The sequence below is a fragment of the Marmota flaviventris genome, chromosome 2, assembly GCF_047511675.1.
Source record: "Marmota flaviventris isolate mMarFla1 chromosome 2, mMarFla1.hap1, whole genome shotgun sequence".
NCBI lineage: Eukaryota > Metazoa > Chordata > Mammalia > Rodentia > Sciuridae > Marmota > Marmota flaviventris.
The window spans coordinates 132,203,790-132,274,600 of record NC_092499.1 but is presented as its reverse complement, the minus strand read 5'-3'; positions in this window follow the sequence as shown (position 1 = coordinate 132,274,600).

Genomic DNA, 70,811 nt, shown 5'->3' with positions numbered 1-70,811 from the left:
ATGTGAGCTTCCCCCAACACCCCAGTTGTTGGGGTCTCCCCCTTGAAGGGGGAGCCACCTCGAAGCAGGGTGCCCTAGTACATGAGCTCCCCCCACACCCTGGGTGGAGGGGTCTCTTCCATTGAAAGGGAAGTCGACTCGCCGTTCGTTGCGATGGCATGCGAGCTCCTCTGACACCAGGTTGGAGGGGTCTCCCCCCTCAAGTTGGGTTACCCCGACCTGGGGTGCAATGGTATGCAAGCTCCCCCAATACCCCAGTTGAAGGGTCTACCCCCTTGAGGTGGAGTCCCCTCGACCATGGCATGCAGTGGGAGCCACCCCGATACCCCGGTTGGAGGGGTCTCTTCCTTCGAGGTGGGAGTCCCCTCCTCGGGGGTACGGTGGGAGCCCCCTGACATCCCACTTGGAGAGGTCTCCCCCTTGAGGTGGGAGTGCCCTTGACGGGGGTGCGGTGGGAACTCCGCACGACACCCCTGTTGTAGGGGTTTCACCCCTCGAGGGGGGGGACTAACCTTGACCCAGGGTGTGGTGGGAGCTTCCCCCAACAACCCGGTTTCAGGGGTCTCCCCCCTTGAGGGGGGAGTCCTTTCTACCCTAGGTGTGATGGTATACAAGCTCCCCATGACACCCCATTTGGGGGGGTCTCCCTCCTCAAAAGGGAGTCCCCTCTACTCAGGGTGTGGTGGGAGCTCCCCCCATACCCCGGTTTGAGGGGTCTCCGCCCTCAAGTAGCGAGTCCCCTCTACTTGGGGTGCGATGGTATACGAGCTCCCCCCACACCCCAGTTGGATGGGTCTCCCCCCTAGAGAGGGGAGTCCCCTCTACCTGGGCTGCAGTGGGAGCTCCCTCTGACACCCCGGTTGGAGGGGTCTCTCTCCTCGAGGGGAATTCTGCTCTACCCGGGGTGCAATGGTATATGAGTTCCCTCTGACACCCCGGTTGGAAGGTCTCCCCCGTCAAGGGGGGAATTGTCTCGACGGGAGTGCCATGGTATGCAATTTCCCCTCGACACCCCAGTTGGAGGGCTCTCTTCCCTCTAGCGGGGAGTTGCCTAGACGTGGGTTGCGATGGTATGCGAGATCCCCTGGACACAGTTGGAGAGGTCTCCCCCTCGAGTTGTGGTGGCCTCCACCCGAAGTGCTGTGGAAACCCCCCACCACAATCCATTGGAGGGGTCTCCCTCCTCGAGGCGGGAGTCGCCTCCGCCCTGTGTGCGGTGAGAGCCCCCCAGACATCCTGGTTGGATGGGTCTCCCCCCTTCAGGGGATAGTTCCCTTGACCTGGTTTGTGGTGGGAGGTACCTCTGACACCCCGGTTTGAGGGGTCTCCACCCTTGAGGGGGGGGAGTCCCCTCGACCGGTGGTGTGGTGGGAGCTCCCCCGACATCCCGGGTGGAGAGGTCTCCCCTTCAATCGGGAGTCCCCTCGACCCAGGTGCGGTGGGAGTTCTGCAAGACACCCTGGTTGCAGGGGTCTCCCACCTCGATGGGGGTGTTCCCTTGACCTGGGGTGTGGTGGCTGCTACCCTGGACACCCCGGTTGGTGGGGTCTCCCCCCTCAAGGGGGGAATACCCTCAACCTGCGGTGCACTGGGATCTTCCCCTGAAACCCCGATTGGAGGGGTCTCCCCCATCGAGGTGGCAGTCTCCTCTATCCAGGGTGCGGTGGAAGCTCACCCTGAAACCAAGGTTGGAGGGGTCTCCCCTCTAGAGGGGGGAGTCTTTTCTATCCTGGGTACGATGGTATACAGCTCCCCACGACCCTCCATTTGGGGGGTCTCCCTCCTCGAGAAGGGAGTCCCCTCTACCCGGGTGCGGTGGGAGCTCCCCTCAACACCCCAGTTGGAGGGGTCTCCGCCCTAGAGTAGCGAGCCCTCTACAGGGGTTTGATGGTATCTGAGCTCCCCCTGACACCCCGGCTGGATGGGTCTCTCCCTTCAAGGGGGGGAGTCCTCTTGACCCTGGGGTGTGGTGGGATCTCCTCCGACACCCTGGTTGGAGGGGTCTCCCCCCTCGATGAAGGAGTCCCCTCAACCCTTGGTGAAGTGGGAAGTTTCCTCTGACACCCCGTTTGGAGAGGTCTGTCCCCTCAAGGGAGGAGTGCCCTTGAGTGGGGGTGAGGTGAACTCCCCCCAACACCCCAGTTGGAGGGGTCTCCACCCTCAAGAGGGGGTCCTCTCCACCCAGGGTGCGGTGGGAGCTCCCACTGACACCCCAATTGCGGGGTCTTTCCCCTTGATGGGGGAGTACCATTGACCTGGGTGTGGTGAGAGCTCCCCCCAGGCCCTGGTTCCAGGGGTCTCCCCCCTTGAGCGGGGAGTGCCCTCAATCTGGGCTGCTGTGAGACCTTCCTCCCTCGAAGGAGGAGTCCCCTCTACCTGGGGTGCAGTGGGAGCTCCCTCTGAAACTCCAGTTGGAGGAGTCTCCCCACTTGAGGGGGGTTCCTACGACCTGGGGTGCTCTGGGATCTCCCCCAAAACCCTGATTGGAGGGGTGTCCCCCCTCGAGGAGGGAGTCACCTCGACCCCGGTTGAGTGGGAGCTCCCTCCGAAACCCCGATTGGAGAGGTCTCCCCCCTAGAAGGGGAAGTCCCCTCTACTCAGGATGCAATGGTTTATGAGCTACCCCCGACACCCTGGTTGTAGGGTCTCCCCCCTAGAAGGGGGAGTCCCCTCTACCTGGGGTATGGTGGGAGCTCCCCGCAACACCCTGGTTAGAGGGGTCTCTCCCGTCGAGGGCAGAGTCCCCTCTCCCCGGGTGCGATGGTGTACAAGCTTTCCCTGACACCTCGGTTGCAGGGGTCTCCCCCATAGATGGGGGAGACCATCAACCCAGGGTGCAGTGGGTGCTCCCCCTGACACCCCGATTCAAGGAGTCTCCCCCCTCGAGGGGGGAGTGTTCTCAACCCAGGATGCGGTGGAATCTCCCCCCGACACCTCGGTTGGAGGGGTCTCCCCCCTCGAGAGAGGGAGTCCCCTCGACAGGGGTGCAGTGGTATACGAGCAAACCACAACACCCCTTGAGAGAGGGAGTCCCCTCGACAGGGGTGTGGTGGTATAAGAGCTCACCCCAACACCATGGTCAAAGAGAGTCTCCTTGCTCAATCGGGCCACCCCAGTCAAAGAGGGTGTCCACACCTCGAGGAGGGGAGTCATGTGGACTTATGGTGCAGTGGTATACGATCTCCCCTTGACACCCTGGTTGTAGGGGGTCTCACTCTGAGAGGGGGAGAGTCCCCTCAACCCAGAGTGCTGTGGTATACTAGCTACCCCCAACACCCCGGTGGAAGGGAGTCTCCCCCTCGAGAGGGCAGGAGTCACCTCGACCCATGGTGAGGTGCTATATGACCTAGTGCTGTGGTATACTAGCTACCCCCTGACACCCCGGTCACAGGGGGTCTCCCTCCCTCGATGGGGGTTTTCCTCCACCCAGGGTGCCCTGGTATATGAGCTTCCCCCGACACCTTGGTCAGAAGGGTTCTTTCCCTCTAGAGGAAGGGTGCCCCCTCGACCCGGGGTGCGATGGTATATGAGCTTCCCCCGACACTCCAGTTGGAGGGTGTTTCCCCCCCTCGAGGGTGGGAGTCCCCTCCACCAGGGGTGCATTGGAATATGAGCTCCCACCGACACCCCGGTCAAAGGGTGTCTACCCTTCAGGAGGGGGTTGTCCACTTGACCCAGGGTGTGTTGGAATTCGAGCTTGCCCTGACACACATGTCGGCGGGGGTCACCACCCTCGAGGGGGGCAGTCCCCTTGACTTGGGTTGCCTTGGAATATGAGCATGCCCTGACAACTTTGTTGAATGGGGTCTCCCACCCTCGAGGGGGGAGTCCCCTCCATCCGGGGTTCAGTGGTATACAAGCTCCCCACAAATCCCCGGTTGGAGTGGGTCTCCTCCCTCGAGGGGGGGAGTCCTCTCAACCCGGGGTGTGTTGGTATATGAACTCCGCAAGACACCCCGGTCAGTGGGTATGTCACAACCTTAAAGGCGGGAGTTTCCTCAACCAGGGGTGCGGTGGTATATGAGCTCCCCTGACACCCCGGTCAAAGGATGTCTCCCTCCTTTGAGGGCGGGAGTCTCCTCGACCCAGAGTGTAGTGGTTTACCAGCCCCCACCAACACCCCTCGTCTCGGGTTGTAATGGTATACAAGCTCCCCCCAACACCCAGTCAAAGGGGGTCTCCACCCCTCGAGGGAGGGAGTCCCCTCGACCTGGGGTGCGGTGGTATACAAGATCCCCCTGACTCCCCGGTCAAAGAGAGTCTCCCACTGTCTAGGAAGGGAGTCCCCACAACCCGGGGTGCAGTGGTGAGCTCGCCCTGACACTTTGGTCGAAGGGTGTCTCCACCCCTCAAGGGCAGGAGTCCCCTCGACATGGTGTGCGATGGTAGACATGGTGTGAGATGGTATACGAGCTTGCACCAACACAACAATCAGAGTATGTCTCCTTCCCTCGAGGGCTGGAATACCCTTGACTGGGGTGTGGTGGTATACGAGCTCCCCCCACACACTGGTCGGAGGGGGTCTCCCTCCCTTGAGGGTGGGAGTACCCTCGTCATGGGGGGCTGTGGTATATGAGCTCCCCTGTTACCTCGGTTGGACAGGGTCTCCCTCCTCGACTTGGGGTGCAGTGGTATACAAGCTCCCTCCGACACCCTGTTCATACAGGGTATCTTTACCCTGAGAGTGGGGGAGTCCACTCGACCTAGGGTGCGGTGGTATACGAGCTCCCATGACACCCCAGTCGGAAGTGGTCTTCCCCACTCGAGGGGGGGAGTCACCTCGACCCGGGGTGCATTGGAATACAACCGCGGTTGGTGGGGGTCTGCCCCTCTGGGGGGGGCGGTGTCCCCTCACCCTGGGTGCATTGGAATTTGAGCTCCCCCCAACACCACGGTCAGAGGTGGTCTCCTCCCCTCGAGGGGAGGAGTCCCCTCAACCCCAGGTGCATTGGAATAAGAACTCCCTCCGACACCCAGGTAAGAGGGGGTCTCCACCCCTCAAGTGGGGGAGTCCCCTTGACCCAGGGTGTGCTGGTTAAGAGCTCCCCACAGCACCTTGGTTAGAGGGGGTCTCCCCCTTTCGAGGGCGGGAGTCTCCTCAACCCGTGGTGCGGTGGTATAAGAGCTCACCCCAACATCCCATTTAGAGAGGGTCTCCCCCTGTAGAAGTCGGGAGTCCCCTTGATCTGGGGTGCAGTGGTATATGAGCTCCCCCCGACAACCCATTCGGAGAGGGTCTCCTCCTCTTGAGGGGGGGAGTCACCTTGACCAGGAGTGCATTGGAATATGAGCCCCCCCACACCCTCGTCAGAGGGGGTCTGCTTCTCTCAATGGGGCGAGTCCCCTCAACCAGGGTGGGTTGGAATATGATCTCGCGCTATGATGTCACGCTGACACCCCAGTCGGAGGGGATCTCATTCCCTCCAGGGAGGGTGCATTGGAATACAAGCTTCCCCAACACCTCGGTTGGAGGTGGTCTCCCCCATTGACGGGGGGAGGCACCTTGACCTAGTGCGCATTGGAATAGGCGGGAGTTTCCTCAACCAGGGGTGCGGTGGTATATGAGCTCCCCCCACACCCTGGTCAGAGGGGGTATGCCCCTCTCAAAGGGGAATGTCCCCTCGACCTGGGGTCCTTTGAAATACAAGCTTGCCCTGACACCCTGGTGGAAGACGAATGGTGGAGTTTCCTAGACCCAGGATGCGGTGGTATAGGAACTGCCCCGACACCCGGGGCAGAAGGGTCTCCCCCCTCGAGGGCAGGAATCCCCTCGATCCGAGGTATGGTGGTATAGGAGCTTCCCTCGACACCCTAGTCGGAAGGAAGTCCCCTTGACCTGGGGTGCAGTGGTATATGAGCTCCCATCGACACCCTGGTCCGAGGGGTTCTCCACCCCTTGACCAGGTGTGCGGTGCCATAGGAGCTCTCCCTGACACCCTGGTCGGAGGGGGTCTCTCTCCCTCTTGGGGGAAAGTCCGCTCACCCCTGGGTGACGTGGTATAAGAGCTTCCCCCGACACCCTGATCAGTGGGTGTCTCCCCGTCTTGAGGCAGGAGTCCCCTCGAACCGGGGTGCGTTAAAATATGTGCTCCCCACGACACTCTGGTTGGAGGGGGTTTGCCCCTCTCAAGGGAAGGAGTCCCCTCGACCCTGGGTGCGTTGGAATATGAGCTTGCTCCAACACTTGCGTCTTAGGGGGTCTTCTTCCTTCCAGGGGGCAGTCCCCTCCACCCAATGTGCGTTGGAATATGAGCTCCCCCAGACACACAGCTCGGAGGAGGTCTCCCGGCCTCAAGGGGGGTAGTTCCCTTGATACGTGGTGGGGTGGTATACAAGCTCCAGCCGACAATCCTGTCAAAGGGGGTCTCCCCCCCTTGAGGGTGAGACTCCCCTTGACCCGGGGTGCGGTAGTATATGAACTTTCCCCAACACCCTGGTTGGAGGGGGTCTTCCCCCCTCCAGTGGGAGAGTCCCCTCGACCCAAGGTGTGGTGGTATAGGAGCTTCCCCGACACCTCGGTTGGTGGGTGACTCCCTGCCTCGAGGGCGGGGGTCCCCTCGACCCAGGGTGCGGTGGTATACGAGGTTCACCTGACACCTGGTTAAAGGGGTTCTTCATCCCTTGACCAGGGATGTGATGGTATAGGAGCTCCCCACGAATCCATGGTGGGTGGGGTTATCACCCCCTCTCTGGGGGGGGAGTCCACTTGCCCCGGGGTGTGGTGGCATATGAGTTTCCCCCGAAACCCCCTTCAGTGGATGTCTCTTCCCCTTGATGGCGGGAGTCCCTTCGACCGGGGGTGTGGTTGAATACGAGCTCCCCCCGACACCACGGTCAGAGGAGGACTCCCTTTCTTGAGGGCGGGAGTCACCTCAAACGTGGTGCGGTGGTATACGAGCTCTACACCACACCCCCGTCAGAGGGTGTATCCCCACTTGAGGGTGGGAGTCTCCTCGATCCGGGGTGCGGTGGGTATACGAGCTCCATCCAACACACCAGCAGGAGGGTGTCTCCCCCCCCCCCCCAGAGGGAGGGAGTCCCCTCATCCCAGAGTGCGGTGGTATATGAGCTCCCCCCACACCCTGGTCAGAGGGAGTCTCCCCCTCTCGAGGGGATGAGTCCTCCTGTCCTGAAGTGCAGTGGTATATGAGCTCCCTCCCACACCCCTTTCAAAGGGGGTTTCCACCCCTCGAGGGTGGAAGTCCCCTCGACTCGAGGTGCGGTGGTATTTGAGCTCCCCCCCATACCCCGGTTGGAGGGTGTCTCACTCTCTTGAGGTCAGGAGTCTGCTCGACATGTGATGCGGTGGTACACGAGCTCCCCCCCCACACCCTAGTTGGAGGTGGTCTCCCCCCTCGATTTGGGGGAGTCCCCTCGACACAGGGTGAGTTGTAATACGAGCTACCCTGACACCTCAGTCAGAGGGGGTCTTACCCTCTTGAGGGGGGGAGTCCCCTCGACCTGCAGTGTGGTGATACACGAGCTCCCCCTGACACCATGGTCAGAGAAAATCTCCCCCCTTTGAAGGCGGGAGTCCCTCCACGCGTGGTGCAGTGGTACAAGAGCTCCCCCCACACCCTGGTCAAAGATTGTCTACCCCTTGAGGGCGGGAGTCTCCTCGACCCGTGTGCAGTAGTATATGAGATTGGCCAGAGATCCCGGTTGGAGGGGGTCTCCCTTCCTGGAGGGCAGGAGCCTCCTTGACCCAAGATGAGCTGGTATAGGAACTCCCCCGACACCCCAGTGGGAGGGGATCTACCCCCCTTGAGGGCGGAAGTCCCTTCGATCTGGGTGCGGTGATATACGACCTCCCCAGAAAAATCGGTATGAGGAGGTCTCCCCCCATTGAGGGCGGGAGTCCCCTTGACATGGGGTGTGGTGGTATAAGAACTCCCCCCGACACCCCGTCGGAGGGAATCTTCCCTTCTCGAAGGCGAGAGTCTTCTTGACCAAGGGTGCGATGGTATAGGAGCTCCCCAGATACCTTGGCTGGATGGTGCCTCACCCTTTTGAGGGCAGGAGTTCCCTCGACCTGGGATGCAGTGGTAGAAGATCTCCCCCCCCCACACACACACACCCCTGTCGGAGGGTGTCTCCCCACCTCAAGGGCTGGAGTCACCTCGACCCGGGGTGCGGTGGTATACGAGCTCCACCCGACATCCCATTTGGAGAGGGTCTCCCTCTCTTGAGGTTGGGAGTCCCCTCGATCTGGGGTGCAGTGGTATATGAGCTCCCCATAACATCCTGTTCAGAGAGGGTCCCCCTTCTCGAGGGAGGGAGTCCCCTAAATCTGGGGTGCGGTGGTATAAGAGCACCACCGGACACCCCGGTGGGAGGGTGTCTCACCCCTCGAGGGGGGAGTCACCTTGACCAGGGGTGCATGGAATAGGAGCCCCTCCCAACACCCCAGTGGGAGGGGATCTGCCTCTCTCGAGGGAGGGAGTCCCCTCGACCAGGAGTGCATTGGAATAGGAGCTCACCCTGACACCCTGGTCCGAGGGGATCTCCTTCCCTCAATGGGGGGAGTCCCCTCACCCGAGGTGCATTGGAATACAAGCTCTCCCCGACACCACGAACAGAGGTGGTCTCCCCTCCTCGAGGCGGGGGAGTCCCCTCAACCCAGGGTATATAGGAATACGACCTCCCCCCGACACCCCGGTCAGAGGAGGTCTGCCCCTCTTGAGGGGGGGAGTCCCCTCGACCCGGGATGCATTGGAATACGAGCTCTCCCCGACACCTCAGTTGGAGGGTGTCTCCTCCCCTCGAGGGAGAGAGTCCCCTCCACTTGGGGAGCAGAAATATACGAGCTCCACCAGACATCCTGGTCGAAGGGGTCTCCACCTCTCTAGGGGGGGAGTCCACTCTATCCAGGGTGCGGTGATATATGAGCTCCCTCCGACACCCTGTTCTTATGGTGTCTTCCCACCGAGAGGAGGGAGTCCCTTTGTCTCCGGGTGTGGTGGTATACGAGCTCCCCCCAACACCCTGGTTGGAGGATGTCTCCCCCTCGAGAGAAGGGGAGTTCCCTCAACCAGGGGTGCCATGGTATACGAGCTCCCGCTGACACCCCTGTCAAAGGGGGTCTTCCCCCCCTCAAGTGGGGGAGTGTTCTGGACCAGTGGTGCTGTGGTATACAAGCTCCCCCCGACAACCCGGTTGGAGGGGGTTTCCCCCACTCAAGGGAGGGAGTTCTCTTGATCCGGGGCGTGGTAGTGTATGAGCTCCCCCCGACATCCCAGTCGGACGGGGTCCTCACCTCTCAAGGGGGTTCCCTCGAATCAGGGTGCGGTGGTATTCAATCTCCCACTGAGACCCCGGTAGGAATGGGTCTCCCCCTCTCGAGGGTGGGATCTTCTCCATTCGATGTCCCCCTGACACCCTTGTCGGAGGGGGTCTCCCCCACTTGAGGGCGGGAGTCCCCTCGACTGGCTGTGCGTTGGAATATGAGTTCCCCCTGACACCCTGGTCGGAGTGGGTATCCACCCTCGAGGGGGGGAAACCCCTCAACCGGGGGTGCCTTGGAATACGAGCTCCCCCTGAATCCCCAGAATGAGGGGGTCTTCCCCCCTCGACGGGGGTTCCCCTCGACCTGGGCTGCGGTGGTATAGGAGCTCTCCCCCGACAACCCGGATGGAGGGGTCTCCCCCCCTTGAGGGGGAGAGTCCCCTCGATCCGTGGTGCGGTGGTATACGAGCACCCTGGTCGAAGAGGTATCCCACCCTCCATGGGGGAGTCTCTTTGACCCGGTGTGGGGTGGTATACAAGCTCCCCCTGACACCCCGGTCAGAGTGGGTCTCCCAGCCTTGAGGGAGGGAGTCCTCTCCACCCAGGGTGCAGAGGTATACCAGCTCCCCCAGACAACCCGGTGGAAGTGTGTCTCACTCCCTCGAGGGCAGGAGTCCTCTTGACCCAGGGTGTGGTGGTATATGAGCTCCCCCTGACACCACTGTCAGAGGGTGTCTCCCATTCTTGAGTGGGGGAGTGTTCTGGACCAGTGGTGCTGTGGTATACAAGCTCCCCCTGACAACCCGGTTGGAGGGGTTTCCCCCATTCGAGGTGGGGAGTTCTCTTGACCTGGTTTGCGGTGGTATTCGAGCTCTCCTAACAACCCGGTCAGAGGGTCTCCACCTCTTGAGGGTGGGGTCCACTTGAACTGGGTGCGGTGGTATTTGATCTCCCCCTGACACCCTGGTCAGAAGGGGTCTCCCCTTCTCGAGGGCAGGAATCCCCCTGACCCACGGTGCAGTAGTATATGAACCCCCCAATAATCGGTTGGAGGGTGTCTCACCCCCTTAATGCGGGGAGTCCTCTCAACCCGGGTGCGTTGGAATACAAGCTCCCCCTGACACCCAGGTCAGAGGGGGTCTCCTTCCCTTGAGATGGGGAGTCTCCTCAACCTGGGGTGAGGTGGTATAAAGCTCCACCAGACATTCTGGTCGGAGGAGGTCTCCCCCCATCGAGGGGGGAGTCCCCTCAACTAGGGGTGCGGTTGTATACAACCTCCCCATCGAGGGCGGCAGTCCCCTCGATCCCGGGTGTGGTGGTATATGAGCTCTCCGGAAACATTGGTCGAATGTGGTGTCCTCCCCTTGGGGGGGGGGAGTCCTTTTGACCAAGGGTGCGGAAGTATACGAGCTCCCACCGACATTCTGGTTGGAGGGGGTCTCCCACTCTGGAGGGTGGGGGGAGTCCCCTTGTCCCGGTGTGCATTGGAATACGAGCTCTCCCTGACACCTCCGTCAAAGGAGGTCTTCCCCCCCAAAGGGGGGAGTCCTCTCAACCCAGGGTGCGTCGTATACGAGCTCCCCCTTACACCTTGGTTGGAGGGGGTCTCCTCCCCTCGAGGGATGGAGTCCCATCCACCCGGGGTGAGGAAGTATTTGAGCTCCCCCTGACATCCCAGTCGAAGTGGGTTTCTCCCTCTCGAGGGGGGAGTCCACCCCATCTGGGGTGCGATGGTATATGAGCTCCCTCCGACACCCGTTTGGAGGGACTCTCCCCACTGAGAGGGGGGAGTCCCCTCGTCTCAAGGTGCGGTGGTATACAGGCTCTCCCCGACACCCTGGTCAGAGGGTGTCTCCCCCCGAGAGAATAGGAGTCCCCTTGATGCGGAGTGCTATAGTATAGAGCTCCCCCTGACACCCCTGTCAGAGACGGTCTCCCCCCTTCGAGTGGGGGAGTGTTCTGGACCAGTGATGCTGTGGTATACAAACTCCCCCTGAAAACCCGGTGGAAGGGGGTGCCCCCCCTCGAGGTGGGGAGTTCTCTTGACCTGGGGTGCGGTGGTATACGAGCTCCCTCTGACACCCTGGTCGGAGGGGGTCTCCACCTCTCGAGAGGGGGTCCCCTCCACCCAGTGTGCGGTGATATTCGATCTCCCTTCGACACCCCTGTCGGAGGGGGTCTACCTTCATCGAGGGCGGGAGTCCCCTCAATCTGGGGTGTGTTGGAATAAGAGCTCCCCCGACACCCATTTTGGAGTGGGTATCCGCCCTGGAGGCAGGGAGCCCCCTTGACCCGGGGTGCCTTGGAATACGAGCTCCCCTGACACCCTGGTCAGAGGGGGTCTCCCCCCTTCAAGGGGGTACTCCTCTTGACCCAGGGAGGAGTGTTATAAGAGCTCCCCCCGACACCCTGGTCAAAGGGGATCTCCCTGCCTTGAGGGGGGGGGGGAGTCCCCTCCATACAGGGTGCATTGTAATACGAGCTATCCCTGACCAGTTGGATGGGGTCTTTCCTTCTCGAGGGGGGGAGTCCACACGATCCAGGGTGCCTTGGAATACCAGCTTCCCCCGACAACCCGGTAGGAGGAGGTCTCCCCTTTTCAAGGGGGGGTGTCCTCTCGATCAGGGGTGCGGTGGTATATGAGCTCCCCCTGATAACCCGGTCAGAGGTCTCCCCACCTCAAGGGTGGGGTGGTATGCGAGCTTCCCCCGACACCCCAATTGGATGGGATCTCATGGGCTCAAGGGTGGGGTGGTATGCGAGCTTCCCCCGACACCCCAATCGGATGGGGTCTCATGGGCTCAAGGGAGGGAGTCCCTTCAACCCGGGGTGCGGTGGTATATGAGCTTTCCCCAACATCCCGGTCAAGGGGGGTCTCTCCCCCTGGAGGGAGGGAGTCCACTCCATCTGGAATGCATTGGAATAAGAGCTTGCCTGTTAGAGTCTGTAAACAAGTCAGGATGGGGCCTGGCATTTTGCCAGAGGGAGTGGTTTGTGAAGTAACACCAGTGAGCCATTAAGTGTGGAGATTCCTTATTGGTTGACTACTGTATCTAGTTTATGTTAATTAAGATAAGCTGTGTGGAATGTATAAATACCTCTCCTGTCCTACAATAAATGGCTCCCACTCCTGCTGTATCAATGTACACAAGTTGTTCACCCCCCAGTTATTTTGCTGCAGCCGGACTGCGGCACTTGACCCTGACACCCCGGTTGGATTGGACTCCTTTCTTGAGGTGGGGAGTCCCCTTGACCCGGGGTGCAGTGGTATATGAGCTCCTCACGACAAACCAGTCGGTGGTTCTGTCCCCCGCTTGAGGGCAAAAGGCTCCTTGACCCGGGGTTCCATGGTATTACAAGCTCACCCTGACACCCTGGTCGGTGGTGCTGGTTGTCTACCCCCGAGAGTGGGGGAGTCCCCCCATCCCAGAGTGTGGTGATATACGAGATCCCCCAGATTCTTGGTCAGTGGTAGTCTCCCCTCTCTAGGCGGGGAGTCTTCTGGACCCATCATGCACTGATATATGAGCTCCCCCCCGACACTCCGGTCAGAGGGGATCTCCCCCCCTCGAGAACGGGAATCCCCTAGACCCAGGGTGCTGTGGTATACAAGCTCCCCTCGACACCCTGGTTGGAGGGTATATTCCTCCCTCCATGGGGAGAGTCCCCTCGACCTGGCATGCGGTGGAATATGAGCTCCCCCCAACCCCAGCCGGAGGTGGTTTCCCCCCCTCAAGGAGGGGAGTCCACTCAACCTGGGGTGCATTGGAATACGAGCTCCCCCCGACACCCCGGTTGAGGAGGGTCTCCTTCCTCAATGGGGAGAGTCCCCTCAACCTGGGGTGGGGTGATATACGAGCTCCCCCCAACACCCCAGACAGAGGGTATCTCATCCTCTCGAGGATGGGAGTTGCCTTGACCCTTGCTGCAGTGGTATATGAGCTCTCCCTTACACTCTGGTTAAAGGGGTCTCTCCCCCTCGAGGGAAACCCCAAACGAAACCCCAAACGAAGGTATTATCCCCCCTCAAGCGGGGAAGTTCCCTCCACCCCATGTGCATTGGAACAAAAGCTCCCCCAAACACCTCGGTCGAAGGTGGTCTCTACCCTCAAGGGGGGGAGTCCCCTCGACTCAGGGTCCCCTCGAACCATGGAGTGGTGGTATATGAGCTCCCCCTGACACTCCAGTCAGAGGGGGGTCTTCCTCCCCTTGAGGGGAGTCCCCTCGTCCTGAGTTGCGGTGGTAAACGAGCTCCCTCTGACACCCCGTTCCAGGAGATCCTACTCTAAGAGGGGTGATTCCCCTTGACCCGGGGTGCAGTGGTATCCAAGCTCCACCTGACACCCTGTCATAGGGAGTCTCCCACCCTCAAGGGGGGGAGTGCCCTCAACCCGGGGTGTGGTGGTATACGAGCTCCACCCAACACCCCGGTCAGAGGGGTTCTCCCCAACTAGAGGGGGGGAATCCCCTCAACCGGGGGTGCAGTGGAATACGAGCTCCCAGCAACAGTCTGGTCAAAGGGGGTCTCCCCCCTTGTGGGGGGAGTCCACACGACCCAGGGTGCGGTTGTATATGAGCTCCCCCTGACACCCCGTCGGAGGGGTGTCTCACCTCCTGGAGGCGGGAGTCCTCTCGATTCGCGGTGCAGTGGAATACGAGCTCCCCACAATATCCTGGTCGAGGGGGTCTCCCCCCTTGAGGGAGGGAGTCCCCACTACCCAGGGTGCGGTGGTATATGTGCTCCCCCTGAAACCCCTGTCGGAGGGGGGCTCACCCCTCAAGGGGGGAGTCCCCTTGACCTGGGGTGTGGTGGTATAGGAGCTCCTTCCCGACACAGTGATCCAAAGGGTCCTCCCCCCCTTGAGGGCGGGAGTCCCCTCGGCCCAGGGTGCCGTGGTGTATGAGCTCCCCCCGACACCCCCTTCGGAGGGCGTCTCCACCCCTCGAGGGCGAAAGACCTCTCAACACAGGGTGTGGTGTTATACGAGCTCCTTCCCCACACCCCGTCAGAGGGGGTCTCGCCCTCTCGAGGGTGGGAGTCCCCTCGACCCGGGCTGCGATGGTATATGAGCTCCCCCTGACACCCCGGTCTGAGGGTGTCTCACCCCTTGAGGGCAGGAGTTCCCCAAACTGCAGTGTGGTGGTATACAAGCTCCCACCAACACCCCAGTCAGAGGAGGTCTCCCCCACTTGACCCGGGGTGCACTGGTATACAATCTCCCCCCAACACCTGGGTCCCAGGGGGTCTCCTCCCTCTCGGGGGAGTCTCCTTGATCCTGGGTGCGGTGGTATACGAGCTCCCCCTACACACCGGTTGGAGTGTGTCTCCTCCGCGAGAGGGGGAGTCCCCTTATACTGGGGTGCGGTGGTATACGAGCTCCCCCTGACACCACAGTCGGAAGGCATTTCCTCCCCAAGAGGGAGGGAGGTCTCCTTGATCCAAGGTTCAGTGGAATATGAGCTCCCCACGACACTCTGGTTGGAGAAGGTCTTCCCCCCTCGATTGTGGGAGTCCCCTTGACCCGGGGTGCATTAGAATAGGACCTCCCCCTGACACTCCGGTTGGAGGGGGTCTCCCCACCTTGAGGGAGGGGGGTCCCCTCCATCTGGGGTGTGGTGGCATAAGAGCTCACCATGACACCCCTTTCGAAGGGGGTCTCCCCCCGCCAAGGGCGGGAGTTTCCTCTACCCGGGGTGTGTTGGAAAATGAGCTCTCCCCACACCTCAGTCGGAGGGGGTCTCACCCCCTTGAGCTGGGGAGACCCCTTGACCTGGGGTGTGGTGGTATACAAGCTTTCCAAACATCCCGGTAGGAGGGGGTCGTCCCCCCTCAATGTGGGGAGCCCCTCGACCTGGGGTGCCGTGGTATAAAGCTCCACCCAACAACCTGGTCAGAGGGGGTATCCCCCCCTTGAGGGGGGAGTCCCCTCAACCCGGGTGCCGTGGTATACGAGTTCCCCCCCAACACCCCAGTTGGAGGGTTTCCCCCCCTAGAGGGGGGAGTCCCCTCGTCCTGGTGTGCGGTGGTATACAAGCTCCCCCGACACCCCAGTCAGAGGTTATCTCTGCCCCTTGAGGGCTGGAGTCCCCCTCGACCCGGCGTGCTTTAGAATAGGAGCTCCTCCCGACACCCGGGTCGGAGGGGGTCTGCACCTTAGGAGGGAGGGAGTCCCCTCAACCCTGGGTACGTTGGAACACGAGCTCGCCCTGACACCACGGTCAAACGGGGTTTCCACCCTCGAGGTGGGGGGAGTCCCCTCAACCCAGGGTGCCTTGGAATATGAGCTTTTTCCAACATCCCGGTCTGAGGGAGTCTCCCCCCCTCGAGGGGGGCAATCCCATTGATCCGGGTTGTGGTGGTATACTAGCTCACCATGACACCCCGGTTGGAGGTGGTCTTCCATCCTCGATAGAGCAGTTCCCTTGACCTGGGGTGCTGTGGTATATGTGGTCCCGTGATACCCTGGTCAGAGGCCTTCTCCCTGCCTCGAGGGAGTGAGTCCCCTCGAAACAGGCTCCGGTTTTATATGAGCTCCTTCCGAAATCCCAGTCAGAGGGTGTCTGCCCCCCTCAAGGGCGGGAGTCCCCTCAACCTAGGGTGCAGTGGTATATGACCTCCCCCTGCCACCCCAGTCGGAGGCAGTCTCCCCACCCCGACCAGGGTGCGGTGATATACAAGCTCCTCCCGTCACTCTGGTTGGAGGTGGTCTCCCCCTCTCTTGGTGGAAGTCCCCTTGCCCTGGGGTGTGGGGGTATACGAGCTTCCCTGACACCCTGGCCAGTGGGTGTCTCCCCCCCCCTTGAGAGCGGGAGTCCCCTCGACCCCGAGTGCAGTGGTATATGAGCTCCCCTGACACCTGACACCCAGGGTGGAGGAGGTCTCCCCCCTTTGAGGGCGGGAGTCCCCTCGACCTGTGGTGTGGTGGTATACGAGCTCCCCCCGACACCCTGAAAGGAGGCAGTCTCTCTTCCTTGAGGTGGGGGGAGTGTTCTAACCCGTGGTGTGATGGTATACGAGCTCCCCCGACAACCCAGTCAGATGGGGTCTCCTTCCCTCAAGAGGGGGAGTCCCCTAGACCCGGGGTGGGGATCTCACCCCAACACCCAGGTCAGAGAGGGTCTCCACCCCTCCAGAGGGGGAGTCCCCTCAAGGCGGTACTGTGGTACGAGCTCCCCCCTACATCCTGGGGGTATCCCCCATCGAGGGCGGGAGTCCCCTTGACCCGGGGTACCTTGGAATACCAGCTTGCCCTGACACACCGGTCGGAGGAGGTCTCCCCTTCTTGAGTGGGGAGTCCTGTCGGCCAAGGGTGTCTTGGAATACGAACTCCCCCCGACACCCCGGTCAGAGGAGGTCTCCCCCCCTTGAGGGTGGGAGTCTTTTTAACCCAGGGTGCGATGGTATATGAGCTCCCCCGACACCCAGGTCAGAGGGGATCTCCACCCCTCCAGGGGAAAGTCCTCTCGATCCGGTGTGCGGTGGTATACAAGCTCCCCCTGACACCCTGATAGGAGGGCATCTCACTCCCTCCAGGGCAAGAGCCCCCTAGACCTGGGGAGCATTTGAATACGAGCTTCCCCTGACCAGGTGTGCTTTGGAATACGAGCTTGCCCCGACACCCTGGTCGGAGAGGGTCTTCCCCTTTCGAGGGGAGAGTCCCCTGGACCCGGGGTGCCTTGGGTCCCCTCGAGCTCCCTTGACACCCCTGTCACAGGGGGTCTCCCCCTCTCAAAGTGGGGAGTCCATTCGATCCAGGGTGTGGTGTTATATGAGCTCCCTTGACACCTTGGTCAGAGGGGGTCTCCCCCCATCAGGGCGAGAGACCCCTCGACCCGTAGTCCGGTGGTATACGAGCTCCCCATGACACCCCGGTTGGAGGGGGTCTCCCACCCTCAGGTCGGGAGTCCCCTCCACCCATGGTGCGGTCGTAAACCAGCTTCCCCCAACACAACGGTCAAAGGGGGTCTCCCCTCTTCGAGCAGTAGATTCCTTTTGATCTGGGTTGCAGTGATATATGAGCTCCACCCAACACCCCGGTCAGAGGGGTCTTACTCCTCGAGGGAGTCCCTTGACCCGGAGTGTGGTGGTATAAGAGCTCCCCCGACACCCCGGTTGGAGGGTGTCTCACCCCCTCAAAGGCGGGAAACCCTCAACCTGGGGTGGTGGTATACGAGCTCTCCCCATCATCCCTGTCTGATGGTATCTCCCGCCCTCTTGATGGGAAAGTCCCCTCGACGTGGGGTGTAGTGGTATATGAGCTTCCTCCAACACCTTGGTGGGAGAAGGACTGCCCTATCGAGTGGGGAGTCCCTTCAACCCGGGTTTGTTGGAATACAAGCTTGCCCTGACATTCCATTCAGAGAGGGTCTCACCCCCTCGAGGGGGGCAGTCACCTTGATCTGGGGTGCGGTGGTATACGAGCTTCCCACTACACCCTGGTCGGAGGGGATCTCCCCCCTCAAAGGGGGGAGGTCCCCTGAACCCGGGGTGCCTTGGAATATGAGCTTGCCCAGACACACTGGTCAGAGGGGGTATCCCCCCCTTGAGGGGAGTGTCCCCTTAACCCGGGATGCCTTGGAATATGAGCTCCCCACACACACCCTGGTCGGAGGGGTCTCCCCCTCTGGAGGGGGGAGTCTCCTCTATCCGGAGTTGGTGGTATAGGAGCTCTCCCCGCCCACACACCCAGTTGGAGGGTGTCTCACCCCTTTGAAGGCAGGAGACCCTGGACCTGGGGTGTGGTGGTATACGAGCTATCCCCAACACCCCTGTCTGATGGTATCTCCCATCCTCTGGAGGGAAAGTCCCCTCCACCTGGGGTGCGGTGGTGTATGTGCTCCCCCCGACACCTTGGTCAGAGGGGGACTGCCCCTATAGAGTGTCCCTTGACCCTGGTGCGTTGGAATATGAGCTCGTCCCCTGACATTCCATTCAGAGGGGGTCTCACCCCCTTGAGGGGAGCAGTCCCCTTGATCTGTGTTATACAAGCACCCCCAACATAACATTTTGAGGAGTCTCCTTCCTAGGGGGGGTCCCCTTGATCCTGGTTGTTTTGGTATACCAGCGCACACTGACACACCTGTTGGAGGGGTCTCCCCCTAGAGGAGGGGTCACCTCGACTCGGGGTGTGAATGTTTACAAACTCCCCCAGACATCCTGGTTTGAGTGTTCTTCCATGTAGGGGGGAGGTCCTCCGACCTGTGTGCTCTGGGAGCTCCCCCCACACCCTGGTTCAAGGTGTCTCCCCTGAGAGGGGGTAGTCCCCTGGACCCTGGTATGGTGGAGAGCGGTCACTACGACAACCTGGTTCGAGGCATCTCCCCACTAGAGGGGGGTGTCCCCTCGACACTAGGTGCGGTGAGGGGGTTCAAACAACACCATGGTTGGAGCTGTCTCCTTCCTAGAGGGGGGAGTCCCCTTGAACACTGGGTGTGGTGGGATAGTCCCCCCGACATCCCAGTTTGAGGGGTCTCCCCATAGACGGAGACACTGGGTGTGTTGGGGGGTCCCCCTACACCCCGGTTCGAGGGGGGTCTGTTCCCTAGAGGGGAGAGTCCCCTTGACCCTGGGTGTAGTGGAGGGGTCCCCCCAACTCCCCAGTTCGAGGGGTCTCCCACCTAGAGGAGGGAGGCCCCTTGACACTGGGTGCGGTGGGGATGGTCCCCTCACCTCTGGTTAGAGGGGTCTCCCCCCATAGAGAGGGGTTCTCCTCGACCCTGGGTGCAGTGGAAGCTCCCCCCAACTCCCTGGTGTGAGGGGTCTCCTGTCTAAAGGGGATTTCCCCCTGAACCTGAGTGTGATGGGGGATTCCCCCCAAACCCTAGGTTAGGTGGAGGGGGGTCTTCCCAATACCACAGTTAGAGGGACTCTTCCCTAGAGAGTGGATTCCCCCTGACCCTGGGCCCGGTGGGGGGACCCGACATCCCAGTTTGAGGGATCTCCCCAGTAAATGGGGGAGTTCCCCTGGCTCTGGGTGTGGTGGTTAGGGTACCCCCAACACTACATTTCTAGGCATCTCCTCCCTAGAGGGATGAGTGCCCTCGATCCCTGGTGTGGTGGTGGTGGGGGGTACCACCAATACCTAGTTCAAGGGGTCTCCCCCCTACACGGGGGAGTCCCCTTGGCCCTGGGTGGGATTTTATACAAACTCCCCCTGACACCCCAGTTGGAGGGGTCTCCCACTTAGGGGGTCCCATCGACCCTGGGTGTGATGGTATCAAGCTACCCCTGACACCCTGGGTCGAGAGGTCTCCCCCATAGATGGGGGTTCCCTCTACCCTGGCTATGATTGTATACGAGCTCCCCTCAGCACCCCAGATTGAGGTGGGTGCAATGGTGTATGAGCTCCCCCCAACACCCCGGTTTGAGGGGTTTCCCACTAGAGGGGTGCATCCCCTCAACTCTGGGTGTGATGATATATGAGCTCCCCCCCTACTCCCCGGTTCAATGGGACTCCCCCTCCACACTGGGAGTGGTGAGAGATCCCCCAAAACCCCGGTTCAAAGAGGCTCCCCCTAGAAGGGGAGTCCCCTTGACCCTGAGTGTGGTGGGTGCTCACCCCAACACCCGGGTTCCAGTCGTCTCTCCCCTAGAGGAGGGGGTCCCCTCGACCCTTAGTGTAGTGGGATCTCCCCCAGACACCCGAGTTTGAGGGTTTTCCACCATAGAGGAGTGGGTCCCCTCGACTTGGGGTGCTGTGGGAGCTCCCCAAGTCACCTCAGATCAAAGGGGCTGTGATGGTTTAGGAGCTCCCTCCCCCCACTCTGGTTCGAGGGGTCTCCCCCCTAGAGGGGGGTAGTCTTCTCAACCCTGTGTGCGTTGGGAGGTTCCACCGACACCCTGGTTCAAGGGGGTTCCGACTAGAGGGGTGAGTCCTTTCAACCCTGAATGCAATTGTATACAAGCTCCCCCAGACATCCCGGTTAGATGGGCTCCCCCATAGAGGGGTGAATGCCCTGGACCCTGGGTTCGGTGGGAGGTATGCCTGACACCGTGTTTGAGGAGTCACCTCCCTAGAGCGGTGGGTCTCCTCAACCCGGGGTGCTATGGGTGCTCCCCCCATCAAATTGGATTGAATGGGCTGCAATGATATAGGAGCTTTCCCCGACACCCCAGTTCGAGTGGTCTCTCCCCTAGAAGGGGAGTCCTCTCAACCCTGGGTGCAGTGGGACGTAACACTGACTCCGCGGTTCAAGGGGTTTCCCACTATAGGGGTGAGTCTCTTCAACCCTGGGTGCGATGGTATACAAGCTCCCCTGACACCCTGGTTAGAAGGGGCTCCCCCCAAGAGGGATTCAGTGCACTCCACACTGGTTTCGGTAGTAGGTTTGCCCAATACCCCAGTTCGAGTGGTCTCCAACCTAGAAGCGGGAAGTCCTCTCCACCCTGAATTCAGAGGCAGATCGCCCTGACACCCCGGTTTGGATGGTCTCCCCTTCCAGTGGGGAGTCACGTCTACACTGAGTTCGATGGTATACAAGCTACCCCCAAACCCCAGTTCGAGGAGTCTCCCCCCTAGAGGGGAAATTCCCCCTAACCCTGGGTGTGGTGGGAAAGTACCCCCTGACATCGTGGTTCAAGGGGTCTCCGCCCTAGATGGGGTTTTCCCTCTACCCTGGGTGTGGTGGGAGCTCCCCTCAACCCTAGGTGCAGTGGGAGCTCCCCCTGATGCCCCGCTTCATGGGGTCTCCACACTTTAGGGGGAGGTACCCTAGATCCTGTGTGTGATGGGAACTCCCCCCGCCACCCCAGTTCCAGGGGTCTCACCCCTACCGGGGGGTAACCTCAACCCTGGGTGTAGTGGGAGCTTCCAAAAACAACCCGGTTTGAGGGGTGTTCACACAAGGGGGGGTCCCCTCGACCATGGGTGCAGTGGGAGCTCCCTCTGACCCTAGTTTGAGGGTTCCAAGCCCTAGAGGGGGGTTCACCAGGACCCTGGGTGTGGTGGAAGCTCCCCCAAACACCCCGGTTCATGGTGCCTCTTTCCTAGAGGGGGGGTCCCCTTGACACTGTGTTCGATGGTATACGAGCTCCCCGACACCACAATTCGCTGGGTCTCCTGCCTAGTCGAGGTCCACTTGACCATGAGTGCAATTGTATACAAGCTCCCACTGACACCCCGGTTCAAGGGGTCTCCCCGCTAGAGAGGGTGTCCCCTCGACCCTGGGGGTCATGGTATAGGAGCTCCCCCGACACGCCATTTCGAGGGATCTCCCCCCTAGAGGGGGGATTCTCTCAACCCTGGGTGCGTTGGTATACGAGCTCACACTGACACACCTTTTCGAGGGGACTCCCCCCTTGAGGGTGAGTCCCCTCGACTCTAGGTGCGAATGTATACGAGCTCCCCCAGACATCCTGGTCTGGTTCGAGTGGTCTCCACCATAGAGGGGGTTCCCAGATCTGGGTGCGCTGGGAGCTCCCTCCGCACCCTAGTTGTAGGTGTCTCCCCCGAGAGCGGGTAGTCCCCAGTACCCTGAGGGGGGTCCAATGACACCATGGTTGAAGGGGTCTCCTTCCTAGAGGGGGAGTCACCTTGACCCTGGGTGTGGTGTGGGGGTCCCCCAGACACCCCAGTTTGAGGGGTCACCCCCAGAGCAGGGGGAGTGCCCTGACCTGTGTGTGTTGGGGTGGTCTCTTGGACACCCCGTTTCGAGGGGTCTCTTCCCTAGAGGGGGGCATCCCCTCAATGTTGGGTGCGATGGAGGTGTCCCCCCACTCCCCAGTTCGAGGGGTCTCCCCCCTAGAGGAGGGAGGCCCCTTGACCCTGGGTGCGGTGGGTGTGGTCCACTTACCTCTGGTTAGAGGGGTCTCCACCCATAGAAGGGGGTTCCCCTCGAACTTGGGTGTGGTGGGATTTCCCTCCAACACCCCGGTGCAAGGGGTCTCCCACCTAAATGGGAATTCACCCTGAACCTGAGGGCGGTGGGGTGTTCCCCCCGAACGCTGGTTCAAGGGGTCTCCCCCCTATAGTGGGGAGTCACCCCACCCTTGCTTAGGTGGAGGGGGGTCTCCTGGATACCACGATTAGAGGGGACTCTTCCCTAGAAAGTGGAGTCCCCCAGACCCTGGGTGCGGTGTTGGGTCCCCCAACATCCTGGTTCGAGGGATCTCCCCAGTAGATGGGGGAGTCTCCCTGACCCTGGATGCGGTGAGGAGGATCCCCCAACACCCCGTTTCAAGGTATCTCCCCCATAGAAGGATGGGTCCCCTCGATCCTGGGTGCAGTGGGGGGGTCTCACCGACACCCCAGTTCAAGGGGTCTCCCCGCTACAGGGTGGAGTCCCCTTGACCCTGGTTGCAATTTTATACAACTCCCCCAGACACCCCAGTTCGAGGGGTCTCTTGCTTAGGTGGGGTCCCCTTGACCCTGCCTGCAATGGTATAGGAGCTCCCCCCCTGACACCTCAGTTCGAGGGGTTTCACTCCTAGATGGGGGATTCCCTCGACCCTGGGTACAATGATATACAAGCTCCCCCTGACACCCCAGTTCAAGGGGTCTCCTGCCTAGAGGGGGGGTCCCTCAACAAGCTTTCCCCAACACCCCGGTTCAAGGGACCTCTCGCATAGGGTGGGGTCCCCTCGTCCGTGGGTCCAATGGTATACAGCCTCAACCCGACACCCCAGTTTGTGGGTCCTCCACACTAGAGGGATGGTCAACTCGACCCTGAGTGCGATGGTTAGGAGCTCCCCTGACACAATGTTTCGAATGGTCTCCCCCCCTAGAGGGGGGGTTCCCCTCGACTCTGGGTGTGATGGTATACGAGCTCCCATCAACTCCACGGTTTGAGGTGTCCACCCCATAGAGAGGGGTTCCCCTTGACCATCGGTGCAATGATACACGAGCTCACACTGACACCCCTGTTCAAGGGTCTCCCCCCTAGAGAGAGGGTCCCCTCAACTCTGGGTGCAGTGAGAGCTCCCCCACTCCTGGTTTTGAGGTGATTTCCCCTGAGAGTGGGAAGTCCCTTTGACCCTGGGTGCTCTGTATGGGGGTCACCCCGACAACCTGGTTCGAGGCATCTTCCCCCTAGAGGGGTGAGTTCCCTCGACCCTGGGTGCGGTGGGGGTGTCCCCACTATACCCTATTTGGAGGGGTCTCCCACCTAGAAAGGGGAGTCCCCTCAACACTGGGTGTGATGTTATGCGATCTCCCCTCGACACCCTGGTTTGAGGGGTGTCCCATGTAGATGGGGGGTCCCCTCTATCCTGGGTGCAATGGTATATGAGCTCCCCAACACCTTGATTCTAGGCGGCTCCCCCTGACCTTGTGTGCGAAGGTATACGAGCTCCCCTGACAGCCCAGTTATAGTGGTTTCCCTCTAGGGGTTGTCTCCTGGAACCTGGGTGTGATGGTACATGAGATTCTTCTGACAGCCCATTCAAGTGGTCTTCCCCCTACAGGAGGGAGCGCCATTGACCCTGGGAGCAGTGGGAGGTCCTCCCAACACCCCCATTCAAAGGGTCTCCCCCCTATATGGGGGAGTGTCTCGACCCCGTGTGCGGTGGCGGTTCCCTTGACACCCTGCTTCGACGGGTCTCCCCCTACCTCAGTATGGCTGCAGCAAAATAACCGGGGGGTGAGGAGCAACTTGTGTACATTGATACAGCAGGAGTGGGAGCCATTTATTGTAGGACAGGAGCGGTATATATACATTCCACACAGCTTATCTTAATTAACATAAACTAGATACAGCAGTCAACCAATAAGGAATCTCCACACTTAATGGCTCGCTGGCGTTACTTCACAAACCACTCCCTCTGGCAAAATGCCAGGCCCCATCCCGACTTGTTTACAGACCCTAACATCCCCCTACAAAGGGGAGTGCCCTACACCCTGGGTACAGTGGAAGGTCCCCTCGACACCCCGGTTTGGGTGATTTCCACTCTAGGGCGGAGTCCCCTCTATCCTTGGTTCGATGGTACATGAGCTCCCTCCCACACCCCGGTTGGAGGGGTCTCCCCGCAGAGAAAGGGGGTCTACTCGACCCTGGGTGTGGTGGGAGCTATCCCCGACACCCCGGTAAGAGGCTTCTACCTGCTAGAGTGGGGGGTCCCCTCAAACCTGGGTGCGGAGGGAGATCCCCTGGACACCCCAGTTCAAAAGTTATCCCCCCGTGAGGGTGCGTCCCCTCACTTGGGTGCCGTGGGAGTTCCCCCCCACACCCAGTTCGAGGGTTCTCCACCCTGGAGAGGAGGTCTCCTCAACCCTGGGTGTGGTAGGAACTCCCCCAACATCCTGGTTTGAGGGGTCTCCCCCCTAGATGGAGGGGTTCCCTCAACACTGGATGCGGTGGGAGTTCTCCCCGACACACCTGTTTCAACGGTCTCCCCCCAGAGGGGGATTCCCCTTGACCCTGGATGTGGTGAAAGCTTCCCCCGACACCCCGGTTCGAGGGGTTGTGATGGTATATGAGTTACCCCCAACACCCTGGTTCGAAGGGTGTCCCCCCTAAAAGGGGGAGTCAACTCTACCCTGTGTTAAAGGGGAACTCCAAGGACACCCAGTTCGGAAGGTCTCCACCCTACAGGCGGGTGTCCCCTCAACCCTGGGTGTGGTGGGAGCTCCCCTTGACACCCTGGTTCGAGGGGTCTTTGTCATAAAGGTGGGGTCCCCTCACCCCTGGGTGTGTTGGGAGCTCCCCACAATACCCCAGTTCTTGGGGTCTCTGCCCTAAAGGGGGGTCCACTCGATGCTGGGTGCAGTGGGAGCTCCCCCCGACACCCCAGATCGCAGGGTCTCTGCTCTAGATTGTGGGGTCCCCTTGACCATGGGTGCAGTGGGAGCTACCCCTGCCACCCCGTTAGAGGGGTCTCTGCCCTATTAGGGGGCTCCCCCGACACCCAGTTTGAGGGATCTCTGCCCTGGAGGTGGGGTCCCATTGATGCTGGGTGCAGTGGGATCTCCCCCCAACACCCCATTCCAGGGGTCTCCCCTGTAGATGGGGGAGTCTCCTCAAACCTGGTTATGGTGGGAGGTCCCCCAACACCTCGGTACGAGGGGTTTCCCCCTAGAGGAGTGAGTCCCCTCTATGCTGGGTGCTATGGTATATGAGCTCCCCATGACACCCCAGTTCAAAGGGTCTCCCCCTCTAGAGGGAGGAGTCCCCCTGACTATGGGTGCAGTGGGAACTCCCCAGGACACTCTAGTTCAGGAGGTCTCCCCCATACAGATGGGAGTCCCCTCAACCCTGGGTGCAGTGAAAGCTCCCTAGGATTCCCAGTTTCAAGGGGTCTCAGTCCTAGAGGGGTGATCCCCTCAGCCCGGTGCTGCGGGAGCTCCCCCTGACACCCTGGTTTGAAGGTTTTTTGCCATAGAGGTGGGGTCCCCTAACTATGGGTATGGTGGGAGCTCCCCACACATCCTGGTTCGAGGGGTCTCTGCACCAGATCGGGGGTCCTGTCGACCTTTGTTGCGGTGGGAGCTTCCCTCAACACCCAGGCTCAAAGGATCTCCACCCTAGAGAAGTGGTCCCCTCAACTCTGGGTTTGGAGGGAGCTGCTCCCAAAACCACAGTTGGAGGGGTCTCCCGCCTAGTTGGAGTGCTCTCGAACCTGGTTGCAATTTTATACAATCTCCCCTGACACCCCAGTTTGAGGGTTCTTCCCCCTAGGGGGGGTTCCCCTTGACCCTGGGGGCCATGGTATAGGAGCTCTCCCTACACCCCGTCTGGATGGGTCTCCCCCCTAGAGGGGTATCCCTTAGGCCCTGGATGTGATGGTATATGAGCTCACACTGACACCCCTGTTCAAGGGGTCTTCCCCCTAGAGGGGGTTCCCCTCGACTCTGGATGTGAATGTATATGAACTCCCCCCTACATCCTGGTTCAAGTGGTCCCTGTAGAGGGGGGATCCCCTCACCCTGGGTGCGCTGGAGCTCCCCCCACACCCTGGTTTGAGGTGTCTTCCCTGAGAGGGGGTAGTCCATGGACCCTGTGTATGGTGGTGGGGGGTCACCCCGACAACCCAGTCCGAGGCATCTCCCCCCTAGAAGGGGGAGTCTCCTCGATACTCAGTGCGGTGGGAGGTCGACCTACACCCCAGTTGGTAGGGTTTCCTTCCTAGTGAGGGGAGTCCCCTTGACCCTGGGTGTGGTGTGGGGATTCCCACAACACCCCATTTTGAGGGGTCTCCCCCCTAGAGGTGGTAGTCCCCTGACCCCAGGTGCTGCGGGAGCTCCCCCCACTCCCCAATTTGAGGGGTCTTTGCCCTAAAGTGGGTATCCCCTTGACCCTGGGTACAGTGGGAGCTACCCTCGACACCTTGGTTTGAGGGTCTCCCCCCTATAGGGGGGTCCCCTTGACACTGGTTGCGGTGGGAACTCCTCTTGACACCCCCGTTGGAGTTGTCTCCGCCCTAGAGGGTGGGTCCTCTACACCCTGGGTGCGGTGATAGCTTCCCCCGACACCCCGGTTCCAGGGGCTGCAATAGTATAGACCTCCCCCGACACCCCAATTCGATAGTTGTCTCACCTAGAATAGGGAGTCTTCTCGACCCTGGGTGCAGTGGGCGCTTCCCCTGACACCCTGGTTCAAGGGTTCTATCCACTACGGTGGGGTTTCCCTCAACCCTGGGCGTGGTGGGACCTCCCCCAACATCCCAGTTCCAGGTTCTACCCACTCGGGGGGTTCCTTCGACCATATGTGTGGTAAGAGCTCCCCCCACACCCCGGTTTGAGGGTTCTCCCCTCTAGAGGGGGCATCCACTCGACCCTGGGTGCAGTGGGAGCTCCCCCTGACAACCCTGGTTGAGGGGTCTCTCCCCAAGAGGAGGTGTCCCTTCGACTCTGGGTGCAGTGGGAGCTCCCCCAACATCTGGTTTGAGGGTTCTTCCCCCTAGAGAAGGGTGTCCCCTCGACCCTGTGTGTGGTGGTTCGAGGGTCCTCCTCTCTAGAGGGGCAGCCAATTACCCTGGGTGCGGTGGGAGCTCCCCAGGACACCTCAATTAGAGGGTTCTCTTCCTTAGTGGGGAGTATTCTCTCGACTATGGGTGCGATGGGAGATCCCCAGACATTCATTCGAGGGATCTCCCTCCTATAGGATGTGTCCCCTCAACCCTGGGTGCAGTGGAACTCCCCCTGGCACCCGGTTCGAGGGGTCTCTGCCCTAGAGAAGGGGTCCCTCGACTCTGAGTGCAGAGGGATCTCCCCCTGACACCCCAGTACAAGGGCTCTCCCCCGTAGAGGGTTGGTTCCTGTGACCCTGGTAGCGATGGTATACAAGCTCCCCTGATACCCCTTTTCGAGTAGTCTCCCCACTAGAGGGGGGTCCCCTCGACCCTGGATGTGATGGTATACGTGCTCACACTGACACTCCTGTTTGAGGGTCTCCCCCCTAGAGGGGGTTCCCCTCAACTCTTGGTGCTAATGTACACGAACTCCCCCCAACATCCTACTTTGAGTGGTCTTCCCCATAGAGGGGTGGTCCCCTGGACCTGGGTGTGCTGGAGCTCCCCCCCGCACCCGGTTTGAGGTGTCAGCCGAGAGGGGGTAGTCCCCTGGACCCTGAGTATTGTGGAGGGGGCTCATCCCGACAACCATTTCGAGGCATCTCCCCCCTAGAGGGAGGAGTGCGGTGGGGGGGTCCAGCAACACTACATTGGCGGGGTCTCTTTCCTAGAGGGGGGAGTCCCCTTGACCCTGGGTGCAGTGGGCGGGTCTCCCCAACACCCCGGTTCAAGGGGTTTCCCCCCTAGTGAATGGAGACCCCTGGCCCCTTGGTGCGGAGTGGTTGGTCCACTCAACTCTGGTTAGAGGGTTCTCCCCCCATAGAGGGGGGGGTTCTCCTTGAACTTGGGTACAGTGGGAGCTACCCCGACACCCCGGTGTGAGGGGTCTCCAACTTCAGAGGGGGGGTCCCCTCAACTCTGGGTTCAGTGGGAGCTCCCCCTGACATTCCGGTTAGAGGGATATCCCACCTAGAGTGGAAATTCCTCTGACCCTGGTTGCAGATGGGGGTCCCCCAATACCCCAGTTTTAGGGGATTCTCCCCCTTAGAGGGGGGAGCCCCCCAACCCTGGGTTTTGTGGGAGGTTCCCCCCAACACCCCAGTTTGTGGTGGGGAAGACACCTCAACTTGGATGTGGTGTTGGGTTCCACTGACAGCCCAGTTCGAGGGGTCTTCTTCCTATGGGGGGAGAGTCCCATTGACCCTGGGTGCAAAGGGGGTCCCCCTGACACCCCAGTTTGAGGGGTTTCCCCCTAAAAAAGGCAGTCTCCTCGACTCTGGGTGCAGTGGGGGGTCCCGTCAACACGCCGGTTCAAGAGGTCTTGCCCCTACGGGAGGGAGTCCCCTTAAATCTGGGTATGTTTGGGGTTCCCCTGACACCTCAGTTAGAGGAGTCTCTTCCATAAAGGGGGAGTCCCTGACCCTTGTGCAGTGGTGGGGGCCCCCTTGACACCCCGGTTCAAGGGGTCTCCACCAGAGGGGTGGTCACCTCAACCTTGGGTGCCAAGCGGGCTTCCCACGACACCCCGGTTCAAGGATTTTTCCCCCTTGTGTGGGGTGTCCCCTCGTCACTGGATGCAGTGAAAGTTTCCTCCAACACCCCGGTTCAAGAGTTCACCCCATAGAGGGGGTGGTCCCCTCGACCCTGGTTGTCATGGGAGCTCCCCTGACACCTTGGTTGGAGGGTCTCCCCTGTAGATTGGGGGTCCTCTTGAACCTGGGTGCGGTGATAGCTTCTCCCGACACCCTGGTTCCAGGGGGGCGCGATGGTATAGAGCTCCCCCAACACCCAGATTTGAGGGTTGTCCCACCTAGAGAAGGGAGTCCTCTCAAACCTGGGTGCAGTGGGAGCTCCCCCTGACACCCAGGTTCGAGGGTTCTACTGCTACAGGAGGGCTTCCCTCGACCCTATATGGTGAGAGCTCCCACTGACACCCCAGTCTAAGGGTTCTCCCCTCGAGAGGGATTGTCCAATTGACCCTGTGTGCGATGGGAGCTCCCCCTGATACCCCAGGCTGAGGGATCTCCTCCCTACAGGAGGTGTCCCTTCGACTCTGGGTGTGGTGGGAGCTCCCCCCTACACCTCGGTGCGAGTGTTCTTCCCCCTGGAAGGGGGGTTCTCCATGACCTTAGGTGTGTTGGGAGCTCCCCCCATCACCCCGGCTTGAGAGTTCTCCTCTCTAAAGTGGAGGCCAATTACCCTGGGTACGATGGGAGCTCCTCCCAACACCTCGGTTACAGGGTTCTCTTCCTTAGAGGGGAGTGTTCCCTCAACGATGGGTGCGGAGCTCCCCATGATACCCAGTTCAAGGGATCTCCCTCCTAGTGGGTTCATCCCCTCAACCCTGGGTGTGGTGGGAACTCTCCCTGACACCGAGTTCGAGGGTTCTCTGCACTAGAGCTGGGGTCCCCTCCACCCTGGGTGTGGTGGTAGCTCCCACCAACACCCAGTTTGAGGGGGTCTCTGCCCTAGAGTGGGGGTTACCCTTGATGCTGAGTGCAGTGGGATCTCTCCCCACACCCCCATTCCAGGGGTCTCCCTCAGAGATGGAGGAGTCTCCTCAAACCTGGGTGCGGATGGAGGTCCCGCCATCACCCCAATTTGAGGGGTTTTCCCCTAGAATGGTGAGTCCCCTCAACCCTGGGTGTGATGGTATACGAGCTCTCCCCGATACCCCGGTTGGAAGGATCTTCCCCCTCGAGGGTGGAGTCCCCTTGACCCTGGGGGCTGTGGGAACTCCCCAGGACACCCCAGTTCTGGAGGTCTCCCCCCTACAGACGGAATTCCCCTCGACCCTGGGTGTGGTGGGAGTCCCCCCCCAGAAACCCTGGTTAGAGGGGTCTCAGCCCTTTAAGGGGGGTCCCCTCTACCCTGGGTGTGGTGGGAGCTCCCCCGGACACCCCAGTTGGAAAGGTCTCCTCCCTAGTGGGGGAGTCCCCCGACACTGAGTGAAGTGGGAGTTCCCCCCCCCCACAACCCGGTTTTAGGTGTCTCTGCCTCAGAGTGGGAGGTCCCCTCGAACATGGGTGCAATGAAAGCTCCCAATGACACCCGTTTCAAGGGGTCTCTGCCCTAAATGGGGGGGTCCCATCAACCTTGGGTGTGGTGTGAGCTTTCCCCAACACCCTGGTTCTAGGGGTCTCCACCCTAGACTGGGGTCCCCACATCTCTGGGTGCGGTGGTAGCTCTCCCCGACACAATGGTTCAAGGGTTCTCCGCCCTAGAGCGCGGGTCTTCTCGACCCTTGGTGAGGTGGGAGCTCCACCTGACACCCCAGTTGGAGGGGTCTCCACCCTAGAGGGGGTGTCCCCTCGACCCTGTGTGCCATGGGTGTTCCCACCGACACCCCGGTTTGAGGGGTCTCCACCTTAAAGCTAGAGTCCCCTTGACCCTAGGTGATGTGGGCGTTCTCCCTGACACCCTGTTTCGAAGGGTCTCTGCCCTAGAGGGGGGATACCCTCGACCCTGAGTGCAGTGGGATCTCCCCCCAACACCCTGTTCACAGGGTCTCTGCACTAGAGGGGGGCACCCCTTGACATTGGGTGCAGTGGAAACTTTCCCCGACACCCTGGTTCGCAGGGTCTCCACACTAGAATGGGGGTCCCCTCAACCCTGGGTTCAGTTGGAGCTCCCCCCACCCAAGATTCAAGGTGTCTCCCCCTTGAGGGGCGGTCCCCTCGACACTGGGTGTGGTGGCAGCTCCCCTGACACCCCCGTTAGAAGTCTCTCCCACCTAGATGGGGGCCCTCAACGCTGGGTGCGGTGAAAGCTTCCCCTAACACCCTGGTTCATGGGGGGTGCGGTGGTATATAAGCTCCCCACAACACCCCAATTTGAGGGGCCTCCTCCCTTAGAGGAGGTGTCCCCTCGAACCTGGGTGCAGTGGAAGGTCTCCTCAATACCCCCGTTCTAGGGGTTTCCCCTAGAGGGGTGAATCCCCTCAACACTGGGTACGATGGTATATGAGCTCCCCCCAACACTCTGGTTCGAAGGGTCTCCCCACTAGAGGGGGGAGTCTCCTCGACCCTGGGTGTGGTGGGAGCTCCCCAGGACACACCAGTTCAGGAGGTCTCTCCCCTACAGGCAGGAGTCCCCTAGAACCTGGGTGCGGTGGGAGATTCCCCGATACCCTAGTTCGATGGGTCTCAGCCCTAGAGGGGGTGTCCCCTGGACCCTGGGTGTGGTGGGAGCTCCCCCTGACACTCCCGTTCAAGCAGTCTCCACCCATGATGAACGGGGGGTCTCTTCGACGCTGGGTGCGGTGGGACCTCCCCCTGACACCATGGTTCGAGGGGTCTCTGCCTTAGAGTGGAAGGTACCCTTGACCCTGGGTGCGATTGGAGCTCCCCACGACACCCCAGTTCGAGGGGTCTCCTCCCTAGAGTTGGGGTCCCCTTGAACCTAGGTGCAATAGCAGCTCCCCCTGAGACCTGGTTCGAGGGGTCTTTGTCCTAGAGGGGTGGATCCTTTTGACCCTGGGTGCAGTGGGTGCTTCTTCCTCAACTCCTTGTCGAGGGGTCTCCACTGAAGGGGGGGTACCCTTGACTCTGGGTGCAATGGGAGCTCCCCTTTATACTTTGGTTTGAGGGGTCTTCACCCAAGATGGGGCAGTCCCCTCAAACAGTGGTGCAGGAGGAGCTCCCCCAGACACCCAGTTTGAGGGGTCATTGCCATAGAGGAGGGGTCTCCTCAACTATGGGTACAGTGGGAGCTCCCGCAAAACCCTGGTTCAAGGGCTCTCCGCCCTAGAGGTGGGAGTCCTCTCGACCCTGGGTGCGGTGGAAGCTACCCCTGACAACCCTGTTTAAGAGGTCTTCACCTTAGTGGGGGGGTCCTCTCGACACTGGGTAAAGTGGGAGCTCCCCCGGTCACCTCGGTTATAGGGGTCTCTGCCCTAGAGGTAGGGTCCCCTCGACCCTAGGTGCTGAGGGAGCTCCACCCGGCGCCCTGGTTCGTGGGTTCTCCACCTGATTGGGAAAGGTCCCCTCGATTTTGAGTGTGTTGGGAACTCCCCCTGCCACCCCGGTTCGAGGGGAGTTTCCCTAGAGGGGGGAGGACCCTCGAACCTGGGTGCAGTAGGGGTGTCCCCTGACTCTCCAGTTCGAGGGGTCTCCCCAAATAGAGGGGGGTTCCCCTTGAACTTGGGTGTGGTGGAAACTCCCCCTGACATTCAGCTTTGAGGTGTTTCCCCACTACTAAGGTGTCCCCCTTGACACTGGGTGCGATGGTATACCAGCTCTCCCAGACACCCCAGTTCGAGGGGACTCCCCCCTAGAGGGGGGGTTCCCTTGACCCTGGGTAAGTTGGTATAAGAGCATTCCCCGACACCCCTGTACAAGGGGTCTCCAGCCTAGGATGGGGTCCCCTCGTCCCTGGGTCCCATGGTATACGAGCTCCCCCGACACCCCAGTTCGAGGGGTCTCCACCCTAGAGGGGTGGTCGCCTCTACCCTGGGTGCGATGGTATAAGAGCTCCCCTGACACCCCGTTCTTAGTAGTCTCCTTCTTGGGGGGGTCACCTCGACCCTGGGTGCAATGGTATATAAGCTCCTCCCGACACACCAGTTTAAGGGGTCTCCCCCCTAGAGGGGGGTCCCCTTGACCCTGCATGCGATGGTATACAAGCTCCCCCTGACACCCCAGTTTGAAGGGTCTCCCCCCTAGAGGGGGCAGACCCTCCACCCTGGGTGCGATGGTATACCATCTCACACTGACACCCCGGTTTGAAGGTTCTACCCCATAGAGTGGAGGTCCCCTCGACCCTGGGTATAGGAGGAGCTCCCCCCTAACCCCAATTTGAGGTGTCTTACCCAGAGAATAGGGAGTCTATGGACACTGGGTGCAGAGTATGGGGTCACCCCAACAACCTTGTTCGAGGCATCTCCCCCCTATACGGGGGAGACCATCGACCCAGGGTGTGGTAGAGGGGGTCCTCCAAACACCCCGTTTTGAGGGGTTTACCCCCTAGAGGGGAGAGTCCCCTTGACCCTGTGTGCAATGGTATACAAGCTCCCCCTATACCCCAGTTATAGGGGTTCCCCCACCCAGGGATTGTTCCCTCAAACCTGGGTGCGATGGTAGATGAGATCCTTCAGACAGCCCAGTTCAAGTGGTCTCCTCCCTATAGTGGGGGAGCGCCATTGACCCTGGGAGCAGTGGGAGGTCTCGTCTAGACCTCCGTTTGAGAGGACTCCCCCCTACATGGGGGAGTGCCTCGACCCTGTGTGCGGTGGCAGTTCCCCCAACACCTTTGTTCTAGGGGTCTCCCCCTACACGGGGGAGTGCCCTCAACCCTGGGTGCAGTGGAAGGTCCCCTCGACACCCCGGTTCGAGGGAACTCACCCCTAGAGGGGGAGTCACCTTTACCCTGGGTGCAAAGGTATATAAGCTCCCTCCGACACACTGGTTCGAGGTGTCTCCCCCCGAGAAAGGGTGTCCACTCGACCCTGGGTGCTGTGGGAGCTCCCCTGACATCTGGGTTGGAGGGTTCTACCCGCTAGAGCTAGATTGGGGGATCCCCTCAACCTTGAGTGTGATGGGAGCTCCCCATGACACCCTGGTTTGAGGGTTCTCCCCCCTAGAGGGTGCGTCCCCTCACCTGGGTGAGGTGGGAGATTCCCCCAACACCCAGTTCGAGGAGTCTCTGCCCTAGAGGCAGGGTCCTCTCGACCCTGGGTGCGGCAAGAGTTCCCCCTGATATCCCAGTTTGAGGGGTCTCCCCCCTAGAGGGAGGGGTGCCCTCGACACTGGATGCAGTGGTAGCTCCCTCCCACATCCCTGTTTCAGGGGTCTTTCCCCTAGACCGGGGTTTCCCTCGACCCTGGATGCGGAGAAAGCTTTTCCCGAAACCCTGGTTCAAGGGGGGTGCAATGGTATACGAGTTCCAGCCGGGAACCCAGTTCAAAGGGTCTCCCTCCTAAAAGGGGGAGTCCCCTCAAACCTGGATGCAGTGGGAGGTCCCCAGGACAACCTGGTTTGGGAGGTATCCCCCCTACAGGCAGGAGTTCCCTCGAATCTGAGTGCGGTGGGAGGTTCCCCCGATACCCTGGTTCAAGGTGTTTCCCCCTGGAGGAATGAGTCCCCTCAAACCTGGGTGCAATGTTATAGGAGCTTCCCCTGACACCATGGTTCCAGGGGTCTCCGCCCTAGAAGGGGGTTCCCTCGACCCTGAGTGTGGAGGGACCACCCCCGACACCCATTTCAAGGGGTCTCTGCCCTAGAGTGGAAGGTTCCCTCGACCCTGGGTGTACTGGGAGCTCCCACTGACACCCCGGTTTGAGGGGTCTCCACACTAGAAGAGTGTCTCTTCGAGCCTGGATGCAGTGGCAGTTCCCCCTGACACTTGGTTTGAGGGTTCTCCGCCCCAGAAGGGGAGGTCTTCTTGACGCTGGGTGCTATGGGAGCTCCCCCCAACACCCTGGTTCGAGGGGTCTTTGCCATAGAAGGGGGGGTCCTCTCAACAATGGGTGCAGTGGGAGCTCCCTCCAATATCCTGGTTCGCAGGGGTCTCTGCCCTACATGGGGGAGTCCCCTTGACACTGGGTGAGGTGGGAGCTCCTTCCAACACTCCAGTTAGCAGGGTCTCAGCCCTAGTAGGGTGATCGCTTTGACCCTGGGTGCAGTGGGAACTCCCTGCAACACTCCAGTTTGAGGGGTTTATGCCCTAGAGGGTGGGTCCCCTCAACCCTGGATGTGGTGGTAGCTCCTTCTGACACCCAGGTTAGAGGGATCTCTGCCCTAGAGTGGGGTTTACTGTGACCCTGGGTGGGGTATGAGCCCCTCCCTACACCTAGGTTCGCAGTGTCTCTGCCCTAGAGAGGAGGTCCCCCCGAACTGGGTGGCGTGAAACTCCCCCCAACACTCCAGTTTGAGGAGTCTCTCCCCTATCCTGGGGGTCTCTCTACCCGGGGTGCATTGGGAGCTCTCCCGGACACCCTGGTTTGAGGGGGTGCGATGGTGTATGAGCTACCCCCAAACCCCAGTTCAAAGGGTTTCCCACTAGAGGGGGGAGTCCCTTTGACCCTGGGGGTGTTGAGAGGTTCCTTGACACCCAGGTTCAAAGGGGCTCCTCCCTAGAGGAAGAAGTCCCATTGATCCTGGGTGAGAAGGGAGTTCCTCCCAACACCCCAGTTTGAAGGGGCTCCCCCCTAAAGAGGGGAGTCACATCTACACTGTCTTCGATGGTATAAGAGCTCCCCTAGACACCCTGGTGCGGGAGGTCTCCCTCCTAAAGGGGAAATCCCCCTGAACCTGGGTGCGGTGGGGTGTTCCCACCAAACCGTGGTTTGAGGGGTCTCCCCCCTAGAGGAGGGGGTCCCTGTGACTCTGGGTTAGGTGGAGGGGGTCTCCCAGATACCATGGGTTAGAAGGGACTCTTCCTTAGAGGGGGGATTCCCCCGACCCTGGGTGCGGTGGTGTGGACCCCAACATCCCAGTTCGAGGATCTCCTCAATAGATGGGGTAGTCGCCCCGACCCTGGGTGCAGTGGGGATAATCCCCCCAACACCCCATTTCAAGGCATCTCCCCACTAGAGGGATGAAATCCCTTGATCCTGGGTGTGGTGGGGGTCCCACTGACACCCGGATTAAGGGGTCTCCCCCCTACAGGAGGGAGTCCCCTTGAACTTGTGTGTGATTTTATATGAACTGCCCCCAACACCCCAGTTTGAGGGGGCTCCCGCCTAGGAGGGGTCCCCTCGAACCTGGGTGCGATGGTATATGAGTTCCCCCTGACACCCCAGTTCAAGGGGTCTCCCACCTAGGGTGGGTCACCGTGAGCCTGGGTGTGATTGTATACGAGCTCCAGTCAACACCCCAGTTCAATGGGTCTCTCCCCTAGAGGGGGGTCTTCTCGACCCTGGGGGCGATGGTATATGAGCTCCCCTGAGACCCCTTTTTGAAGGGTCTCCCCCCTAGAGGGGGTCCCCTAGACCCTGAGTGCGATGGTATACGAGATTCTCCTGACACTTCGGTTTAAGGGGTCTCCCCTCTAGAGGTGGGGTCCCCTCAACCCTGAGTGCAATGGTATATGAGATCGTTCTAACAACCCAGTTTGAGGGGTCTCCCCCCTTGAGGGGGGTCCCCTGGACCTGGGATGCGATGGTATACAAGCTTACACTGACACTACTCTTTGAGGGGTCTCCTCCCTAGAGGGGGGGTACCCCCGACTCTGGGTGCGAATGTTAACAAATTGCCCCCAATACCACAGTTCGAAGGGTCTACCCTGTAGAGGGGGGATCCGCTTGACCTGGGTGCGGAGGGAGCTCCCCCGCACCCCAGTTTGACGTGTCTCCCCCGAGAGCAGGGAGTCCCCTATACCCTGGATACAGTGGAAGAGAGTCACCCCGACCTTCCGGTTGGATGCATCTCCCCCCTAGAGAAGGGAGTCTCCTTTACCATGGGTGCAGTGGGAGGTCCCTGAGACACCCCAGTTCGAGGAGTCTCCCCACTATAGGGGTGTCCCCTCGAGCCTGGGTGTAGTGGGAGCTCCTCCCAACACCCCAGTTCGAGGGGCCTCCACCCTAAAGGGGGGTCCCCTCAACCCTGGTGCTGTTGGAGTTTTCCCCAACACCTCGGTTCAAGGGGTCTTTGCCCTAGAATGGGGAGTCCCCACAACCCTGGATGCAGTGGGAGCTCCCCCTGACACCCTGGTTCGAGGGGTCTTGCCCATAGCTGGGCGAGCGCCCCGACTGTGGTGCGGTGAGGGGTCCTGCCAACACTCCGTTTCGAGGGATCTTTGACTTACAGGGGTAGCATCCTTACCCTGAGTGCAGTGGAGGTCCCCCAACCCCCCTGTTTGAGGGGTCTCCACCATACATGGGGGAGTGCCCTCAAACCTTGGTTTGGTGGGGGTCCCCCCACACCCGGGTTCGAGTGGTCTTTGCCATAGAGGTGGGTGTGCCCCCAACCCTGGTTTCAGTGGGGGATTCCTCCATACCCCAATTTGAGTGGTCACCGCTCCTACAGGGGGGAGTGTCCTCCATCCTGGGTGCGGTGGGTGTCTCCCCAACACCTTGGTTAGAGGGGTCTCTGCTCTAAAGGGGGGGAGCACCCAGGACCTGGGTGTGGTGGGGTGTCCCCCAAACACCCCGGTTAAAGGGGTCTCCCTCATATGGGGGGAGTGCCCCTGACCCTGTTTATGTTAGGGAGTTCGCCTGACACACCGGTTCAAGGTGACCCCCACTACAGGGGGAGTCCCCTCCACCGGCGTGGGATGGTATACAAGCTCCCCCCAACACCCTGGTTTGAGGGGTCTCTCCCCTAGTGAGGGAGTAGTCTTGACCCTGGGTTGATGGTATATGAGCTCCCCCCGACACCCCGGTTCGAAGGGTCTCACACCTTGATGGTTGTCCCCTCGATCCTGGGTGTGATGTTATATGAGTTCCCCCAACACACCGGTTTGAGTGGTTTCCTCTTAGAGGTATGAGTACCCTCAACCCTGGGTAGGATGGTGCCGCAGTCTGGCTGGGCACAAATCAGGAGCCACTGAAGCAGGAACAAACTTTATTTCTGAACTCCACCAGCACACTCCACACTCGCTCCCGGGAACTTCCCCAAACACCATGCGGCTCCTCCAGGAACCACACACCAACTGCAAATCCCTCCTCCGGCATTTCCCCAACCAATGGGAACTCTCCGGGAATCCCCGTGAGAGCTCCAGCGGAACTCAACGGGAACTCTGCCAGAACACAAAAGTCATCATCTTAATGGCTCACTAGCATCACCTCTAAACCACTACTTCTGGCAAAAATGCCATGTGTCATCCCAACTTGGCTGTGGCCCTCAACATCTCCCCCTTCTGTTTAATTAAACAACAAGCAATGTGGCTTAGGGACCATGCCTGTTAGGCTGTCCAATACTACATATGGTCCTTACCTTTCATCGGATGAGCTGACCTCAAGGTGTCGGCCTCATGTGTTAGCTTGGTACCACTGAAATTGGATCATACCCGTCACTGACTACTGGTCCAGCATACAGCCATACTTGTGGATAGGCCTTTGCACCAGTTGGGGGGTGAGGTTCTTTGCCTCCCCTCTGTTGGCCTCCAAATTTGGCCTTTGCACCAGTGGGGGGGGTGAGGTTTTTTGCCTCACCTCTGTTGGCCCCCAAATTTGGCCTTGGTGCCAGTGGGGGGGCTGAGGTTCTTTGCCCCCAAATTTTAGACCATCACTAGCAGAAGGGAGGAGGATACAGAAATGCCTAGTCACCAAGCCAATTGACGGCTCCTTTGGAAAAATTGTACCACTGGTGACACCATCTGCAAAGATACACCAGCACTACCACAATTCGCTGCATCAACAGATAATTCACAATGCATACAAGTGATACATAGTCCAGGCAAGTTCTACAAGCAGTTTAAAGCAGAGGAATCCATATATGTCCATTTCCTCCCAAAGTAAATCGACTCCTTGATTGAGCATTACTTGTTGAGTTATTATTCATTGATGCATCAGTTTATACAGTTTGTAGTGATAACTATTGAAGAAGCTGTAGTTTGGTTTTATCTTTGTCTTCACCAGCACTGGGATGAAGATAGGAATTCTGGCAACGATGGCTAAAAATAAAATTATGTAACATTCCAACAGGTACTAAGAAAACAATTTTCTGAACAATTTACATTATCCTGAACAGAATTATTAAATATAATGAAAAGGAAAGGTGAAAGCAAACAAAAAGATCTGTTAACCTCCTTTTTTGTTCGCATATTAAAACAATCCTCAACAGCTGTTTACCCAATTTAAATTAAACCATTTAAATCACATGAATAAAAAATTTGGATCCATTTTTTCATGAGCGCTCATCATATATGATATATGGACACAGGCACATACAGACATACAACACAAAACACAAGTGTGCACACATAACATACAACACATAAGACAATAGTAAAGGCCTTGTAGCTTTACACAGATGAAATCTCCATTGCAATGTTTAAAAACTCCATAGTCAAAAAATAAAACTGATCAGAAAAACATTAACCTAGGTCTGTGTGAGCTCAAAAAATAAAATAGAACTTTATGATGTGGGAAAGGGCAATAATAAAATAGATATTGAAAAAATCATCCTGGTTAATCACTGTTGCAGATGTAAGAATAGCCAAGCTGGAGCTCTGGATATCAGCTATTATGGATTTGAGTCAAATCATCTTCTTTTTGGTCTGTATAAATCACTTTGGTTAGTCTCTCTGGATTCCAAATTGGCTGCTGTTCTCCCTGTGGAAACACACAAACAGAACGTGACTCCAGACAATCAATGGGTCAGGACCTTTCCATTGTCCTGTTAGAATATCCTTCCAAAGTACCTTAGGCTTATGTACATTTTTTTGGATACATATGCCTTTGCGCAGCACTAAGCCCTGATGAATCCAAATTTAAAAAGTTTAGAGTAAAAAGGGTTATTTTAAGTTTATCTTTGGGGGATATATACCCCTTTCCAATTCCCTCTTTTTGCTTTAATAAGTACATTTTAATAGTTTGATGAGCTCTTTCAACTATGCCTTGTCCCTGTGGATTGTATGGAATTCCTGTTATATGAGTAATGCCAAATGATGAGTAAAATTGTTTAAAAGAGATAGAAGTATAACCAGGACCATTATTCGTTTTTAATTGTTTTGGAACACCCACAGTGGCAAAATTTTGTAAGCAATGAGCTATAATATCTTTAGTTTTTTCTACGGCATGAAGGGAGCCCATCAAAAATCCGGAAGAAGTATCAACTGTAACATGCAAATATTTTAATTTTCCAAATTCTGGCAAGTGTGTGAAGTCCATCTGCCAAATATGATTAGGTATCAGTCCTCTAGGATTGACTCCAAGATTAACTTGTGGTAAAAAGGTCACACAATTTTGACATTGTTTTATTATTTGTCTAGCTTGTTTCTTAGTTATTTTAAAATGCTTTTATAAAGTATTAGCATTGACATGGAACCTTTTATGAAAATTTGTAGCTTCTAGTGTAGAGAAAATATGCATGTCATGTGTAGTTTCATCTGCTAAATCATTGCCCAAACTAAGGGCTTCAGGCAATCCTGTATGTGCTCTAATATGTCTTATAAAGAATGGATCTTTTCTGTCCCAGATTAGACTTTGTATAGTGGAAAACAAAGAGAAAACAGTAGAGGAAGGGGAAATCCTACCAGCATCTTCAAGGGATACTATAGCATTAACTATATACTGACTATTGGAAAATAAATTAAATACAGAATTTTAAAACATCACAAAAGTTTGTAATACTGCATTAAGCTCTACCTTTTGAGCTGATTGTTTGGGTACTAAAAATGTAAAAGTTTGATCAAGGGTAACTATTGTTGCTATACCATTATTTGACCCATCAGTGAATATATTTGGAGCATTCATGATAGGTGTTTTTCTTGTCATTTTTGAAAAAACTACAGGATGCGAAGACCAAAAAGACAGCAAAGGATTAGATGGTAAGTGATTATAAAATGAAATGTTAGATTTACACATGATTATTGCCCAAGTATTTAACTCATTAGCTAACTCATAATTTGATCCATAGTATATGGAGTAATAATTTTATTGGGAGAAATTCCAAACACTCCCTTTGCTGCTTTTATTCCTTTGAGTATTAATTGTCCTACAGCCTCAGGATACCTAGTAAGAATAGTGTTAGGAGAATAAGATAAATGTATCCACAATAATGGACCTTCTTGCCAAAATTCTCCTGTAGGAATATTTTTTGTTGGTAGTACAATAAATAATAAAGGCAAACTGATATCAATTCTATCCAAATGCATAATTTCCATATAAGTTTCAATGATTTTTAATGCCTTTCTTGCTTCAGGCATTAACATTCGAGGTGAATTTGGATCTGATGGACCTTTTAGGATATCAAATAAAAGTTCCAACTCTCCTGTTGGTATTCCTAGATAAGGCCTTATCCAATTTATGTCTCCTAATAACTTTTGAAAGTTGTTAAGTGATTTGAGTTGATCTACTCGTATTTGAATTTTTGGTGGACGGACCATGGTTGAGGATAATAGAACTCCTAAATAATTAATTGGAAAATGTAATTGTACTTTATCTATTGCTATCTCTAGATTATAATTTTTTAATAAATTTGTAAGTGTGGCATAACATTCTAGCAATGCGTTTTTATCTTTATGTGCTAATAAAACATCATCCATATAGTGAAATATTTGTAGTTCAGGATTTTGATTTCTAAGTGGCTGGATTGCTTTGTTAACATAAATTTGACACATAGTTGGGCTGTTAGCCATCCCTTGAGGGAGTACTTTCCATTCATATCTCTGATCAGGACCTTCATGATTTAGTGCAGGGATAGTAAATGCAAAACATGGACTATCCTCAGGATGAATTGGAATTGAAAAAAAAAAAAATCTTTAATATCTATAGCTAAAACGTACCAGGTTTTTGGCAAAGTAGACAATTGAGGAATCCCTGATTGAGCAGGTCCCATAATAACCATCTCATTATTAATGGCTCTTAAACCTTGCAACAATCTCCATTTATCAGATTTCTTTTTAATGACAAAAATGGGAGTATTGTAAGGAGATACGGAAAGTTGTATATGTCACTCCACTAATTGTTGTTTGACCAGGTCATGGGCTGCTTGTATCTTTTCTTTAGTCAGGGGCCACTGAGTGCTGCAGTCTGGCTTGGCACAAAATCACGAGCCACTCAAGCAGGAACAAGCTTTATTTCCAAACCTCCCGTGAATGCCACTCATGTCGTCTTCTCCCGGGACACACTACACCAACAGGAAATCCCTCCTCCGGAATTCCCTCTACCGCACTTCGCCAACTAAAGGGAACTCTCTGGGAGTCCCGTGAGAGCTCCAAAGTAGCAGGCAGAGGTGGACAGCAGGGGTCTAATCTCCAATTGAATGCACATCTTAACATAATCATTATCATCTCATTGACTTGCTGGTGTCACCTTTCAACCAAAAATGCCATGCATCATTCCTACTTGGCTATGGATCTCAGCATCTCCCCACTTCTGTTTAATTGAACAAATAGCAATGTGGCTTAGGGACCATGACTGTTAGGTTGTCCAATACAACATATGGTGCTTACCCGTCATTGGATGAGCTGACCTCTAGGCGTGAGCCTCCTGTCTTAGGTTGGTACCACTGCAATTGGATCATACCCGTCACTGACTACCGGTCCAGCATACAGCCATACTTGTGGATAGGCCTTTGTACCAGTGTGTGTGTGTGGGGGAGGTTCTTTGCCTCACCTCTGTTGGCCCCCAAATTTGGCCTTGGTGCCAGTGAGGGGGTGAGGTCTTGCTTCACCTCTGTTGGCCCCCAAATTTTAGACCATCACTAGCAGAAGGGAGGAGGATACAGAAATGTCACGACACAAAGCCAATTGATGGCTCCTTTGAAAAATTGTACCACCAGTGACACCATCAGCAAAGATACTCCAGCATTACCACAATTTGCTGTACCAACAGATAGTTCACAATGTATACAAGTGATACATAATCCAGGCAAGTTTTGCAAGCAGTTCAAAGCAGAGGAATCTATCAATATGTCCATTTCCTCCCAAAGTAAATCGAATCCTTGATTGAGCATTACTTGTTGAGTTATTATTCATTGATGCATCAGTTTATACAGTTTACTGTGATAGCTATCGAAGAAGCTGTAGTTTGGTTTTATCTTTGTCTGCACCGGCACTGAGATGAAGATAGGAATTCTGGCAATGATGGCTAAAAAAATATGTAACATTCCAACAGGTACTAAGAAAACGATTTTTTGAACAATTTACATTATCCTGAACAGAATTATTAAATGTAATGAAAAGGAAAGGTGAAAGTAAACAAAAAGATCTGTTAACCTCCTTTTTTGTACACATATTAAAACAATTTTCAACAGCTATTTACCCAATTTAAATTAAACCATTTAAATCACATGAATAAAAAATTTGGATCCATTTTTTCATGAGCACTCTTCATATATGATATATGGACATACGCACACACAGACATACAACACAAAACACAAGTTTGCACACATAACACACAACACATAAGACAATAGTAAAGGCCTTGTAGCTTTACACAGGTTGAATCTCCATTGCAATGTTTAGAGACTCCACAGTCAAAAAATAAAACTGATCAGAAAAACATTAACCTAGGTCTGTGTGAGCTCAAAAAATAAAATAGAACTTTATATGTGGGAAAGGGCAATAATAAAATAGATATTGAAAAAAGCATCCTGGTTAATCACTGTTGCAGATGTAAGAATAGCCAAGCTGGAGCTCTGGATATCAGCTATTATGGATTTGAGTCAAATCATCTTCTTTTTGGTCTGTATAAATCGCTTTGGTTAGTCTCTCTGGAATCCAAATTGGCTGCTGTTCTCCCTGTGGAAACACACAAACAGAACGTGACTCCAGACAATCAATGGGTCAGGACCTTTCCATTGTCCTGTTAGAATATCCTTCCAAAGTACCTTAGGCTTATGTACATTTTTTTGGATACATATGCCTTTCCGCAGCACTAAGCCCTGATGAATCCAAATTTAAAAAGTTTAGAGTAAAAAGGGTTATTTTAAGTTTATCTTTGGGGGATATATACCCCTTTCCAATTCCCTCTTTTTGCTTTAATAAGCACATTTTAATAGTTTGATGAGCTCTTTGAACTATACCCTGATGATGTTGCTGGGTTCCTCCATGGTGTTTCTGGGTTTCTCCAGTTCCCTGTATATTTGTGGTCATGGGCCCCGGAGCATTGGGCCCCCCTGTCCATTTTTTGGCAATGGAGCCCGATGCCTTTCTCCACAATATGGTGGGTAAACACCTGGTCCTTGTCCGTTTTTTGATAATGGAGTACACTCTATGGTGGTTTGAGAATGGCATTCATTAGCCCAATGTCTCCTTCTATGGCATCGTGAGCAAATACCCTGTATTCTACCCCTTTGATACCTATTTTTTTAAACTCTCCTCCTATGGGGCAATTCCTTTTAAAATGTCCTGTTTGTTCACAATTGTAGCATGTTTTTGGACTGGCATCTAAAGCCTGTTGTACTGCAGCTGCCAAGACTTGCCCTTGTTCATTAATGTCTATACATAATTTAATATATGTGTTTAAATCTTCATGTTTCCATGGTCTAATGACCTTTCTGCACCAACGATTTGCTGGCTCATAAGCCAGTTGTTTTATTAATGGCATTGCTTGTTCTGTATCCCCCAAAACTCTGGTAGCTGTTTGGGTAACTCTATCTACAAATTCAGCATAAGGTTTATTAGCTCCCTGTATTACCTTAGATAATTGACCTTGTAAATCTCCATGTCCTTGTAAAGTCTTCCATGCCCTAACTGCATCTACAGTAATTTGTGAATATATAGCAGGATCATATTCAATATGCTGCCATTGACCCTCATAAGGTCCTTTTCCTAACAACATATCTAGATTTCTTTGAGGGTAACCGGCTGCTGCATTTTGCCTAGCCATCTCCATGCAAAATTCTTCATTGGCAACCTTCCATAACAAATATTGTCCTCCATTTAGCACAGATTTACACATGCTAGCCAAGTCTGCTGGTGTCATGTCCAAGTTGGTAATGGATTCGACCATGCTTACAGTGAAGGGTGCTTGGGGACCATAGGTTGTTACAGCCTCCTTTAACTGCTTCACTGTTTTGTAATCTAAAGCACGTTGAATTTGCTGCCCTCCTGCCTGCTCAAGTACAGGGCATGCTAATCTTTGAGGTCCTGTCTCAGGATCCCATCTATCAACTATGGGAGATGAGGGCCACTCAGCTGTCTCCATAGGTCGAGCTCTTGGTTGAATTACACCCTCTGGTGATAGAACAGAGTTAGTAGCAGCCTCCTGTTGTAGCTTCCCCCCTCATAGCTGTTTCTCCTCTAATCTTTCTTCCTTTAAATTTTCTTCCTCTATCTGACTACCTCGAGAGACCTTCTCTTTTGCTTGATCTAACATGTTTTCTACCATAGTCTGGGCCTCTAACAATTTACTTAACACTCTTTCAGTTTGTTTTTCACTAATTTCTAATCTACTATAAAGATAATGCAACCCAACAAGAAAACACAAAACAAAACTGAAACAGAATGAAACAAAAACGGAACAAAAAATCGTTGTATTATTTTCTTATTTTCTTGACATGTGCATTTGTGGTCTATTTCTATCTTTTCCTCAGGGGCGAAAAACTTCAAACCTTGAGCCAAGCATTTTTCCCAGTTTGCCTGAGAAAGTTCCAGGGATTGGCGGCTTGACACAAAAACAAAACAAATCAAAACAAGAACACATTGTTTTTTGAAATGGTAACCCATTCTCTCGCCTTCCCTCAGGGGCGAGCAATTTCCCTTACCTCCTAGCTTCAGGCATTCCCCGCATGGGCTGCCAAATGCTGCAGTCTGGCTGGGCACAAATCACGAGCCACTGAAGCAGGAACAAACTTTATTACTGAACTCCACCAGCACACTCCACACACGCTCCCGGGAACTCCCCCGAACACCACGCGGCTCCTCCAGGAACCACACATCAACCGCAAATCCCTCCTCCAGCATTTCCCCAACCAATGGGAACTCTCCAGGTATCTCCACAAGAGCTCAAGCGGAACTCAACGGGAACTCTGCCAGAACTCAAAAGTCATCATCTTAATGGCTCGCTAGAGTCACCTCTCAACCACTACTTCTGGCAAAAATGCCATGCATTATCCCGACTCGGCTGTGTCCCTCAACAGGATGGTATATGAGCTCTCCCAGGCACCCCGGTTATAAGGGTCTCCCCCCTAGAGTGGGAGGCTCCTCGACCCTTGGTGCTATGGGAACTCTTCAGGACACCCCAGTTTGAGAGGTCTCCCACCTACAGGCGGGAGTCCCCTCGACCCTGGCTGCGGTGGGAGCACACCCGACAACCCAGATTGAGGGGTCTCCACCTTCAAGTGGGGGTCCCCTCAAACATGGGTGTGTTGAAAGCTCCCCGCCCAGTACCCTTGTGCGAAGGGTCTCTGCCCTAAAGGCGGGGTCCAATCGACCCTGGGTGTTGTGTGAGCTTCCCCGACACCCCAGTTCGAGGGATCTCTGCCCTAGAGGGGGAGGTCCTCTCGTCACTGGGTGCCGTGGTAGCTCTACTCGAGTCCCCAGTTTGAGGGTTCTCTGCCTTAGATTGGGGATATTGTCGACCCTTGGTGCTGTGGGGTCTCCATCCTAGGAGGAGGGTCCCCTTGATCCTGGGTGCGGTTGGAGCCCCCCCGACACTTTGGTTCTAGTCTCTGCCCTAAAGTGGGTTTGCTCGACCCTGGGTGTGGTGGGAGTCCCCAGACACTCTGGTTCGAGGGGTCTGCGCCCTAGAGGGGGCAGGTCCCCTCAACTTTGGGTGCGGTGGGAGCTCCACCCGACACCCTGGTTCTTGGGGTCTCTGTTCTAGAGGGGGAGGTCCCCTCAACCCTGGGTGTGGTGAGAGCTTCCCTTGACACCCTTGTTCAAGGGGTCTCCACCCTAGAGGGAGAGGTCACCTCGACCCTGGGTGTGGTTGGAGCTCTTCCCCACACCACGCTTCTAGGGGTCTCCACCCTAGAGAAGGGTTCCCTCAACCCTGTGTGTGGTGGGAGCTCCCCCCAAAACTCCATTTTGAGGGGTCCCCCCTAGAAGGTGGGGTCTCCTTGACAATGGTTGAGGTGGGAGATCCCCCTAACACCCCCATTACAGGGGTTTTCCCCCTAGAATGGAGTCCCCAGGACCCTTGGTGTGGTGAAAGCTTCCCCCGACACCCCAATTATTCGAGGGGTTTGCAATGATATAAAATTTCCCACCGACACCATGGTTAGACATGCTTTCCCCTAGAGATGTGAGTCCACTAAACCCTGAGTGCGATAGTATACAAGCTATCCCTGACACCCTGGTTCAAAGGCTCTCCCCCTAGAGGGGGGAGTCCTGTCAACCATGGGTGTGGTGGGAACTCCCCAGGACACCCCAGTTCGGGAGATCTCCCCCCTACAGGCAGGAGTTCCCTCGAACCTGAGTGCAGTGGGAGGTTCCCCGAACACGCCGGTTGGAGGTGTTTCCCCCAGAGGGTTGAGTCCCCTCAACCTTGTGTGTGATGTTATACAAGCTCCATCTCAGCACCCTGGTTCAAAGGGTCTCCCCCCTAGAAGGGTGAGTCCCCTCAACCCTGGGTATGATGGGAACTCCCCAAGACACCCCGGTTTGGGAGGTCTCCCTCTATAGGCAAGAACCCCCTGGACCATGGGTGTGGTGAAGCTCCCCAAGAAACCCTGGTTGGAGGGGTCTCCACCCTAGTTGGGGGGTCCCCTCAACCCTGAGTGTGAAGGGAGCTCCCTATATACCCTGGTTCGAGGGGTCTCCACCCTCGAGTTGGGGGTTCCTTTGACCTTGGATGTGGTGGGAGCTTCCCCTGACACCCTGGTTAGATGGGTCTCTGCCTTAGATTGGGGGGTCCCCTCGAACCTGGGTGCAATGAAATCTCCCCCCCCCGACACCCCTGATCAAGGGATCTCTGCCCTAGAGGAGGGGTCGTATCGACCCTGGGCACGCTGGGAGCTTCCCCCAACACCCTGGTTCAAAGGATCTCTGTCCTAGTGGGGTGGGGCCCCTCATCCCTGGGTGCTGTGTTAATTCTCCCCAACACCATGGTTCGAGGGGTCTCCTCTCTAATGCGGATGTCTTCTTGACACTTGGTGTGCTGTGAGCTCCCCCCGACACCCCAGTTCAAGGGGAGTCCAACATAGTGGGGGTCCCCTCGACCCTGGGTACCGTAGGAGCTCTCTTGGCACCCCATTTCAAGGTGTCACCCCCCGAGAGTGGGGAGTCCCCTGGATTCTGGGTGTGGTGTAGGAGGATCACCCTGACAACCAGGTTTGAGACATCTCCCCCTAAAGAGGGGAGTCCCCTCAAACCAGGGTGCAGTGAGGTGGGTCCCCCAACAACCTCTTTTGAGGGGTCTACCCCCTAGATTGGTGTGTCCCCTAACATTGGTGTGGTGGGAGTTACCCCAACACTGAGTTCAAGGGGTCTCTGCCCAAGTGGGGGGGTCCCCTCAACCCTGGGCACAGTGGGAGCTCCCCTGACACCCCTGTTTCAGGGGTCTTCCCCCTAGATGGAGGTTCCCCTAGACCCTGGATGTGGTGAAAGCTTCCCCAGACACCCTGGTTCGAGATGGGTGCGATGATATACGAGTTCCCCTCGACACGCGGTTTGAGGGTTCTCCCCCCTAGAGGGGGGTTCCCTTGACCCTGAGTAAGATGGTGTATAAGCTCCCCTCGAACCCATGTTAGGGGGTTCCCCCTAGAGGTGTGAGTCCCCTCAACCCTGGGTGTGATTGTATACAAGCTACCCCGGACACAGGAGTTCCAAGGGTCTTTCCTCTAGTGGGGGGAGTCCCCTCGACCCTGGGTGCAGTGGGAAGTCCCCTGACAAAACCCTGGTACGAGGTGTTTTCTCCTAGAGGTGTGAGTCCCCTCAATCCTGGGTGCGATGTTATACAAACTCCCCCTGACACCCCGGTTTGAAGGGTCTCCCACCTAGAAGGGGGAGTCGCCTTGACCCTGTGTTTGGTGGAAACTCCAAGGACACCCCGGTGTTGGAGGTCTCCCCCTACAGGCGGGAGTCCCCTCCATCCTGGGTGTGATGGGAGCTCCCCTTGACACCCCAGTTAGAGGGGTCTTTGTCATAGAAGGGGTGTCCCCTTGTTGAGGGCCACAGCCACGTCAGGATGACGCATGGCATTTTTGCCAGAATGGAGTGGTTGAGAGGTGACACCAGCAAGCCATTGAGATGATAATGGTTATGTTAAGCTGTGTATTCAATTGTATATTAGACCCCTGCTGTCCGCCTAGGCCTGCTACTTTGGAGTTCTCTCTGGGATTCCTAGAGAGTTCCCATTGGTTGGGGAAGTGCTGGAGGAGGGATTTCCGGTTGGTGTGTGGTGTGTCCTGGGAGAAGGCCAGGTGCATGGCGTTCACGGGAGTGCAGAGAATAAAGGAGTTCCTGTTTTGAACCTACAAGGCTATGTGGAGGCTCGGTTATTTTGTGCCCAGCCAGACTGCAGCATCCCCTCAACTATGGGTGCAGTGGAATCTCCCCTCCACACTCTGAATCGAGGGGTCTCCCCCCTAGAGGGGTGGTCCCCTCGACCTTGGGTGTTGTGGGAGTTCCTACTGATACCCTCATTCACGGGGTTTCCGCCCTAACGGGGGTCCCTGGACCCTGGGTGTGGTGGGAGCTCCCCCCATTTCCCGGATTGCAGGATATCCACTAGATTGTGGGGTCCCCTTGACCCAGGGTGCTGTAAGAGCTCCCGCTGCCAACCTGGTTCGAGGGATCTCCGCCCCAGATGAGGAGTTTCCTCAACCCTGGGTGCGGTGGGAGTTCCCCGTGACACCCTGGTTGGAGGGGTCTCCGCACTACATGCGCGGCACTTAGACCCTGGGTGCTGTGGAAGCTGCCCCCAACACATCGGATAGAGGGGGTTGCAATGGTATACAATCTCTCCCCCACAGACACCCCAGTTTGAGGGGTCTCCACCCTATAGGGGGGAATCCTCTACCCTGGGTCCCATGGGAGCTCCTTCTGAAACTTCAGTTTGAGGGGTGTCCACACTAGAGGGGGGCTCCCCTCAACCCTGGGTGCTGTGGGAGCTCCCTCTGACACCCCAGTTCGAGGGGTCTCTGCCCTAGAGGGGGGTTCACCATGAACCTGGGTGCGGTGGAAGCACCCCCCAACACCCCGGTTCACAGTGTCTCTGTCCTAGAGGGGGATTCCCTTGACACTGGGTGTGGTGGGAGCTCCCCACGACACCTTGGTTCAAGAAGTCTCCACCCTCAAGGGGGGGGGTCCCTTTGAGCCTTGGTGTGGTGGGAGCTCCCCCGACACCCCAGTTTGAGGGGTCTCCACCCTAAAGTATGGTCCCCTCGATCCTGGTGCTGTTGGAGTTCCCCCGACACCCTGTTTCCAGGAGTCTCCACCCTAGAGTTGGAGTCCTCTTGGCCCTGTGCCACAGCCCGGCTGGCAGGGCAAAATAATCGGGGGCGTGACAAATAACTTGTGTTCGTTGATACAGCAGGAGTGGAAGCCCTTTATTGCAGGACAGGAACAGTATTTATACATTCCACACAGCTTATCTAATTAGCATAAACTAGATACATCAGTCAACCAATAAAGAATCTCCACACTTAATGGCTCGCTTTTGTTACTTCTCAAACCACTCCCTCTGGCATTTTGCCAGGCACCATCCAGACTTGTTTACGAACTCTAACATTCCCCTGGCAAAATGCCAGGTGTTATTTTGACTTGTTTACAGACTCTAACATTTTCCCCTTTTGTTTAATTTAAATAACGATCATAGTGGGTTTTACAGAAACACCATAAATAACCTGCTACAAACAGAAAGGGAGGATACAAAATGCCACAATACCAAGCCAATTGATGGCTCCATGCAAGAAGCCCTTGGAAAAATTATACCAGCAATGACACCATTTTCAAAGTTACTGAGTTACAATTTGTTGTAGATTACATTTTGTTGTCTCAGTCCAGGTAAAGCAGTGTCTCAATAGATTAACTCACAGTCCAGGTAAATCACAGTCCAGGTAAGTTCTGCAGGCAGCTAGCTTAAATCACAGTCCAGGTAAATTCTGCAGGTAACTAGCTTAAATCACAGTCCAGGTAAGTTCTGCAGGCAGCTACCTTGATCCGAAGTCTCGTCCGGTTTTCAGCAACACTGAAAATTCTTCCACCTTGGTCTTTACCGGCACTGGGATGAAGGCAGGAACTCCGGATGGCTAAAGAAAATCCTGTAGCATTCTACTAAGAAAACAACCTTCTGAACAATTTAGTACATTATCTCAAGGTTTTTTTGCATTTGAAATAAGCATTAATAGTGCTCATTACTCACCAGCTTCCAGGTGTGGGAGAACCATTGTAGCTTAGTTATTGGCATTAAAAATGACCAAACATCAGGGACGCCGGTAGCGTCTTCTGCTGGCTGTAGCGTCCAGGGCAGCCCCAGATGGTCCTGGGGAGTGTCCCGGACTCAAACTGCTACTGGGCACAGGGAGCAAGAGCCTGCGAGACTGTGCCTCCGGGTCAGGCTTGGATTTGGGCTCTTGCAGTGGCATCCCGCTCCCCGGGCAGGGGGCGGGGAAGAGCCGGTTGCCGCCGCTTGGAAAGCCCTTGCTGCGCCCTGACCAGCTCGAGCACATGGCAGCCGCCTCTGCGCTGATTGATGCACCCTCCGGTAATGAAAAGTATTCAGTAATAGCCTTTTGCTGCAACTTTTTTCCTGATAATCCTTCTTCTTCTGAACTTTCTTTTTCTTTCTGACTAGAGTTCCTGGGCTCTTATCAACACATGCCCTAACTATTCTTGGTTCCACTGGGGTGCCTTCTTCCCTTAGTAATTTACTTCTCACCCCTTCCATATTTTCATCACAAAGACAATACAATACACTGAGACAAAACAAGACACAAACATACTGTATCAATCTTCTCCATTTTCTCAAAATGGCCATTTTTCCTCTAGCCCTATCTGCCTAGGGACGAGCAGATTTGCTTCCGTCCAATCTATGGAGGGGCAGCTTTTTTTTTTTTTTTTTTCGTCACTTACCCCCGAGTGTCCCGGGGCTCCCGGTACGGGCCACCATCTGCTGCAGGCCGGCTGCAGCAAAATAACCAGGGGGGGTGACGAGCAACTTGTGTACCTTGATACAGCAGGAGTGGAAGCCCTTTATTGCAGGACAGGAGCAGTATTTATACATTCCACACAGCTTATCTAATTAGCATAAACTAGATACATCAGTCAACCAATAAGGAATCTCCACACTTAATGGCTCGTTTTGTTACTTCTCAAACCACTCCCTCTGGCATTTTGCCAGGCACCATCCAGACTTGTTTAGGAACTCTAACATTCCCCTGGCAAAATGCCAGGTGTTATTTTGACTTGTTTACAGACTCTAACAGCCCTGGGTGCGGTGGGAGCTGCCCCTGACACTCCGGTTCGAGGGGCCTCCACCCTAGAAGTGGGGTCCCCTCAACCTTGGCTGCGTTGGGAGCTCCCCTGACACCCCGGTTAGTGGGATCTCTTCCCTAGAGGGGGGGTCCCTTTGACCCTATGTGTGGTGGGAGCTCCACCCGATGCCCCGGTTCGAAGGGTCTCCACCCTATTGGGGGAGGTCCCCTTGATTTTGGGTGGGGTGGAAACTCCCCCCACAACCTTGGTTCGAGAGGTCTCCCCTCTAGAGGGGTGGTCCCCCTGACAATAGGTGCAGTGGGAGCTCCACCCAATACCCCAGTTTGAAGGGTCTGTCCTAGAGGGGGCAGTCCCCTTGACCTTGGTTTAAGTGGGAGCTCCCAATGACACCCTGGTTCGAGAGGTCTCTGACCTAGAGGGGGATGACACCACCACCCTGGGTGTGGTGGGAGCTTCCCACAACACCATGGTTCACAGTGTCTCTGCCCTAGAGGGGTGTCCCCTAGACACTGGGAGCCCTTCTAGACTCCCAGGTTCGAGGAGTCTCCACCCTATACTGGAGGTCTCCTTGACCCTGGGTGCAGTGGGAGCTCTAACCGAAACCCCAGTTTGAGGGGTCTTTGCCCCAGAGAGGGGTATCCTCTACTTTGGGTGTGGTGGAAGCTCTCCCTGACACCATGGTTGGAGGGGGGTGTGATGATGTACAAGCTCCCCCCGACACCCTGGTTTGAGGGGTTTCCCACTAGAGGAGTGCATACCCTAAACCCTGGTGCAATGGTATATGAGCTTCCCCCAACACCCCATTTTGAAGGGACTCCCCCTTTGACAGGGGAGTCCCCTCGACCCTAGAGTGGTGATCCTCCAGACACCCCAGTTCAAAGGGGCTCCCCCTTAGAGTGGGGAGTCCTCTCAACCCTGGATGTGCTGAGAGATCCTGCCAACACCCCGGTTCGAAGGGGCTCCCCTCTAGAATGGGGAGTCCCCTCGACCCTGGGTTCAGAGGGAGGTTCCCCTGACCCCCTGGTTTGGATGTTCTCCCCTCTAGACGGGGGAGTCCCCTTGACCCTGGGTGCGGTGAGATGTCCTCCTGACACCACTGTTCAAATGGTCTCCCCCTAAAGTGGGGAGTGACGTCGACTCTGTGTGCGATGGTATACAACCTTCCTCAGACACCCCGGGTTGAGAGGTTTCCCACCTAAAGGGGAAATCATCCTGACCCTGGGTGCAGTGGGTGTTTCCCTAGAACCCCGGTTCGAGGGGTCTCCACTCCCAACCCAAGGTGCGGTGGAGGGGGATTCCCATGACACCATGGTTAGAGGGACTCTTTCCTAAATGGGGGAGTCCCCTCGACCCTGGGGTGTGGTGGGGGGCCCCGACACCCCAGTTCTAGGGATCTACCCAGTAGAGGGCACAGTCCTCCCAACCTTGCGTGTGGTGGGGATGATCCCCCGACACCCCGTTTGAGGCATCTCCCCCCTAGAGGGTGGAGCCCCTCTAACCTGGATGTGGTGGGAGGGGTCTCCTGACACCCCATCTACAGGGGGGAGTCCCCTCGCCCCTGGGTGTGATTGTATAGGAGCTCCCCCAAACACGCTGGTTCAAGGGGTCTCTCCCCTAGAGAAGGTATCCCCTCGACCCTGGGTGGATGGTGTACGAGCTCCCCATGACACCCCAGTTTGAGTGGTTCCCCCCTAGAGGAAGGTTCCCTCGACACTGGGTACAATTGTATACAAGCTCCCACCAACACCCTGGTTCGAGGGGTCTCCTGCCTAGGGTGGTGTCCATTGACCCTGCGTGCATTGGTGTATGAGCTCCCCCCAACATCCCGGCTTGAGAGGTTTCCCGCCTAGGGGGGGTCCCCTTGACACTGGGTGCGATGGTATATGAGCTACCCCTGACACCCTGGTTTGAGGGGTCTCCCCCCTAGAGAGGGGTCACCTCAAGCCTGGGTGCGATGGTATACAAGCTCTCACCAACACGCCGGTTCGAGGGGTCTCCACCATAGAGATGGGTTCCCTTGACCCTGGGTGCAATGGTATATGAGCTCACACTGACACCCTTGTTTGATAGGTCTCCACCCTAGAGGTGGGGTCCCCTAGATTCTGGGTGCAAATGTATATGAACTCCCCCTGACACCCCTGTTTGAGGGGTCTCCCCCATAGAGGGGGGTCTTCTCAATTCTGGTTGCAGAGGGAGCTCTCCCTGCACCCTGGTTTGAGGTGTCTGCCCCCAAGAGGGGGCAGTCCCCTGGTCCCTGGGTGCAGTGGAGGGGGGTCACCCCGACAACCCAGTTAGAGGCGTCTCCCACCTAGAGGGGGGAGTCCCCTCGAGTTTGGATGTGTTGGGGGAATCCTCACGACAATTCGTTTCAGTGGTCTCCCCTCTAGATTGAGGAGTACCCTCGTCCCTGCAACTCTTGGTTGCAGAGGGGGTACCCCGACACCCCGGTTAGGATGGTCTCCCCCTATAGGGGGGAGTCCCATCAACACTGGGTGCGATTGTATATGAGCTCCCCCCATACCCTGTTTCGAGGAGTCTCCACCTGGAGGGGAAAGCCCCCGACCCTGGGTACAGTGCGGGGGTCCCCCCAACAATCCGGTTCAAGGTTTCTCCCCCTAGAGGGGGGAGTCTCCTCAATCCTGGTTGCGGTGCAGGAGGCGTCCCTCCAACACCCCGGTTCAAGATGTCTTCCCCTTAGAGGGGGGAGTCCACTCGACACTGGTGCGGAGGGGGGTCCACACGACACAATGGTTTTTGGATTCCCCCCCTAAATGGGGGAGACCCCTCGACCTGGGTGTGGTGGGGTGTTCCCCCAACTCCCTGGTCGAGGCATCTTCCCCCTATGGGGGTAGAGTCCCATCTACCATGTTGCGGAGGGGGTCCCATGACACCCTGGTTCAAGAAGTCTCCCCATACAGTGGGGGAGTCACCTCAACTCTGGGTGCAGTGAGGAATTCCCCCTGACACCGGGTCTCCACCCTATGAGTGGGGAGTCCACTGGACACTGGGTACAGTGGGTGGTACAGCCGACATGCCGGTTAGAGAAGACATAGAGTCCCCTCTACCCCTGGGTGTGATGGGAGGATCCCCGACACCCCTGTTCGAGGGGTATCCCCCTAGAGAGGTGAGTCCCCTGGACCCTGGGTGCGGTGGTATAAGAGCTCCCCACAACACCCCGGTTTGAGGAGTCTCCCCCCAAGACGAGGGAGTTCCTGTTGACCCTTGATGTTGTGGGAGGTTTCTCCAACACCCCGGTTTGAGGGTTCTCCTCCTAGAGAGGTGAGTCCCCTCAACCCTGAGTGCGATGGTATACGAGCTTCTCCTGACACCCCAGTTCGAGGGGTCTCCACCAAGATGGGGGAGCACCTCTGACCCTGGTGGCAGGGATGTTCCCCCCAACACCCATGTCAGAGTGGTCTCCCCCCTAGAGAGGGGAATGCCCCCATCACTGGGTGCGGTGGTGTGTCCCCCCGACTTCTGGGTTCAATAGGTCTCCCCTTAGAGGGGGGAGCGCCCGACCCTGGTGCTGTGGGGGGTCCCCGACACCCCGGTCAGAGGGGTCTTTGCCGTACAGTGGGGAGCCCTCCCAACCCTGGGTGCGGTGGGGGGGTCCCCCGACATCCCTACACAAGGGAGCGGCCCTGACTCTTGGTTCAGTGGTCGTTCCCCGCATATCCGGGTTCGATGGGTCTCCATCCTACAGAGGGGATCACCCACAACCCTGGGTGCTGTGGGGTGTCCTCCCGATATCCCGGTTTGATAGGTCTCCCCCGTACAGGGAGGAGAGTCCCGGACCCTTCATATGGTGGGTTGTCCCCGACACCCCAGTTCAAAGGGTCTCCCCACTACAGGGGGAATCTCCTTGACCCTGGGTGCGATGGTATATGAGCCCACCCCAACACCCTGGTTCAAGGCATCTCTCCCCTAGTGAGTGGGCCCCCTCGACTCTGGGTGCAGTGGGACCTCCCCTCGACCCCCAGTTGAGGAGTCTCTGCCCTAGAGTGGAAGGTGCCCTCGACCATAGGTGCGGAGGGAGCCCCCCACCCCCACCCCCCGGAGGGAACTCCGCCCTAGAGTAGGGAGTCCCTTTGGCCCTGGATGCTATGGGAGCTCCACCCAACACCCCCGATCGAGGGATCTCCTCCCTAGGGGGGAGTGCCCTCGATCCTGTGTGTGGTGAGAGCACCCCCAACATCCCGTTTCTAGGGGTTTACGGCCTAGAGGGTGGGTCACTGCAACCCTGGGTGTGGTGGGAGCTCCCTCAAACATCCCGGTTCATGGTGTCTCTACACTGGGGGGGTCCCCTCTACACTAGGTGGGATGGAGCTCCCCCCGACACCCTGGTTCGAGGAGTTTCCCCTTTATACTTAGGGTCCTCTCCACCCTGGTTGTGGTGGGATCTCTCACCAACATCCATGTTCAAGGGATCTTTGACCTAGAAGGGTGGGTCCCCTCTATCCAGGGTGTAGTGGGAGCTCCCCCCGACACCCTGGTTCAATGGGTTTCCCACTAGATGGGTGCGTCTCCTCAACCCTGGGTGTGGTGGTATACAAGGTCCCCCTGACACCCCTGTTCAAAGGGGCTTCCCCTTAGAGGGGGGAGACCCCTTGACCCTGGGAATTGTGAGAAGTCCCCCAAACACCCCCTAGAGGGTGGAGTTAACTTGACCCTAGGTGTGGTGGGGGTCCCCCCACACCCTGTTTCAAGTATTCTCCCCCCTATAGTGGGGGGGTCCCTTGACCCTGGGTGCGGTGGGGTACCCCTGACTCTCCAGTTTGAGGGGTAACCCCCTGAGAGAGGGGTCACCTCGAACTTGGGTGTGGTGGGAGCTTCCCCCAACACCCTGGGCAAGCAGTCTACCCTTCAGAAGGGGATCCCCTTGACCCTGGGTGCGGTAGGTGCTAACCCTGACACCCAGTTCAAGGCATCTCGCTCCCCTAGAGGAAGGGGTTTCATCGACCCTGGGTGGAGTGGGAGTTCCCCAGACACCCAGGTTCGAGGGTTTTCCACCATAGAGGAGTGGGTCCCCTCCAACCGGGGTGCTGTGGGAGCTCCCCCTGTCACCTCAGATCGAGGGGGCTGCGATGATATATGAGCTTTCCCGACACCCTGGTTCGAGTGGTCTCCCCCTAGTGGGGCGAGTCCCCACAACCCTGGGAGCAGTGGGAGTTCCCACTAACACCCCGGTTCAAGGGGTTTCCCACTAGAGGGGTGAGTCCCTTCAACCCTGGGTGAGATGGTATACAATCTCCACCCGACACCCCGGTTTGACGGGGCTCCCCCATAGAGAGGTGAGTGCCCTCAACTCTGGGTTTGGTGGGAGGTTTACCTGACACCCCTGTTTGAGGGGTCTCCCCTATAGAGGCGAGAGTCCCCTCGACCCTGGATTTGGAGAAAGGTCCCCCCGACACCCCAGTTCGGATGGTCTCCCCCTACATGGGGGAGTCCCGTCGACACTGAGTGCGATGGTATACGAGCTACTCCCTACACCCCGGTTCAAAGTGTCTCCCCTGACTGTGGGGAGTCCCCTGGACTCTGGGTACAGTGGAGGGGGGTCACCCTTACATTCTGGTTTGAGGCATCTCCAGTTAGAAGGGGAGTCCCCTCGACCCTGGGTGTGGTGGAGGGGGACCCCCAACATCACGGTTGGAGGGGTTTCATTCCTAGAGTGGGGAGTCCCCTCGACCCTGCGTGTGGTAGGGTTGTCCCCCCGATGCCCCATTTTGAGGGGTCTTTCCCATAGATGGGGATTCCCTTCATCCCTGGGTGCAGTGTCAGTGTCCCCCAACACCCCAGTTCAAAGGGTCTCTTCCCTTCAGGGGAGTCCCCCAACCTTGGGTGCGGTGGGGTCCCCGCCACCTGGGTTCCAGAAGTCTCCTCCCTAGAAGGGTAGGCCCCTCCACCCTGGGTGCAGTGGGGGGGTCCCCTGACTCTTCGGTTTGAGGGGTCTCCCCCCTAGAGGAGGGTTTCCCTCGAACTTGGGTGTGATGGGAGCTCCCGCCGACACTCCTTTGTGAGGGGTCTCCTTCAGAAGCGGGTCCCCTTGACCCTGGGTGCAGTGGGAGCTTTCCCCAACAGTCCCATTTCAGGGGGAGTCTCCTCGAACCTGGGTGCACTGGGAGGTCCGCCTGACACCCCAGTTCAAGGGGTTTCCCCATAGAGGGGTGGTCCTCTTGACCCTGGGTGTAGTGGGAGCTCCCCATGACACCCCGGTTCCATGGTGTCCTTCGTAGAGTGGGGGTGTGAGTTTCCCACAACACCCTGGTTCACATTATCTCTGCCCTAGAGGGGGGATCCCCTCAACACTGGGGGGGTGGGAGCTCCCCCTGACACCCCTGTTAGAGGAGTCTCCCCCCTATACTGGGGGTCCCCTCTTCCCTGGGTGCGGTAGAGCTCTCACCGACATCCCAGTTGAGGGGTCTTTGGCCTAGAGTGGGGGTCCCCTCTACCCGGAATGCAGTGGGAGCTCTCCCCAACACCCTGGTCGAAGGGGTTTCCCACTAGAGGGGTGTGTCCCCTTAACCTGGGTGCGATGGTATATACAGCTCCTCTGACACCCTGGTTCAAAGGGGTTTTCCCCTAGTGGGGGAGTCCTCTAGACCCTGGGAGTGGTGAGAGGTCTCCCTGACACCTCGATTCGAAGGGGCTCCCCCTAGATGGGGGAGTCCTCTTGACCCTGTGTGTGGTGAGAGCTCCCGCCAAAACCCCAGTTCGAGGGTTCTCTTCCCTAAAGGGTGGTCCCCTTGTCTCTGGGTGCAGAGGGGCCTCCCCCCGATACCCCAGTTCAAGGGTTCTCCCCCCTAGTGGGGAGTGTTCTCTCAATCCTGGTTGTGGTGGAAGCTCCCTAGGACAACCTATTCGAAGGTGCTCCCCCTTAGAGAGTGTCCCCTCAACCCTGGGTGCCGTAGGAGCTTCCCCCGACATCTGTTTTGAGAGTTCTCCGCCATAGAGGAGGAGGTCCCCTCGACCCTGGGTGCAGTGTTAGCTCCCCCGACACTCCAGTTTGAGAGGTCCTCCTAAAGTGTGGGGTCCCCTCAACACTGGATGAGGTGGGAACTCCCCCCAATACCCCCATACAAGGGGTCTTCCCCCTAAAAGAAGGGTTCCTTGTCCCTGGGTGCAGTGATAGCTTCCCCAAACATCCCAATTTGAGGGTCGCACAATGGTATACAAGTTATCCCCAACACCGGGGTTCGAGGGGACTCTCCTCCTTAGAGGGGGGATTCCCCTCAAACCTGGGTGCAGTGGGAGGTCTCCCTGACACCCCGGTTAGAGGGGTTTCCTTCTAGAGGTGTGAGTCCCCTCAACCCTTGGCGCGATGGTACACGAGCTACTCCTGAAACCCCAGTACGAGGGGTCTCCCCCCTAGAGGGGGGAGACCCTGAGACCCTCGACCCTGGGTGTGGTGAAAACTCCCCAGGACACCCTGGTTCAGAAGGTCTCCCCCCTACAGGCGGGAGTTCTCTCAAACCTGGGTGTAGTGAGAAGTCCCCCCAGCACCCCTGTCTGAGGGGTTTCCCCCTAGAGGGGTGAGTCCCCTCAACCCTGGGTGCAATGGTATACGAGCTCCTCCCGGACCCCGTTTTGAAGGGTCTCCCTCGGAGAAGGAGGAGTTTCCTCGACCCTGGGTGCTGTGGGAACTCCCCAGGACACCCGGGTTTGGGAGATCCCCCCCACTACAGGCATGAGTCCCCTGGACCCTAGGTGTGGTGGGAGCTCCCCAAGAAACCCCACTTGGAGGGGTCTCAGCTCTGTGGGGGGTCCCCTCGACCCTGGGTGCAGTGGAAGCTCCCCCCTACACACCAGTTTGAGGCATCTCCGCCCTAGTGGGGGTTCCCCTCCACCTTCAGTGTGATGGGAGCTCCCCATATATCCCGGTTTGAGTGGTCTCTGCCCTCGAGTGGGGGGGTCCCCTCAATCCTGGATGCGTGAGAGCTACCCCTACACCCTGGTTTGAGGGGGTCTCCATCTTAGAGTGGGGGGTCCCCTCGAACCTGGGTTTGGTGAAATCTCTCCTCCACACCCTGGATCGAGGGGTCTTTGCCGTAGTGGGGCTGGTCCCCTCAACCCTGGGTGCCATGGTAACTCTCCTCGACACCCCGGTTGGAGGGGTCTCTGCTCTAATGCGGATGTCTTCTCGATCCTTGGTGCAGTGGGAGCTTCCCCCGACATCTCAGTTTGAGGGTTCTCCCCCCTAGAGGGTGCGTCCTCTCACCTGGGTGTGGTGGGAGTTCCCTCCAACACCCAGTTCGAGGGGTCTCCATCCTAGCGGGGAAGTCCTCTCGACCCTGGTGCGGTGGGATCTCCCCCCAACACCCCGGTTTCAGGAGTCTCCCCCTAGAGGGAGATGTCTCCTCGACACTGGGTGCAATAGGAATTCCCCTCAACACCCCTGTTTCAGGAGTTTCCTCCCTAGAGGGGGGTTCCCTTCGACCCTGGATGCGATGAAAACTTCCCACAACACCCCAGTTTGAGGGAGGTGCCATGGTATACGAGTTCACCCTGACACCCTGGTTCGAGAGGATGCACCCTGTTCAATGCGTCTCCACCCTATAGGGGGGAGTCCCCTCAAGCTTGGGTGCAGTGGGAGGTCCACCTGACACCCCAGTTCGAGGGGCTTCCCCCTAGAGGTTTGAGTCCCCTCAACCCTGGGCGCGATGGAATACGAACTACCTCTGACACCTGGTTCCAAGGGTCTTTCCCCTAGAGTGGAGAGGCCCCTCGAACCTGAGTGTGGTGGGAACTCCCCAGTACACCCTGGTTCAGGAGGTCTCCCCCCTACAGGAGGGAGTCCCCTCGAACCTGGGTGCGGTGGAATGTCCTCCCGACACCCTGGTTTGAGAGGTTTCTCCCTAGAGGGGTGAGTATCCTCAACCCTGTGTTTCATGGTATTCAAGCTTCCCTCGAAAACCTGGTTCGAAGGGTCTATACCCTAGAAGGGGGAGTCGCCTCAACCCTGTGTTTGGTGGGAACTCCATGGACACCCCGGTTCGGGAGGTCTCCTGCTACAGGCGGGAGTCCTCTCAACTCTAGGTGTGGTGGGAGCTCCCCTCGACACGCTGGTTTGAGGGGTCTTGTTATAGAAGGGGGTCCCCTCAACCATGGGTGTGGAGGGAGCTCCCCCTGACACCCTGGATTGAGGGGTCTCTGCCCTAGTGGGGGTCCCATTGACCCTGGGTGTGTTGGGATCTCCCCCCATACCCCAGTTCGCAGGGTCTCCACTATAAAGCGGGGGTCCACTCAACCCTGGGTGTGGTGGGAGCTTCCCCCGACACCCCAGGTTGCAGGGTCTCCACCCTAGATTGTGAGGTCCCCTCGACCCTGGGTGCAGAGGGAGCTCCTGCTGGCATCCCGTTCAATGCATCTCCAACCTAGAGGGGGGTTTCCTTGACCCTGGGTGTGGTGGAACCTCCCCCAAACACCACAGATTGAGGGGTCTCCACCATAGATGGGGGTCCCCTTGACCCTGGGTGTGGTGGTAGCTTCCCCCGATACCCCAGTTCATGGGGTCTCTGCCCTAAAGGGGGGGTCTACTCAATCCTGGTTGCGGTGGGAGCTCCCTCTGACACCCCAAATCTCAGGGTCTCCACCCTAGATTGTTGGGTCTCCTCGACCCTGGGTGTGGTGGAAGCTTCCCTGTCACCCTGGTTTGAGGGGTCTCTGCCCTAGAGGAGGGGTTTCCTCGACCCTGGGTGTGGTGGGAGCTTCCGCGACACCCAGTTCAAATGGTCTCTGCCCTAGAAGGGGAGTCTTCTTGACCATGGTTGCGGTGGGTTCTTCCCCCACAACCCCAGGTCGAGGGGTCTTCTCAGTAGGGGGGTCCCATCGACCCTGGGTGCAGTGGGAGCTCCACCCGACACAAAGATTCGAGGGGTCTCCGCCCTAGTGGGGGGTCCCCTCGACCCTTGGTGTGGTGGGAGCTCCAACCAACATCACGGTTGGAGGGGTCTCCACCCTAGTAGAGGGAGGTCCACACGACCCTGGGTGTGGTGGGAGCTATAACAGACAACCCAGTTTGAGGGGTCTCTTCCCCAGAATCAGGGTTCCAGACCCTGGTCACAGTGAGAAGGGTCCCCCTGACACCCAGGTTTGAGGCATCTCCCCCTTAGAGGGGGGTCCCCTCCATCCTGGGTTCTGTGGGAGCTCCCCCCGACTCTCCGGTTCGAGGGGTCTGCCCCCTAGAGGGAGGGTCAACTCGACACCGGGTGCGGTGGGAGCTTCCCCTGACACCCCTGTTTCAGGGGTCTCCTCCCTAGAGGGGGGTTCCCTTTGACCCTTGATGTGGTGAAAGCTTCCCCTGACACCCTGGATTGAGGGGGGTCCAATGGCATATGAGTTTCCCCCAACACCCCGGTTTAAGCAGGTACCCCCTAGAGGTGCGAGTCACCTCAACCATGGGTGCGATAGTATACAAGCTACCCCCAACATCCCGGTTCAAAGGGTCTTTCCCCTAGAGGGGTGAGTCCCCTCGACCCTGGGTGCAGTGGGAACTCCTCAGGACACCCTTTTTTGGTAGGTCTCCCCCCTAGAGGCTGGAGTCCCCTCGAACCTGGGTGCCGTGGAAGGTTCCCCCGAAACCCTAGTTCGAGGGGTTTCCCCTAGGGGGGTGGGACCCCTTAACCCTGGGTGCGATGGTATACGAGCTTCCCTCCACATACCCTGGTTTGAAGAGTGTCCCCTCTAGAAGGGAGAGTCGCCTGGACCCTGTTTTTGGTGGGAACTCCAAGGACACTCAAATTGTGAGGTCTCCCTACAGGCAGGAGTCCCCTCAACCCAGGGTGTGGGGAGTTGCCCTCGCCACCCTGGATTGAGGGGTTTTTGTCATGGAGGGGAGGTCACCTCAACCATGGGTGCAGTGGGAGCTCCCCCTGTCACCCCGGTTCGAGGGATCTCCACCCTAGAGTGGGGGTGTGGTGGGAGCTCCCCCTGACACACCAGATCGAGGGGTCTCCGTCCTAAATTGGGGGTCCCCTTGACTTGGGTGTAGTGGGAGCTCCCCCTGCACCCTGGTTCAATGTGTGTCCTCCAAGAGCAGGGATTCCCATGGACCCTGGGTACAGTGGAGAGGGGTCACCCCAACATTCCGGTTTGAAGCATCTCCCCCCTAGAGGGGGGAGTCCCCTAGAACATGGGTGCAGTGGAGAGGGTCCCCTGACACCCCAGTTCAAGGGGTTTCCTTCCTAGAAGGGGAGTCCTCTTGACCCTGGGAGCAGTGGAGGGGGTCATCAATACCTGGGTTGGAGGTATTTTCTTCCTAGAGGGGTGAGACCTCAACCCTGGGTCCCGTGGGGTGGTCCCCCGGCACCCCGGTTCAAGGAGGCTTTCCCCTAGAGGGGGAGCCTCTTGACCCTGGGTGTGGTGTGGGGGCCCCCACAACCCCAGTTTAAGGGGGTCTCTTCCCTAGATGGGGGAGTCCCCTCGACCCTGGGTGCCATGGGGTTCCACTGACACCCCGCTGGAGAAGTCTCCCCCCCCCCATAGAAGGGGGAATCCCTGTTGAGAGCCACAGTTGAAGTGGCCCCAGCAAACTTCCAGCTGATTGGCTCCTCTTGCAATGAGGCTCATTGGGCTGTTTCCTCGCCATTTCAGACCATGGAGCTGCTCACTGGGGGATTCTTTTGGCAAGGCACCACTGGAGCTCCTCAGGAATTCCTTCAGAGCCCAACTGCCACCACCAGCTCTTCCAGCGAGCACCTCAACAGCACTCTTCTCGCCCCTGAGGCTGATTGGCTGAGTCATGTGGGCGGAGACAAAAGAATCCCCCAATGAGCAGCTCGGTGGTCTGAAAGGGCGGGGAAACAGCCCAGTGAGGGTCACTGCAGAGGAGCCAATCAGGTGGAAGTTTGCTGAGGCCGCTTAGGCCCCTGGACCTTGGGTGCTGTGGGGGTGTCCCCTGTGGGGGTGTCCCCTGACTCTGATTTGAATGGTCTCATCCCATAGAGGGGGTTCCCCTCTAACTTGGGTATGGTGGGAGCTCCCCCCAACTGCCTGTTTCTAGGGATCTCCCCACTAGAGAGGGGAGTCCTCCCAACCCTGGGTACCCCTGACACCCCATTTTGAGTCATCTCCCTCCTAGAGTGGGGAGGCCCCTCCACCCTGGGTGCAGGGGGGAGGGTCCCCCAGACACCCCGTTCAAGGGGTCTCCCCCCTACAGAGGGGATTCCCCTTGACCCTGGGTGCTTTGTTATAGGAGCTCCCCCCCCCCGACACCCCGGTTAGAGGGGTTTCCCGTCTAGAGGGGATTGTCTAGTCGCTAGGTGCAATGGTAAAGGAGCTCCCCCCAACTCCCTGGTTTGAGGCATCTCCCCCCTTAGAAGGGGGGTTCCTTTGACCCTGGGTACGATGGTATAGGAGCTCCCCATGACACCCCGGTTAGAGGGGTCTCTCACCTAGTCGAGGTCTCCTTGACCCTGGGTGCGATTGTATATGAGCTCCTCCAGACACCCCAGTTCGAGGGGTCTACCCACTAGAGGGGGGATCACCCCCGACCCTGGGTACGGTGTGGGGGTCCCCTGACACTGCTGTTGGAAAGGTCTCTGCCCTACACGAGGGAAAGCCCCCTACTGTTGGTGTAGTTGGGGGTCCCCTGATACCCCCGTTTGAGGGATCTCCTCCCTACAGGGGGGAGCACCATGACCCTGGGTGCCGTGGGGGTACCTGGACACCCCGGTTTGATGGGTCTCCCCACTACAGGGGGGAGTGTCCCAACTGTGAATACGGTCGGGGGTCCCCCAACAACACGGTTCAAGGGTTCTCTCCACTACAGGCAGAGTCCCCTCGACCCTGAGTGCAATGGAATACAAGAACACCTAGACACCCCGGTTCAAGAAGTCTCTTCCTTAGTGAGGGGTCCTCTCCACCTGGGTCTATGGTGTACAAGCTCCCCCTGACACCCTGGTTTGAGGGGTCTCCCACCTAGTGGGAGTGTCCCCTCAACCCTGGGTGTGATGGTATATGAGCTCCCTCGACACCTGGGTTCGAGGGGTCTCCCCAAAGAGGGGGAGTCCCCTTGACTCTGGGTGCGAATATATACAAACTCCCAAGACACCCAGGTTTGAGTGGTCTCCCGTAAAGGGGGTTCCCCTCCACCTGGGTGTGGTGGGAGCTCCCCCCGCACCTTGGTTCGAGGTTTCTCCCCTGAGAGCGGGGAGTCCCCTGGACCCCGGGTACAGTGGAGGGGGGTCACCTTGATATTCCGGTTCAAGGCATCTCCCCCCTAGAGGGGGGTGTTCTCTTGATGCTGGGTGCGGTGGAAGGTGACCCCCGACACCATGTTCGAGGGGTTTCATTCCTAGAGGGGAGAGTCCCCTCAAGCCTGGGTGCGGTGGGGTGGTCCCCCCAAATCCCCGTTTCCAGGAGACTTTCCCCTAGAGGGGAGAGTTCTTCGACCCTGGGTGCAGTAGGGAAGTCACCCAGACACCCTGGTTTGAGGAGTCTCTCCCCTAGAGAGGGGAGTCATCTCGACCCTGAGTGTGGTGGGAGGGTCCCCCAGATACCCTGGTTTGAAGGGTCCCTTCCCTAGAGGGGAGAGTCCCCTCGACCCTGGGTGCAGTGGGGGTCCCCCTAGAAGTATCCCCCTAGAAGGGGAAGGGCCTTCCACCCTGGGTGTGGTGTGGGGTCCCCTGCCTCTCTGGTTTGAGGGGTCTCCCCACTAGAGGGGGGTTCCCCTCAAACATGGGTGCGGTGGGAGCTCCCCCCGACAACCCAGTGTGAGGGGTCTCCCCTTTCAGAAGGGGGTCCCCTTGACCCTGGGTACGGTGGGTGCTCACCCTGACATCCAGGATCCAAGCATCTCCCCCCTAGATGAAGGGGTCCCCTCAAACCTGCATGTGGTGGGAGCTCCCCCCGACACCCCAGTTTGAGGGTTCTCGGCCATAAAGGCGTGGGTACCCTCGACCCGGGGTGCTGTGAGAGCTACCCCCAAAACTTCGGATCAAGAGGGTTGCGATGGTATACGAGCTCCCCCCAACACACCGGTTGGAGGGGTCTCCCCCATAGAGGAGGGAGTCCCCTCAATACTGGGTGCAGTGGGAGGTCCCACCGACACCCCGGTTCAGGGTATTTTCCACTAGAGGGGTGAGTCCCTTCAGCCCTGGGTGCAATGGTATACAAGCTCCCCCCAACACCCAGGTTCAAAGGGGTTCCCCTCTAAAGGTGTTAGTACCCTCAACCCTGGGTTCAATGAGAGGTTTGCCCGACACCCTGGTTTGAGGGGTCTTCCCCTACAGGCAGGAGTCCCCTCGACCCTGGATTTGGAGGGAGGTTCCCTGATAGCCCAGATTGGATGATCTCCCCCTACAGGGGGGAGTTCCATTGACAGAGTGCAATGGTATACGAGGTACCCCCGACAGCTGGTTCGAGGAGTCTCCTCCATAGAGGGGAAATTCCCCCCGACCCATAGTCAAATGGACTTTTTCTTGTAGGGGGACACCCCTTGAACTGGGCTGTTGGATGGATCTCATGTGCCATCGCACCCAGTTTTGAGGGGACCCCCCAAGGGGGAAACTCCTCGAACCCCGCAATGTCAGGGGGAGCTCAGATACCATCGTACACAGGGTCGAGGGGACCGCCCCTAGGTGGGAGAGCCCTCGAACTGGGGTGTTGGGGGAGCTCATATACCATCGACCCAGGGTCGAGGGGACCCACTCTTTAGGGGAGAGACCTCTCAAACCAGGATGCCAGGCTGGGCTTGTATACCATCGCACCCAGGGTAGAGGGGACTCCTGCCTGTAGTGGGAAGACCCCTTGAACTGAGGTGTTGGGGCAACACCCCACTAATGCATGGTCTGAGGTGCTCCCCCCTGTATGGGGGAGACCCATCTAACCAGGGTGTTGGGGGGACCCACCACCACACCTAGGGTCATGTGTACTCCAGCCTGTAGGGTGGTGGCCCCTCAAACCGGGTATCAGGTGTACCACCCACCACACCAAGAATCAGGTGCGCACCCTTGTGTAGGATGGAGACCCCTTGAACAGGGATGTTGGGGGGACCTCCTACCCACACCCAGGGTCGGGGGCAATCCCCACTGTATGGTGAAGACCCCTCATATGGGGGTCTAGGGGGACACCACACCACACCAGGGTCGGGAATACTCCCCCTTCTAGGGGGTAGACACCTCGAACTGGGGTGTCGGGGGCACTACCCCCTCTAGGGCAGAGAGCCCTCTGCCCCGGGATCGGGGGGAACACCCCTGCCACCAGGTTTGGGGGTGTTCCTTTATCTTTGGTGGAGACCCCTCGAACTGGATGTCAGGGGGAGCTCGTATACCATTGCACTCAGGGTCGAGGGGACTCACCTCTCTAGGAGGAGAACCCTCGAACCGGGGTGTTGGGGGGAACCTCCCACCGCACCAAGGTTCAAAGGGTCTCCCCCTCTTAGGGGAGACCCCTCTCACTGGGGTTTTGTGGGGATCTCTTATACCACCGCACCCAGGTCAATGGGACTCCCCCCAAGGGGGGAGACCACTGAAACGGGAGTGTCGGGGGGAATCCCACACTGCACCCAGGGTCGAAATGACACCCCTCTGTAGGGGAGAGACTTCTTGAACCGGGGTGTCATGGGACTCCCCTCTGCACCATGGTTGATGGGACTCTTTCCCCATAAGGGGGAGACCCCTCGAACTGGGGAGTTGGGGGAACCCCCCCACCACATCCAGGTCAAGGGGGCTCCCCATTTAGGGGGGAGATTCCAAGAACTGGGGAGTCATAGGGACCTTCCTCCACATGAGGGTTGAGTGGCCTCCCCCCCAGGGGGCAGACATCTTGATCTGGCGTGTTGGGGGGATGCCTCCCCCACTGCACCCAGGGTCAAGGTGACTCCCCTCTCTAGCGGGAGAACCCTTGAACCAGCTTGTTGAGGGTACCCACCCACAGCACCAAGGATCGGGGGGCTTTCCCCTCTAAGGGGGAGACTCACTCCTCAATCTGGGTTCTCGGGGGGAGCTGGTATACAATCACACCCAGTGCCGACGGGACTCACCACTGTACGGGGAAACCATCTAGACTGGGGTGTCTGGGGAACCGCACTGCACCCAGGGATGAGGGGACTCCCCACTCTAGAGGGGAGACCCCTGAAACGAGGTGTTGGGAGGACCTCCCCACCACACCCAAAGTCGAGGGGACTCCCCCCTCTAGGTGGGAGATGCCTCAAAATGTTTTGGGGTGACCCCCCTCCACCGCACCCAGGGTCCAGGGGAATCCCTCCTCTCGGGGGCAGACATATCAACTCAGGGTGCGGAGAGCTCCCAAGGCACCCAGTGTTGAGGAGACACCCCCTCTATGGGGAAGACCCCTTGTCTGGGGTGTCAGGGGGAGTTCATATTCATTGGCACCCAGAGTCGAGGGGACCCCACCTCTAGGGGGGAGACCTCTTGAACATGGGTGACAGTGTGAGCTCATATACCATCGCACACAGGGTCGAGGGGAACCCCAACTATGGGGGAGACCCCTCGAAATGGGGTGTCTGGGGGAGCTCCCACCACACCCAGGGTCAAGGGTGTTGAGAGCCACAGCCGAAGGGGCCCCAGCAAACTTGAAGCTGCCAGCAAACTTCTAGCTGCCAATTGATTGGCTCCTCTGTGGTGATGCTCATTGGGCTGTTTCCCCGCCTTTTCAGACCATGGAGCTGCTCATTGGGGGACTTTTTTTGGCTCCGCCCATGCGACCCAGCCAATCGGCCTCAAGAGCAGGAGGAGTGGGGGAGGTTGAGAGGCTTGTGGGAAGCTGGTGGTGGCAGTTGGGCTCTGAGGGTTTTCCTGAAGAGCTGTGTGGTGCGGTGTGTGTGTTCTAAAAATAAAGTTCGTTTCCTTTGACAAGTGGCTCCTGAATTGTGCCCAGCCAGACTGCGGCATTTGGTGGCCCATACGGGGATCGAACCCTTGACCTTGGCATTATAAGCAGCATTTGGTGGCCCGCAAGGGGAACGACTGAGGGTAAGTGATAAGGTAAACTGCTTGCCCCTGAGGGCAGGGCGAGAGGATGGGTAGCCATTTTAAGATTCTTCTTTTGTTTTGTTTCACTTCTGTTTTAAATTGCCTGTCCCTGTAGATGTGTAAGATGGAAGAAAAACTGCTCACATCTGAGGAAAAATTATTTGAGTTTGAGGAACAGATAGGGAGAAAGGACGGATGTACATTTCAGGAGAATAGAAAGGCTATTATAATGATTTTTTTTTTGTTGTTCCATTCTGTTTTGGTTTTGTTTGGCGTTATCTTGTTGGGTTGTATTATAGTTATAGTAGAAATATGGGATCAGAAATTAGTAAAAAGCAAACCGAAAGAGTGTTAAGTAAATTGTTAGAGGAAGGAGGCATCCCAGTAAAATCAAGAGCAGTCAGGGCATATGTTGATACAATACAAAAATGTAGCCCATGGCTTTTTAAGGAGGAGTTGTTAAATATATCACAATGGAACCATCATGGTAAAGATTTTAAAAGAATAGAAAAGAAAAGCCCAGGGACTCTGTCAGTTGGCACATTGCCATTGTGGATGTTTGTATCTTGTTTGCTTAGTCCAAAGCCTTCAGTTCAGATAATGGTAGAGAAAGGAGAAGACATATTGATTCAAGTAAAAGAGAAGGTCTCTCTAGCTAGTCAGACAAAGGAAGAAAGTTTAGAGCAGAAAAAGCCATCAGGGGAAAAGTTACAACAGGAGACTGCTACTAACACCTTTCTATCACCAGAGGGTGTAAGTGTCCAACCAACAGCGCCACCTCAACAGGAGACTGCTACTAACACCTTTCTATCACCAGAAGGCGTAAGTGTCCAACCAAGAGTGCCACCTCCATATGCTGGGAGGCCCCAAACCCCCGCAGTTGATAGATGGGATCCTGAGACAGGACCTCAAATATTAACATGCCCTGTGTTTGAGCAGGCAGGAGGGCAGCGAATTCACCATGCTTAAAATTTCAAAACAGTGAAGCAGCTAAAAGAGGCTGTAACAACCTATAGTCCTCAAGCACCCTTCACTGTAAGCAGGGTCAAATCCATTACCAACTTGAACATGACACCAGCAGATTGGGCTAATATGTGTAAAGCTGTGCTAAATGGAGGACAATACCTGTTATGGAAAGTTTCCAATGAGGAATTTTGCAAGGAGACGGCTAGGCAAAATGCAGCAGCTGGTTATCCTCAGAGAAATCTAGATATGTTGTTAGGAAAGGGACCATATGAGGATCAGCAGCAACAAATTCAATATGATCCTGGTGTATACTTACAAATTGCTGTTGATGCATTTAGGGCATGGAAGACTTTACAAGGACATGGAGGTTTACAAGGTCAATTATCTAAGGTAATACAAGGAGCTAATGAACCTTATGCTGAATTTGTAGATAGACTTATTCAAACAGCTACCACAGTTTTTGGGAATACAGAACAAGCAATGCCATTAATAAAACAACTGGCTTATGAGCAAGCGAATCATTGGTGCAGAGAAGTCATTAGACCATGGAACATGAAGATTTAAACATATATTAAATTGTGTAGAGACCTTAATGAACAAGGGCAAGTCGTGGCAGCTGCAATACAACAGGTTTTAGATGCCAGGCGAAAAACATGCTACAATTGTGAACAAAAAGGACATTTTAAAAGGAATTACCCCATAGGAGGAGGGTTTAACAAAACTAGGTACCAAAGGAGTAGAATACCAGGTATTTGCCCACGATGCCGTAGAGGGAGAAATTGGGCTAATGAACGCCGTTCTTAAACCACCAT